General features: G+C 42.6%; 1 protein-coding gene across 2 annotated transcripts; it reads left to right on the top strand.

Annotated features, from left to right (window-relative positions):
- Positions 1–29,366: 29,366 nt before the first annotated feature.
- ASPDH (aspartate dehydrogenase domain containing) lies at positions 29,367–48,543 on the top strand. Of its 2 annotated transcripts, none has more exons than XM_063436991.1 (8): positions 29,367–29,445; positions 34,498–34,616; positions 40,920–41,064; positions 42,192–42,276; positions 42,831–42,980; positions 45,726–45,952; positions 46,582–46,739; positions 48,461–48,543. In XM_063436991.1, exons 2-8 carry the CDS (start codon positions 34,565–34,567, stop codon positions 48,496–48,498), a joined length of 855 nt encoding a protein of 284 aa, XP_063293061.1. In that variant the 5' UTR covers positions 29,367–29,445; positions 34,498–34,564; the 3' UTR covers positions 48,499–48,543. The 2 variants fall into 2 exon arrangements, with proteins under 2 accessions (XP_063293061.1, XP_063293062.1); XM_063436992.1 differs by having other exon boundaries at positions 29,367–29,440; positions 48,461–48,537.
- The last annotated feature ends 23,546 nt before the right edge of the window (positions 48,544–72,089 follow it).

Below are 72,089 nucleotides of genomic sequence, written 5' to 3'. Positions count from 1 at the left end.
GGACGTACAGATGTGGACATTGCAGCGCATGTCAATTCATCAATTTAAAGTCCAAGAACTTTACGGACAGTAACAACAAGGAAACTTTCCCCGTACACTCATTCTTTAACTGCAGGACAGAAGGGGTAATCTACCTACTCACCTGCTCATGCGGGATGAAATATGTGGGCAAAACGTTCAGACCCTTTAAACTGAGGATCAGGGAACATGTCAACTCAGTCAGAAGACATTTGGAAACACCAATCTCACGCCATTTGAAAATCCACCATCAAAACTCGGCAAATAAGCTAAAATTCATAGGGATCGAATATATTCCACAGACTCAACGTAAGGGGGATTGGGACACGAAATTAAGACAACGTGAATCCTATTGGATTTATAAACTCAAAACCCTCTCCCCAGCAGGTCTGAATGAGGGATTTTCCTTCTCAGCCCTCCTCTAATATCTTCTCCATCCTCCTCTCATTTTTTGGATGTTTTTATTAATGGTGTTTCCCACCAGTCCTGTTGTGGGACACAAACTTAGTCACTGTAAATAATTCACACGTTAACCTTGTATATATATTGTTACTAAGGGATGTTGTGTGGTTATTCCCTCATGGATATACCTCTGTTACTCTATAACCATCATTACAGATGTTATACCTTGTTACCATCACTTGGTAACTCATTTTTTGTTCCATAGACGGCACATAGCACTGATTATAACTTTGGTCGCTTCTGTATGGATGCATTCAGCAACATAAATACCCAGTACCTCTTTTATATACAGCCCAAACTGACCACTTAATGCAGCCCTAAGCTTTATGCTGCAGGGGTTAAATCACTCCTTTACCTCATCCATTGCTCCGTTACTATTATTCTCGGCTCATGCCGAGCACCGCGTCATATGACGCTAATGGGGCAGGTCCGAAAGATGACAGGAGGACAGAGCACCAATGAATGGAAGTCTCACTCCTCCCCCCGTCTGATTGAGTCCGCGTCATCTGACGCGGCTAGCAAGAGGAGGGAACATAAACGAGTCAGTCCAATCACTATAGAGAGGAGACATTAGCATCACGATCAGACCAATGAGCACTGAATCAGGACGGCAGACCACGTGGTCACACAGCCGTCAACACTTATGGAACAATCACATAGAGAGGTATTTAAACCAGTTTTGGGAAGCCAACAGTTCACTGCTCCTGACGACGGCGTGCTGACACGCCGAAACGCGCGTTGAGCTAGACTTTATAATTTAATTTAATTTATTTACACTTTTTGGTAGCACTTATGGATTTAATGTAATTTATTTAAATTTATTTTTAGCTATTTGGACAGGCAGGGTTCCTGGTCTCAGTAGGCACTGGCTGCTCCTATAGTGCCGAGGTACTTAGGTTCTGACCTCTTTACTTAGCGGTTTTTGCTTAAGTTTATTTGGGATCTGTGTGTCCCCCCTTAGAGGTCTCTCGCTGCTCTGCACTGCAAGGGTTCCTGGTCTCAGTAGGCACTGGCTGCTCCTATAGTGCCGAGGTACTTAGGTTCTGACCTCTTTACTTAGCGGTTTTTGCTTAAGTTTATTTGGGATCTGTGTGTCCCCCCTTAGAGGTCTCTCGCTGCTCTGCACTGCAAGGGTTTTGGTTGGCAGGGCTGCTGGCTTTAGTAGGCACTGGCTGCTCCTATAGTGCCGAGGTACTTAGGTTCTGACCTCTTCATTTAGCATTTTCTGCTTAAATTGGGATTTGTGTGTCCCTCTTTAGGGGTCTCTCGCTGCTCTGCATTACAAGGGCTTTGGTCTGGGGGAGCTTTAGGGACTCTGGTCACAGTAGGCACTAGTGGTTCTCATATAGTGCCGAGGTTTTTGGGTCAGTCCTCTCCATTCAGTAGTCCTGTTAAGGTTTACATTGGGACCTTGTGCGTGTCCCTGGGTAAGGGATCTTTCCCTTTATTGCTCCTCCACTCGTTACAAGCTCTACCTACCAGTCCAGATCCCTCTACTAGGGTTAAGGGGATTCCATCTAGCTGAGGACATAACCAGGCAACCTCCCAATCTTAAGGAGGACCTGTGACATTATTTGTCCCTTGTCTGTTGGCATTACCCCTTACCTTTTCTCTACCTGTCCTATTCTTCTCCTATTGTTTGTTTTCCTCCCCTTAGGATTATTAAAGGTAGGGACTCCCCATTTTCATTATAACTCTCCACCCCAGGGACTCTCTCCAGTCTCTTCTTCTTTTTCTATTTATTAATAGAATAGACCAGCTATTCCAACAGCAACAAATTAGACCTTTTGAGGAGATTAAACAAGTTTTTTCGCTTTCCTATAGAGAAAGTTTTGCGTATTTAAGGATAAAACATTTTCTAATGAGACATAGAATAACTGAGATTCCTGAGGAATTACAAACTTTCCTAAATTTGATAAACACCAGACATAACAAAAATTTAGTTTCCAAAAGCTTAAAAATTTCTAGTAAATATAAGTCAATCCCTGAATTCCCAGCCCTAAAAGCATGGGAAAGATACTTACAAATTACAATTACGAGAGATGAATGGCTTAAGGCCATTAAAGCAGTAATGAAAGCCTCGCACTGCCTAAATCTAACGGAAAGTCATTATAAAGTTATCAATAGATGGCATTACGTCCCAGCTAAATTAACAAAAATATATCCAGGATCTCAATATTCCTGCTGGCGATGTGCCTCATTGAGAGCAGATTATGTTCATATATGGTGGTCATGCCCGATTATATCTCCATTATGGCAAAAGGTAGCGAAATTCTGCAGGGAAGCAATAGAGGTAGACCTTGATTATACCTGTAGTTCTATGATATTACATCTGGGCTGGCCTACAATTCCAAAGGATAAAAAAGAATTAATAATCCATATTCTCATAGAAACTAAAGCTACTCTTGCAAGATTCTGGAAAATTCCAGACTCCCCGATTTGGGAGCCGATAAAACAGCAGGTCTTGAATAATTGTAAAATGGAAATAGGGATATTAAGGCAAGAACACTACTTTAATCCGCGCATTGAACAATGGCAGAAATGGATTATAAAACTAGATAGAAGAAATGAGTCTTAATTTACACTAGGATGTTTATGCTATGGAACTGTGGTTGGGGGGTGAACCCTGGGCATTCACTTTCAGGATATCCGTGGTTATATGGAACCTGATTAGTAGATAGAATGACTGATGAGTGTTGCCTCTCGGGTTCTTAAGATTGACTCGGGACCAACCCTCGGCGAGAGTGTGTCTTTTTTTTTTTTTTTTTTTCCTATGTCTAGGTTTTGTTAACATAAGACTAGGGTAGATGGGAGTTTCAGGGCAATGCAGAAATATATAAGGAAGGGATTTAAAACTAAGAGGAATGAGTAAAGGGGTATTGAGGGAAAAAGGGAGAAGAGGAAGTAGGAAGGAAAGAGAAAAGAAAAGGAAAGGGCCCTTAGAACTTATTACATATATTTAACTTCATCCTCTTCGGAATGAAAATTGCCAAATTATGACTGAACTGTAACAATATTTATACATACTCTATGTCATTTTATTCTTAATGTGTAAATGTTGAATGTTTAATTTATGTTTTCGTATCTGTTTGTAATAATGCATGTAAAAAAAAGAAAGAAAAAAGGGGGGAGAAGAGAAGGGGAAACTTTTCAATAAAGATTATATATAAAAAAAAAAAAAACACAAGGACACGAAACAGGCTGTGTCACATGTGGACACATGCTCACTGGTTCATCCTTTGTTCATCCACACTCTGGCAAGCGTTACAAAATATCGCATTATATAACATGTTTGACAGATCATGTTGTATATTTAATTTCGTGTCCTTGTGGTTTATTTTACGTTGGTAAAACGGATTTGACTCTAAGGGATAGGATCAGAGGTCATAGATCGGCCATTACAACAGCATTTCGAGATGGAAAGACGGAAAAACCGGTGGCGAAACACTTCCTGAAATACAATCATAGGTTGCCTACACTCAAATTTATTGCCATAGACAGAATACCGGTTTTACCCAGAGGTGGAGATCGTTCCAGATTGTTATTACAGAGAGAGACATTTTGGATCAGACAATTGGACACCGTTCAGCCCAAAGGACTCAATGAGTACATATCGTTCAGTTCATTTTTGGATACTCGTTAACACATTAGTGGTTTGACGGCAGACATTCGTCAATATATGCAGTTGACTGCATTTTTTATGCTGCACTATCCTGGCGTAGGGTAGAGAGCGATTTAATATATTAATTTTGTTAGTGACTTAACATCAGTCGGCAGGATGGCAGGATAGACTGAGGCTGTATATGTTGGATTTTGTATGGTGATTTTTTATGTATATGTATGATATGCTTTAGGATTGTTACATCTAGCCTTTGTTAATTTATTAGATCTGGACACCATCACTCACCTTATCACTAGGGTTGGGTTAGGAGGGGGCTTTAGATTGGTACATTAGATTGTCACTGGGGTGTGTGGGGCACTGGATTGGATTGTCACCGATTTCATAGGGTTTACACTACTATTTTTACATACACATTAGTTTTTGTACATACACTTTACACTGATTTACACTGGACACACAGGCTCATATAGAAGATTTAGTTTTTTTTTAGATATATACACACATTTTTCTTTCTTAGTTATAGATTCTTGAATATAGTTTGTTTGCACATTTCCCACTTTATCTAGGTTTGATTTTAGGACCTAGGGCAGTTGTACAGTCAGGGTTTTAGCATGGGTAACTAATTGGATTATATGATTTCCTCGGCTTATATATGTACTTAATCCTCGGCTGGTCTATTTTGGACTAAGTATTTCTCTCCTCCTTGTAACATGCATGTCACGGAGGTGTATCCATGGGAACGGTTGTTTAGACACAGTAGGTGTCCGGTGCGCGTTATTATCACGTCAGCACGCACTATTGCACGTTTACACGCAGGCGCACCGGGTCGCACTTTGATCACGTCATCACGCACGGATACATGTCCATACGCATGCGCACAGTCACGGAGCACGGAAGTGGATAGAAAACTTTTCACACAGATGGGGTAAGTTATACATTTATTTTCACTGTATATATAGGCATTTTTTGACACTGTTATTATCTTGATAAAGGCCCTGAAGGGTCGAAACGTTGATGTAGAGGTGGTGATTTTTTGATAATATAAATTTGAAATTCCCAGAGAGTGCTCCTGTCTTCAATTTTTGGTTTATATGTCTGCTGGGATGCACCCGGGTATAAGTCTGTGGATTATTACTATTGGAGGTTGAGTGCCAGAGGTTGGATCTTTTTTTGTATATTTATATATATATATATATATATATTTTTTGCACACTACTCTTAGGGTTGCCACCCGGCCGGTATTTATTTGAGGCTGCCTGGCCGGTGCCGATATTGCAGTAATATTGGTATTTGTACAAATGCCGGTATTTTTCTCAGTATAAACAGATATTACTCTGCAAGACCAGCACAGGCCACTAGGGATCTCTCTGTGTGTGTGTAGAGATATGAAGTTACATCATATACCTGCATCTCTCTACTCACTGATCCGCGGGGGAGCAGCTACACAGCACAGAGAGTCCAGACAGCAGCTCCCAGCCTGCAGAGACAGCCTATAGTTTAGGGAAGTGACGGATGGGGTAAAGGCTGCAGGGAGACATGGGGACACTGAAACACTAGGTGACACTGTGAGACATGGGGACATATGGATACCTCTGGGGATGCTGAGACACTTGGAGACACAGGTACACAGACGCACATGGGGGACACTGAGACATGGGGACACAGGGAGACCTCTGGGGATGCTGAGACACTTGGGGACTGAGAGACATGGGGACACAGACACTTGGGGACACAGGGAGACCTCTGGGGATGCTGAGACACTTGGCGACACAGACACACATGGGGACACTGGGAGACATGGGGACACTGAGACACTAGGGGCACAATGTCCCCAAGTGTCTGTGTCCCAATGTCTCCCATCCAGTGTCCCTAGTTTGTGTGTGCCCATGTCTCTGTGTCCCCATGTCTCCCAGTGACGCTAGCGTCTGTGTCCTCGTGTCTGTGTCCACATGTCTCACAGTGTCCCCAAGTGTCTGTGCCCCATGTGACATGAGGACACTAGGGGACATTGGGAGACACGGGGCACTGATACAGTGTGATAAATAGGGACACTGTGATACATAGTCTCAGTGAAACATAGAATGTGACAGCAGATAAGAACCATTTGGCCCATCTAGTCTGCCCAATTTTCTAAATACTTTCATTAGTCCCTAGCCTTATCTTATAGTTAGGAGAGCCTTATGCCTATCCCACGCATGCTTAAACTCCTTTACTGTGTTAACCTCTACCAATTAAGCTGGAAGGCTATTCCATGTATCCACTACCCTCTCAGTAAAGTAATACTTCCTGATATTATTTTTAAACCTTTGCCCCTCTAATTTAAGACTATGTCCTCTTGTTGTGGTTGTTTTTCTTCTTTTAAATATGGTCTCCTCCTTTATTGTGTTGATTCCCTTTATGTATTTAAATGTTTCTATCATATCCCCCCTTTCTCGTCTTTCCTCCAAGCTGTACATGTTAAGATCCTTTAACCTTTCCTGGTAAGTTTTAACCTGCAATCCATGAACCAGTTTAGTAGCCCTTCCAGGGCCGCCATCAGGGGGTGACAACCATAACGGTTGTCACGGGCCCGGGCCCCACGTGTAGCAAATCCTGATGGGGCCCATCGGGTGGCCCACTCACTTAGGGCGACACCATGGGCCCTGTATCTTCAGGGGCTCGGTCAGCGCTGCGGCCGTGCAATAGCGCGACCGGGCCCCTTTAAAAAAAAATCCTTTTGGGAGGAAGTGGCCGTCACTTCCTCCCAGCTCCCTCCCCTCAGCGCCGCGCGGGAAGGAAGAAAGACAACCGCCGCTGGACGCCGACTCCCATCAGCCACAGCCTTCCACCTGCAAAAAAAGGTAAGAAAAATTAGCTGTATTTGTGTATGTATGTCTGTGTGTATGTCAGAATGTATGTATGTCTGTATGTATGTATGTCTGTATGTATGTTAGTATGTATGTTAGAATGTCAGTATGTCTGTGTGTATGTCAGTATGTCTGTGTGTATGTTAGAATGTCTGTGTGTATGTTAGAATGTCTGCGTGTATGTCAGTATATCTGTGTGTATGTTAGAATGTCTGTGTGTATGTCAGTATGTCTGTGTGTATGTTAGAATGTCTGTGTGTATGTCAGAATGTCTGTGTGTATGTCAGAATGTCTGTGTGTATGTCAGTATATCTGTGTGTATGTCATAATGTCTGTATGTATGTCAGAATGTCTGTATGTATGTCAGAATGTCTGTATGTATGTCAGTATGTCTGTGTGTATTTTAGAATGTCTGTGTGTATGTTAGAATGGCTGTGTGTATGTCAGTATGTCTGTATGTATGTCAGAATGTCTGTGTGTATGTCAGTATTTTATGTATGTATGTCAGAATGTCTGTAGGTATGTCAGTATGTCTGTGTGTATGTCAGTATGTCTGTGTGTATGTTAGAATGTCTGTGTGTATGTCAGTATGTCTGTGTGTATGTCAGTATGTCTGTGTGTATGTTAGAATGTCTGTGTGTATGTTAGAATGTCTGTGTGTATGTCAGTATGTCTGTGTGTATGTTAGAATGTCTGTGTGTATGTTAGAATGTCTGTGTGTATGTCAGTATGTCTGTGTGTATGTTAGAATGTCTGTGTGTATGTCAGTATGTCTGTGTGTATGTTAGAATGTCTGTGTGTATGTCAGAATGTCTGTGTGTATGTCAGTATGTCTGTGTGTATGTCAGAATGTCTGTATGTATGTCAGTATGTCTGTATGTATGTCAGAATGTCTGTATGTATGTCAGTATGTCTGTGTGTATTTTAGAATGTCTGTGTGTATGTTAGAATGGCTGTGTGTATGTCAGTATGTCTGTGTGTATGTCAGAATGTCTGTGTGTATGTCAGTATGTTATGTATGTATGTCAGAATGTCTGTAGGTATGTCAGTATGTCTGTGTGTATGTCAGTATGTCTGTGTGTATGTTAGAATGTCTGTGTGTATGTTAGAATGTCTGTGTGTATGCCAGTATGTCTGTGTGTATGTCAGTATGTATGTGTGTATGTTAGAATGTATGTGTGTATGTCAGTATGTCTGTGTGTATGTTAGAATGGCTGTGTGTATGTTAGGATGTCTGTGTGTATGTTAGAATGTCTGTGTGTATGTTAGAATGTCTGTGTGTATGTCAGTATGTCTGTGTGTATGTCAGTATGTCTGTGTGTATGTTAGAATGTCTGTGTGTATGTTAGAATGTCTGTGTGTATGTCAATATGTCTGTGTGTATTTTAGAATGTCTGTGTGTATGTTAGAATGGCTGTGTGTATGGCAGTATGTCTGTATGTATGTCAGAATGTCTGTGTGTATGTCAGTATGTTATGTATGTATGTCAGAATGTATGTAGGTATGTCAGTATGTCAGTATGTCTGTGTGTATGTTAGAATGTCTGTGTGTATGTTAGAATGTCTGTGTGTATGTCAGTATGTCTGTGTGTATGTAAGTATGTCTGTGTGTATGTTAGAATGTCTGTGTGTATGTCAGTATGTCTGTGTGTATGTTAAATGTCTGTGTGTATGTTAGAATGGCTGTGTGTATGTCAGAATGGCTGTGTGTATGTCAGAATGGCTGTGTGTATGTCAGTATGTTATGTATGTATGTCAGAGTGTCTGTAGGTATGTCAGAATGTCTGTGTGTATGTCAGAATGTATGTATGTATGTATGTATGTCAGAATGTCTGTATGTATGTCTGTATGTATGTCAGAAGGGCTGTGTGTATGTCAGTATGTTATGTATGTATGTCAGAATGTCTGTAGGTATGTCAGAATGTCTGTATGCATGTCTGTATGTATGTCAGAATGTCTGTATGTATGTCTGTGTGTATGTCAGTGTGTCTGTGTGTATGTCAGTGTGTATGTCAGTATGTCTGTACGTATGTCTGTACGTATGTCAGTATGTCTGTGTGTATGTCAGAATGCCTGTACGTATGTCAGAATGTCTGTGTGTATGTCAGAATGTCTGTGACTGTCTGTGTGTGTATGTCAGTATGTATGTATATATGTATGTATGCCAGTATGAATTAATGTATGTCTGTGTGTATGTATGTAATGTCGGTGTATGTATGTGTAAGTCCTCATGCATGTGTGTCTGTATGTATGTTAGTATGTGTCTATCTGTCACTATGTATGCCTGTGTGTCTGTATATGTGTGTATGTCTCAGTATGTGTGTGTCAGTACGTATGCCTATATGCGTGTATTTCTGTTTCAGTATGTGTGTCTGTTAGTATGTATTTTTGTGTGTGTTTGTGTCTGTCCTTTTGTATCAGTGTGTGTTTTTGTGTCTGTGTGTATTCCTGTGGGTGGGATTTGGAGGCGGACCCTGTGGGCGGGATTGGAGGCAGGCCCCAGGGGGCCCAGACCCTGAGCTGAGTTAGGGGCCCCAAAATTTCTGGTGGCGGCCCTGAGCCCTTCCATGAACTCTCTTCAAAGTATCAATATCCTTCTGAAGATACGGTCTCCAGTACTGCGTACAATACTCCAAGTGAGGTCTCACCAGTGTTCTGTACAATGGCATGAGCATTTCCTACTGCTAATACATCTCCCTATACAACCAAACATTCTGCTAGCATTTTCTGCTGCTCTATTACATTGTCTGTCTACCTTTAGGTCATCAGAAATAATCACCCCCAAATCCCTTTCCTCAGATGTTGAGGTTAGGACAGTATCAAATATTCTGTACTTAGCCCTTGGGTTTTTACGTCCAAGATGCATTATCTTGCACTTATACACATTAAATGTCAGTTGCCACAACTCTGACCATTTTTCTAGTTTACCTAAAAAAATTGCCATTTGACTTATTCCTCCTGGAACATCAACCCTGTTACATATCTTAGTATCATCAGCAAAAAGACATACCTTACCATCAAGACCTTCTGCAATATCACTAATAAAAACATTAAAGAGAATGGGTCCAAGTGCAGATCCCTGAGGTACCCACTGGTGACAAACCCAAGCTTGGAATATACTCCATTGACTACAACCCTCTGTTGCCTGTCACTCAGCCACTGCCTTACCCATTCAACAATATTGGAATCCAAACTTAAAGATTGCAATTTATTGATAAGCCTTCCATGTGCAACAGTTTCAAAACCCTTCCATAAATCTAGGTAAGCAGTGTCTCCTGCACCACCCTGATCTATTATTTTAGTTACCCAATCAAAACAAATCAATAAGATTAGTTTGGCATGATCTCCCTGAAGTAAACCCATGTTGTCTCTGATCATGAAATCCGTGTGTTTTTAGATGTTCAACAATCCTATCCTTTAACATGGTTTCCATTACTTTCCCCACTACCGAAGTAAGGCTTACTGGTCTATAGTTGCCCGACTCCTCCCTACTACCTTTCTTGTGAATGAGTACAACATTCGCTAATTTCCAATCTTCTGGGACTACTCCTGTTAACAATGATTGGTTAAATAAATCCTTTAATGGTTTTGCTATTACACCACTAAGTTCTTTTAATAACTTTGGGTGTATCGCATCAGCCCCATCGACTTATTTGTCTTTACTTTTGACAGTTGAAATGCAACCTCTTCCTCTGTAAACTCACATGTAACAAATTACTAATTTGTCCTTTTTCCTAACTGAAGCCCATTTCCTTCATTTTCATCTGTAAATACTTCTACATACCTCCCTTCTTTTGGTTTTAATCAAACTAATCCTTGTTTTACTTTCCTTTTCTCATTTATGTATGTTAAAATGTTTTATCCCCCTTTTTCACTGACTGTGCTATTTTCTCTTCTGTGTGTGTTTTTGAGGCTCTTATAACTTGCTTAGCCTCTTTCTGCCTACTCTTATAGATCTGTCTGTCTTCCTCACTCTGGGTTTTTTACAATTACTAAATGCTAACTTTTAGGTTTTTTTTACTATTTTGGCCACATCTGCAGAGTACCACAGTGGTTTCTTAATTTTTTTGCTTTAACTGACAAACCTAATGCAATTTTCTGTTGCCTTCAGCAGTGCAACTGGAATTTAAATAATCCCATTTCTCCTGGACTCCATTTAAACTGCTCCAGTCTGATAATGACTCCTTTACGCATATTCTAATTTTAGAAAAGTCTGTTTTTCTAAAGTTTAAAACTTTAGTTTTTGTGTGGTGTGACTCAGTCACTGTTCTTATATTAAACCACACTGACTGATGATCACTGGATCCTAAACTTTCACCTACAGTAACATCTGATACCAAATCTCCATTTGTTAATATTAAATCTAGTATGGCCTCCTTACCATTTGGTTCCTCGATGAGTTGTTTTAGAGACAATCCCAGTAGGCCATTTAGAATATGTGTGCTCCTGGCACAAGCAGCTATTTTGGAATTCCAATTCACATCAGGAAGATTAAAGTCACCCAAGATGATAACTTCCCCCTTCATTGTCATTTTAACTATTTCCTCAACTAGTAGATTATCTAACTCTTCTATTTGTCATGGAGGCCTTTAAATCACACCTATATGAGTTACTGTGTGATTACCAAAGTCTAATGTAACCCAAACGGACTCTATGTTCACCTCACTAACTTTTGTTAGGCTAGATTTTATGCTATCTTTCACATACAGGGCCACCCCATCCCCTTTCTTGCCTTCCCTGTCTTTTCTATATAAAGAATACCCTGTGTGGCGAAAGTGACCTCGCCACTGGTTTTTGTTTGCCAGCCTCCTGCCCTGTGACTATGGCCCTGGGATGTATTGACCTTCTAGGAACTGATTTGGGCAAATTGCATTTTATTATGCTGCTGCTGGCCCTTTAAGAACCATCTGGGGACATACTGTGGAGTTACTGGGTGGCCACCATTTCATGTATAAGAGGCACATGGTGAGAACAATGGATGAAGCACATGGTGAGAACAATGGATGGCGGCCATTTTAACTCACAGACCCTCTTTTGACTTTTCTACACAGTGCCATCTCACCAGTATTTGGTGCACAAAGACATCATTCAGTAGTTTTAAACTACAGAACAGGGGACACATTTAACAGTAATTATTTTTCATATAGCCTGTATATGTTCTGCGGAATCTGCATTAAATCGTATCTTCCAAACTACTGAACGGATCTGGGTGAATTTTGGATGTGTGGTTCACCCAGATCCCCCGGTTCCGAGGATATATATTCTTATGGGGTTATTGCATGTTTTGGGGTCCCTGTGATATGTTTTATAATACTGTATTTCTCTGTCTGTTATAATTATATTAACCATTGTGTTCAGTAAGCATATCACAGGCAGAGGCAAGGATTTTGTGTAGGAGTGTATTGTACGGATTGATTGGTTGTATTTCAAAACCCTGTGGGCAGTACTATGTTTGTAGAATGTGAATAAAAGATGCTGTATGTGCCAGTACAGTCAGTTCTACTTCGCCCTCAATCTGAGTCCTGTCTCTTATTGGGGGAATCTGCTACAAGGGATTGCTATGCTCTGCATATTCCCTTGCTATAATCACTGAGCTCTTGTAAGAGCTTGTTCCTGTCTTGCTCTCTGAAGGAGTCTACGGTGGTTATGGTGTTGGCGCTAGGAGCATCCGTCAACGGAGGTACACAGTCGGGGTGCCAGGTGATCCATTACACCCTGGTATTGCTCTGTCCCAGTCATTTTTCTCATTATACCATGTCTCAGTTGCAGCCACTAAATCTACATTCTCAGTTGCCATTATTGCCACGAGTTCATGGATCTTATTCCCTAAACTGCAAGCATTTGTAGCCATGACTCTAAGCTTATCATTTTTTTTAACATACTTGCTACAGGCACCTTCTGTCCTTGTTTTGGGGGACAATTGGATTGATGTTTTATCACCCTTTTTGTCCCCCCCCTTCTAGTTTAAATACATCCCAGCAAAACCTCTGAACTGCTCGCTCATAACATTTGTTCCCTTTTGAGAAAGATGCAAACCATCTTTTTTGTACAGTTTATTTCCATTCCAAACAGAGCTACCATGAGAAGCAAAGCCAAATCCTTGCTCCCAACACCATTCACCAAGCTACAAGTTAAAGTCCCTAATACGCATCCGCCTGTCATTCTGAGTGTTATGCACAGGCAGAACTTCAGAGAATGACAATGTGGAAGCAACCTGCCGTATATCATTGGCAAAAACACAAAACCCTTCCTTTACATCAGGAACCTCATTACAAGCCAAATCATTTGTCCCAAGATGGACAAGTACATTTAATTCCCCTTCCTGCTTTGATTGCTTAACAATATTACAAATACATCTCCTGTCTCTGTGATCAGTAGCTCCCGGAAGACATTTCACAAAGCCACTCCATACCTCTTAAGATAGAATCCCCCAACACCACTGCTTTCTATCAGGCCTCACCTTGTCCTTTTTCTCCTTGGGTGCACTCTTGCTCACCTTAGGCATAGAGGATGGTGGTTCCACAAACTCTGTGCCTGAGCCTTTCTCTGTAACACCACTACAATCTGAAAGTGCAGAAAATGAATTATGTAAAGACACAGACTGTGCAGTATGCCTTTTGTCCACATCTCTAAGTCTACCAGATCCTACAGTAATCCATCTGCCATTTCTAGGACATCTCTGTGGCCGTGGCATTGTAGCAGTTCCAGCCTGAGATTGTTTACCAGACAATTTACAAATCTCAGACTTCCAAAATACAATCTCCTGCCGCAATATAGAGAACTGTCTACAGATTAGACAAATCCAAACCTCCAAAAACTGGAACGTGAAACAAATGCACAACAACTATTACACTGAACAAAGTCTGCCAAATAATGTAAACTTTTCTTCACAAAATGTTAAAAAAAAAGGATAACATAGCTGGACGCAAACGTGGTACCCATGATGGTACCTTTCTTCTGAAGATAAGTTCTTCAAAATCCATCTAATACCGTCTATAGTAAAATCAGTCTGTTCTTGCAGATATAATCTAGACTTCTTTAGACAATATTCAGTGACTTCACATTCTTTATCGTGAGGGATGTTGATGTTAAAATCTGGAGAGTATCTTTTAAATGTGATGGACATGCCAATACTAAAGACTGCAAGAAATTATTGATGCACTCAGAAACCCTACTTGAATTGGATTCAATAACAAAAATAATTGGTCTTCCAGATAACACAGGCTGGTAGAATGATCTACAAATCTCCCTACACAGTGCTGCATTGCTCATTCTGGGTGAGTGAAGCGCTTGGCAAATGCTCTCTCCTAGTCAGAAACTCACTGCCCCACACATACTGAGTCATTCTTTCACAGCACCCCCACCTCAACATATATCCAGTCACTCTGCCACATCACCTCCTCAACCACACACACTCCGTCACTCCATCACACTACCCCCTCATCCACACACACGCAGTCACTCTTTCAGATCACCCTCCCCTGCACACACAGTCACCCTGTCACATAACCCCCTCAGCCACAAACACTCAGTCACTCTGCCACATCACCACCTTACCCACACACATACTCAGTCACTCCATCACATCACCCCCTCAGTCACACTCAGTCACCTTGTCAGATCAACATTACCTCCACACATGCAGTCACCCTATCAGATCACGTCCTTTCTCCACACACAGTCACGTTGTCACATCAACCCCTCAGCCACAAACACACAGTCACTCTGCCACATCACCACCTCAACCACACACATACTCAGTTATTCCATCACATCATCCCCTCAGCCACAAACAATCAGTCACCCTGTCAGATCACCAATCCCCTCCACACACAGTCACCCTGTCACATCAACCCCTCAGCCGAAAACACACAGTCACTCTGCCACATCACCACCTTACCCACACACATACTCAGTCACTCCATCACATTACACCCTCACCCACACACACTCAGTCATCCTGTCAGATCATCCCTCCCCTCCACACACAGTCACTCTGCCACATCACCCTCTCACCCACACACATGTAGTCACCCTGTCACATCACTTCCTCACCCACACACAAACACTAAATAAAACCACACATGATAATGATAAAATCACTCACGCCATTCACATTGTAACAGATCCCCTATACCCCGGCTGAGTATATCCGTTATAAATCTCCCGAGTCCCAAGTGAAATGGTGATTATAGCTCCAAGTTCCCCAAACATCATCCTAGACTTGATGAAGGGTAGAAACAAATGTGTTTATTATGGCCAACTGGCCCACTAATATACAAAACCAGGAGGCAGTAAAACAGGCCCAGAACACTCGATGACCAGGCCCCGCTGCCTGCATTCGTGCGACAAGATGGCCACCATTTTTTCTAGCACGTGGCGTTTGCTTATACAAAACGGCGGCCACACAGGAACTACCTGTGTTTTTTTTATGGTTAATGAGCAAGGGGGGGTTGGTGTTCGGTCGAGGGTAGTTCCTGAATGGAAGAAACATGAATGGGGTTAGGTAACCTGTGTGACGAAGTGCCCTTCGCCACTTGTGCCTGGAGGGGACTACTGGCTAGCCTCCTGCCTTCCGACTATGGCCCCAGTGCTGATAGCTGTATTTTCTCCTGCGGAAAGGTTTATTTGTGTATTTATGCTGGGGCATTAGGGACTTTCAGTATGTGAGTAGTGCTACCCCAGATAGTTATGCCATGGAGCCTATTTGTGTAACAAAAGACTATGGAAAGGACTTTGGCTCCATGGCGATTGAACTGTATGTAGGTGATCTGAGCGCCATTTGGTAATAATGTGCGCTCAGATCTAAGCTATCTGGGGATATGTTGCTTGTATATGTTTTATGTAGTAATTGTAACATTGTGTAATTTTATGTCTTTTTGCAACCGTGTGGTTTATGGAGTCTTGCCTCTGTCCTGGGAGATAATTTAAATACTTCCAATTATCTCCAGGATAGAGAGGAGGGATTGTGATGTCATGGTGGGAGTGTTTTGTTTGTATTGTCTGTGATTGGCTAATATCCAATATGTGTCCCATTGTTCCATCAGGTCCCCTAGGGGAGTGTCATACATAAAGACCAGGCAGGTAGCCCTCAATAAACCAGACCTACTTGCACCTTTCTTGAAGCCATGACTCATGCTTGGGGGAAGGGACACCTACACTCTGGGGATTGCTATAATCACTTACTCCCCAGAGTAAGCTCTTGTAAGAGCTTGATTTGTTCCTGCTACGCTCTCTGGATTTAGGAGAGGTTCTCCCACTGGGAGCTGGATCCTGGTCGTGGATCCAGGGTGGGTGGAGACGGCGAGACCCCGGGGCAGCTGCATCACTGAAGGTGGGGTCCGCAGTGCTGATGGTGTCGGTTGTAGTGCTCGGAATGATCCGAGGAAAGCGCTAGGAGCATCGATTGGCGGAGGTACTCAGTCGGAGTGCCAGTGGTCCTCACCCCCACCACCATCACCCCCACCACCCGCAGCCTCACCCCCCACCACCACCATCACCCCGCACCACCCTCCGCTTCACCCCCCACCACCATCACCCCCACCACCCTCAGCCTCACCCCACCACCATCACCCCACCCTCAGCCTCACCCCACCACCATCTCCCCACCCTCAGCCTCACCCCCCACCACCCTCAGCCTCACCCCCACCACCCTCAGCTACACCCACCACCACCATCAGCTTCACCCCCCCACCACCGTCACCATCACCCCCCACCAACCTCAGCCTCATTCCCCACCACCATCACCCACCATCACCACCCTCAGCCTCACCCCCCACCACCCTCAGCTTAACCCTCAGCTTAACCCCCACCACCATCACCCCCACCACCCTCAGCCTCACCCCACCACCATCACCTCAGCCTCACCCCCACCACCATCTCCCCACCCTCAGCCTCACCCCCCACCACCCTCAGCCTCACCACCCACCACCATCACCCCCACCACCCTCACCACCATCACCCCCACCACCCTCACCATCACCCCTCCCCACCCTCAGCCTCACCCCCACCACCCTCAGCTACACCCACCACCACCATCAGCTTCACCCCCCACCACCATCACCATCACCCCCCACCAACCTCAGCCTCATTCCCCACCACCATCACCCACCATCACCCACCATCACCACCCTCAGCCTCACCCCCCACCACCCTCAGCTTAACCCCCACCACCATCACCCCCACCACCATCTCCCCACCCTCAGCCTCACCCCCCACCACCCTCAGCCTCACCACCCACCACCATCACCCCCACCACCCTCACCATCACCCCTCCCCACCATCACCCCCACCACCCTCAGCCTCACCCCCACCACCCTCAGCCTCACCACCCACCACCATCAGCTTCACCCCCCCACCACCGTCACCATCATCCCCCACCAACCTCAGCCTCATTCCCCACCACCATCACCCACCATCACCACCCTCAGCCTCACCCCCCACCACCCTCAGCTTAACCCCCACCACCATCACCCCCACCACCATCTCCCCACCCTCAGCCTCACCCCCCACCACCCTCAGCCTCACCACCCACCACCATCACCCACACCACCCTCACCATCACCCCTCCCCACCATCACCCCCACCACCCTCAGCCTCACCCCCACCACCCTCAGCCTCACCACCCACCACCATCAGCTTCACCCCCCCACCACCGTCACCATCACCCCCCACCAACCTCAGCCTCATTCCCCACCACCATCACCCACCATCACCACCCTCAGCCTCACCCCCCACCACCCTCAGCTTAACCCCCACCACCATCACCCCCCACCACCATCACCCCCCACCACCATCACCCCTCCCCACCATCACCCCCACCACCCTCAGCCTCACCCCCACCACCCTCAGCCACACCCACCACCACCCTCAGCTACACCCACCACCACCGTCACCATCACCCCCCACCACCATCACCCCCCACCACCCTCAGCTTCACCCCTGCCCACCCTCAGCTTCACCCCTGCCCACCCTCAGCTTCACCCCTGCCCACCCTCAGCCTCACCCCCGCCCACCCTCAGCCTCACCCCCACCACCCTCAGCCTCACCCCTCACCCCCCCCCCCCACCAGGGTTACGCCCGCTTCACAGTGACAGGCCAAACAACACTTTGACGCACCGCAAACAACCGCAAACTCCCCTTTTGCACAAGGTTGGATACCGATCGATGGTTCGATATTCTGAGCCCTCTCTGATTTACTGTACATGACTATTCGATATTCCCACAAATTTTATATAGCATTTTATGTTTGTTTGAGACCACCTTAAAAAATATTGGATATCGCTAAAAATCATGATCACTATATACTTTCTCTACAAACCTCTAAAATGAAGCAAACTACTCATCCATCCGCTATACCACTTTATCCCACCTAGAACTAGTGCCCAGTTAAAATACTTGACTCTTACTTACCCACACTCAGTCATGCCACACACATTTCACCACTACTCTCACTGAATCCCTCTGACTACGGCTAAATTCATCTTCTACATCAGAACACTACTCCTAAGATTGGGTTGTATCCAGTGGTGTATCTAGGTTTTTTTTGCTGCCTTAGGCAGGACAAAACTCAGGCACCCCCCCCGCGCGCGCCACCCCCACCCAACCCTTCCCCCCTGCCCCGCCTTCTAAATACACACACATTCACTGACAGATACGCATACACAAGCTAACAGACATACACAGTCAGACACACACAGTCACACACACACACACAGTCAGACACACACTGTCGGACACACACACACTAACAAACACACACAGTCGGACACACACTAACAAACACACACAGTCGGACACACACACTAACAGACACACACAGTGAGACACACACACTAACAAACACACACAATCGGACATACACACACTAACAAACACACACACTAACAAACACACACAGTCGGACACACACACACACTAACAGACACACACAGTGAGACACACACTAACAAACACACACAGTCGGACACACACTAACAAACACACACAGTCGGACACACACACACAGTGAGACACACACACTAACAAACACACACAGTCGGACACACACACACAGTGAGACACACACACTAACAAACACACACAGTCGGACACACACACACTAACAAACACACACAGTCGGACACACACACACTAACAGACACACACAGTGAGACACACACACTAACAGACACACACACTAACACACACAGTCACAGACACACACTAACAGACACACACACACTAACAGACACACACACACTAACAGACACACACACACTAACAGGCACACACACACACACACACACAGACACACACACACACAGACACACACACAGTCAGAGACAGACACACACACACTCACATTAACACATTTTTTTTTTTTTATTTACTCCCCCCCCCCCCTCCTTACCTTTGGGAATGCTGGGGGTGGGGGGGTTCTCCCATTCCCTGGTGGTCCAGTGGCTGCAGGGCGGCACTGGCGGGCAGGCTGGGCGGCCGGCGAGGGAGCTCTTCCCCTGAGCTCTCTGCTCAGCTCCCTCGAGCGCCGCCCGCAGAGTGAGGCTGGGAGGCGGAACCGGAATATGACGTCATATTCCGGTTCCGCCTCCCAGCCTCACTCTGCGGGCGGCGCGCGAGGGAGCTGAGCAGAGAGCTGAGGGGAAGAGCTCCCTCGCCGGCCGCCCAGCAACCAGCCCAGCATGTCTGTTAGCCGCAAGGCTAACAAGACATTTGCCTTGGGCATTTGGGGGCGGCGTTTTTTGCCGCCCCCTGGAAAATGCCGCCCAAGGCAAATGCCTTGTTTGCCTCGCGGCTAATACGCCCCTGGTTGTATCCATGTCTCGGGTCTTTCATTTAGAATAGGGGCAGCTTCGGTCTCCTTCAACATTGACACTCCAGTGCATATTATTAAAAGATTGGGCAGATGGAAATCCTCAGTCTACAACCGATATATTCCCCATCCCGAGGAGGAAATGAGGAAAGCTTTTAAAAGTTTGGCTTTGTAAATTTGATGCAATAAGTGTGTTTTTCTTTAATACCCTTTCACTCTCTTTGCATGAACCCGATTTACATATATTACTAATATGTTTCTGAACATATATATTATATTATTCACTCACTCTCTGGACCGGCCTAAGACATCATGCTGCCTAGGTCCAACGATAAATGACTATGGGGGGGGTAATGTATAATAAACACAGGTTACTGGCTATGGGAGGGATCATGTATAATAAACACAGGTTACTGGCTATGGGGGGATAATGTATAATAAGCACAGGTTACTGGCTATGGGAGATAATGTATAATAAGCACAGGTTACTGGTTGTGGGGGATTATGTATAATAAGCACAGGTTACTGGCTATGGGGGGGGGATGATGTATAAAAACACAGGTTACTGGCTATGGGGGATTATGTATAATAAACACAGGTTACTGGCTATGGAGGATAATGTATAATAAACACAAAAAAAAAAGAATGCAGCTTCAGAAATAATCTAAATTGTATGCTGTCTAGGAGGTGGGAGGGTCTGGGAGGGAGGGTCTGCAGCTTATTGGCTGGAATGTGTCTGCTGACTGTGAGGTACAGGGTCAAAGTTTACTCAATGATGACGAATAGGGGGCGGACCGTACATCGCATATGTTCGCCATCCGTGGCGAACGCGAACATGCTATGTTCGCCTGGAACTATTCACCTGCGAACCGTTCGGGACATCACTAGTGTTAATGAGTCTAGATTGTTTTTGTGAATATTTGGGCAATAGGGTTAGTTTTATAAAATACTAAGGATAATGCCAAGAGTTGAAGGTATTTTTTTTTTATCACCATTAATTTGTGTGGTAGTAAAATATATTGACCACCATGTTTTTATTGAGTTCTATAAATTTGAACAGATAAAACTGAATACAATAACCATCAGTAAACTTACCTGTTCGCTGTATTTAATATGAATTTAGACAGCGATTGCAGTTATTGTGGTAATGTATGATATATCATTGGGTTGATACTTACAGGTCGGTTTACTGGAATTACAATTGTCTGTATAACAGCAGCTGGTGCTCAGTATCATGTCTATAGCTGATGATACTTTTACAGTTTTATCACATTTCCCCCTTTCAATACAGGTACTGTAATCAGTCCCATGATCTGCAAACAAGGGAGAGGCTGAATTCAGTCTGAACTTTGTGTATACAGTTTGCAAACTAATACAATAATGAGCAGTGGGACAGAGAGAAGTTGATAGCATTGTAACATACATCAATGAGGGAATTAGAATGATGGGAAGTGCTATACTAAACATGTTACTGAAGCTTCTTCCTCTGCATGGGCGCCCCAGGAACTGCTTTCCAATGTCCCCTCGTATTAACTAAACCCAGACTTGCAGAGAGTCTCGCTCCTTCTTAAAAATGAGGAATGTGGAATTTGCTAATAGGATCTTCTCCGCTGGTAAAAGGTAAGTAAATCCTTACGAGGCATAGGGGTGACAAGATTTTAATAGGGACAGGGACATTAAAAGGTTTGCATTCCTAATGCCTTAGTGTTCCTTTAGAGATCATCTTGTGCCTCAATATCTTTGCTCTGGATAGTGCAGCTTTGTTGCAAATATTAAAGGGATCCTATAGTGCCAGGAAAACAAAGCCGTTTTCCTGGCACAATAGGTTTAATAGGTCTCCCCCTCCCTCGCTCCCCCTCTGTCGCGGGGCTGAGTGGGGTTAAAACCCCTTCAGCCACTTACTTGAATTTAGCGCCGATGTCCCTGCCAAAGGCCACGCGCATTATACCTCCTCATAAAAAAGCATTATTCAATTCTTTCCTATAGGGGAAAATCTAACGCTGGTCCATGAGGACAGCCAGTATCAGATAACGGATCAAAAGTCCATTTCGATTCCAGAAGCCCTCCAGTGGCTGATGGCAGACTTAGAGCTGCAATGTAAACATTGCAATTATCTGGAACTGCAATGTTTACATTGCAGCACTAAGTGCAAAAGGGTCACACCACCCAGACCACTTCAAATAGCTGAAGTGGTCTGGTTGCCGACAGTGTCCCTTTAAGTCTGTGGTGACTGGGGCCACATTTTGCTAAATATTATTAAAGTGACATTGTGACGGATTCATCCTTCAAGGATTGCATCCTGTAAACTTTTTTCTGTTTATTTTTAATTATGCTACCTTGAATCATTTGGTATACCAACTAACCGAACACTTAAAATCCCTGTAATAAACTTTGGGTTAAGGACACTGTTTGTGACTTTTGGACTTGGAACATTGGTCACTCAGTGACACTTCGAACTCCCGAAACGGTTCGAAGTGGCACTTCGAACTCCTGAACTCTCAAAGTGGTTCGAAGTGGCATTCGAACACGTGGCGGCAGGTATCTTAAGCCGCAAGCACAATGAGCAGTGTTTGGTCGTCAAGTGTATAGAACTCGGCGACATGTACACCGCTAACCACCTACTTTCCACAGATGTTCGGCTATTCGAACGGGAGTCAAACGGTGTTCAGTGGGAATAAGCTCCCGAACCAGATACATAAACTAAGACTAAGACTACTCCTGAAGCTATACGTTTGGTATTTTATACATTTCTTAAAATCCCTGAAGTAGACCGACCGCACAGCCTGATTCTTTGGAACTGTTTTGGGCATGGGACCATGCATGCGGTCGGTCAAAATGTGACTTCCATAAAATTCCTGAACCCCTGAGCTGATCTGGGTGATTTTTGGATATGTTGGCCACCCAGGTCAGGGCTATCAGGGGATGTACCATTTGTTGCGATCTTATGTGTTTTGGGGTACTTTTGGGGATTTATAAAAATGTGTGTTTTTCCTGCCTGGAGATAATTTGGTTAATAGAGTATCTGACTCAATTATCTCACAGACAGAGGGGAAGGATTGTATGTTTGCTATGGGAGTGTCATGCGTTTAAACACTATTGTTATTGGTCTGTGACTTTATTCTCTAGTTCCCCACAAGGCCCATGGGAGTGTACCCCTTGCATGGGGATTGTCATAAAAGGCCAAGTGTGGCACCATTAAAATCAGTTCTTGGTTACCCTCATCATAACGTCTCATCTCATTATTGTAGGGACCAGCTTTACCTGCTATAATCACCCAGCTCTTGTAAGGGCTATACTATCCTGGGAAATCGGAAAGTATCACTCTGAACAGGGGGAAAAGAACGGCTCCGACGGCGAAACCCCTCATCCTCTCGGGGTAGCCGCCACAGAGGCTATAGCTCATTGAAGTGGTCTAGTTTTCATATCTACTTTGTTACATAAACAAGTGATTTTTTTTTTTTTATATCTTCGGTCATCCTTTATGTGAACAATTGGCACTAATTAGGTTAATGAATATTATTGGTAATTCTGCATATTTATTAAGTTTCTAGTACAATTCTCAGAGCTCACATTTCTTTGAATGAGCCATATTACAATATTAATAAACAGATCAGCCTTTGGTTTGCAATAGCTGACCTGGCTTTATTTTATTCTCCACCTGGGACGAACCTATTGCGATTGGATACAAACCACTATACACATTAGTCTGCATATTGTTAAAAAACAGAATCTAGCAGGACTTGCCCAAGGCAGTGAGCGAGTGTAAAGCACACTGTATATTCCATTTATTTTATCCCACTAATTAGAGAAGTCATTAATTGTATGAGATTGAATAACAATATGTATTTTTAAGAATAAATGTTACTTACTATCATGGTCCCATTTATATATGGTAGCGCATGCATGAGTCGAGAAATCACAGCTCACAGTATTATCTGCGCTGCATGATACACTATAAGAACTGCATTGCTGACATGTTCCAGAGAATGCTGGAAAAAAGACAAAGTTTAACATACAAATCAATAAATGAGACCTTGCCAAATATATTGAAATAGTTATGCTAAAAGGACCACTCCAAACCAGTAAAGTACTTCAGCCGTCCTGCTTCTGTTAGCCCCCCTTGGTTAATGGAAATGGCAGACTCAACATGTCTGCCTCCTTCCCCACAACGACAGACCCGCATCTTTGGGGACTCAAGCTCCTCCACAGACCCCAGGTAAAATGCATGTGAACAGATTCAGAGGTTTCTCAATGAGGTTTACGGTTAGTCTCTTCTTGAAAAAGAGGGGAGGGCTTGCACAGGCTTCAATGCATAGGAACTGCAGCATTTACAAGTTATTTTAACATGTAACCCCCCAAAAAGTACATGCATGAAAAATGCATGCATGCATTGGGGTTATATCTACTAAACAGTGAGTTATACCTTTCTCTACATTTGGTCAGTGGAGTGTTCCTGTAGTGGAAGACTCCAAGCACCATGACCACCGTAACACTAAAGCCTGGCTCTGGTACCCTTCAAAGGTAAGTAGTCAAGCCATTTAACAACAAATTTACAACTTACTTGGAATCTGTGGGGCGTCCTCCACTTCTCTGCAACAAGGCCCTTTCATTAGCTCCACTGAGCTAAACTGTGCCTTGGACCAGGAAAAGATCCCTGGATGAGAGCACTCACAGCCAATAAGACCCTCCCTGCACTGCTGGCCAATTCCAGTCATTGTTCTGGAAACACGATGCTCAAACACACTTTAGAGCCTCCATCCGGTACAAATTAATGACCGAGCTAAAATAAATATTGTCCCACGAATCCTATATTGCCTGTATATATATTCCGAATATTTGTACACAAAAAAAGGTTTATTTTTTATTGTGTTGCACCAGTGCCAAAGATCCACTTATTTCACCTGCATTTTCAAAAGATAAAGATGAGGAAACACAATGTAGGTCTACAATGTACAATGTAGTCCATGAATTTCATTGAATACATTCTAGCTGATAAGACAAGGATGATCTTCAGTGAATTACATTATGACATTAGGTGTTATATTAGTGTGATATTCATTAATATTCACCTGGAAAAGTGTCTAACTGTGTCTATGGGTATCACAGCAAAACAAAGGGGGGCGATTTCTCCCCCTGGAAATTGCCCTATAACTTTTTCTACTGCCTCTCAAGCCCCCTTTGGTAGACTTCAATGGCAGGGAGAGACAAAAATAGGAGAGAGAAATGGTGGACTGGTGGAGAGACAAGCAAAGGGAATAGACATACATGTGAGTGATAGGAGTAAAATAAATAAGATGAGATGAGCCAGAAAAGTAAGAAGGGCTGACAGGAAAGGAGAGGCAATGGGTGGGAAAATGTAAATGGGGATAGAGACAGCACACTGGGGAGGGAAACACTGAATAAGGAAAAAGTGCCACCTATAGGGATGGCCCTGCATGTGGGATCATTCAGTAAAATACTGACTGCCCCCCCTGTGATAGGGATCCTCTCGGCACCCCACCTTTGGGCGCCTTAAGGATTGGCCCGGTGCTTGGGGGCGGCTCAAGAGCTGCTCTCACAGCGCTGTGGCCCCAGACAGGGGGAGCCCACCAGTAAACATGCCAGATGGGCGCCCCCAGCAGGCTGGCGCCCTAGGCAAATGCCTAGTTCGCCTAACGGTGGAGCCGGCCCTGATCGTGGCACACTAAATCAACATGCTAAAAGAGAAAGATAAGGGCTGCGCCAGAGAGACCTTATAACATTCAATAATAAAAATATAAGGATAATCCAAATAAAAGAGTCTTAACTGGAAGGATCCTATTAAGATCAGATAGTATATAAGGTGCTTGGTCAGGAACAATGTCCTCGCTGTCCTTGCCCGGCCAGATCCACTCATATGAAAAGATAAAACAAATAGAGAATCAAATAGTATGTCCAGTCTAATATAACAAATGATAAAAAAGATGGTAATAAACTCATATATATTAGAGCTATAGCTAGCTCTAATGCGAAGAGCGTACAGTTGTACAATCCCCGCTTACGGGATATTGGATAGACTTCCTCCGTCAGGGGTATGTTCAACACTCAAAGAGAAGGGTAAAAGGAGACAACCAATAGTGCTCACTGGATATCCGGGCAAGGATAGCGAGGACATTGTTCCTGACCAAGCACCTTATAGACTATCTGATCTTAATAGGATCATTCCAGTTAAGACTCTTTTATTTGGATTATCCTTATATTTTGTATTATTGAATGTTATAAGGTCTCTCTGGTGTAGCCCTTATCTTTCTCTTTTATTCTTGTTGTACTCTAAGGGTTTCTGATGGATTCCCTTATGAGGTTGCTGCCCCATTTGTTATTGAGCGCTTACTCTTTTCTCTTGTTTTAAATCAACATGCTACCTGCAAAAATTATCCCGTTGTGCTGAATGCTCCCGGAGGAAGTGTCACACCCACTCAAACTTTCTCCATTATAGACATATATTGTGTTCATACAGCCCTTGCCAAACAGTCATACTTTTCCTCTCTCATTAGTTCATGCTCCTGCAATCCTAGTTGTCTCTTTGATATCTTTACCTTTCCTCTTCGCCCTGCTGTGGCCACCCCCCAAACTAACCTTACAGCCGATAGCTTTGCATGCTGCTTTACCTACAAGATTGAACAGCTAAGGAAATAATTCTCCCTACCTTGCCTTTCTCTTTCTCAACCACAAGTAGATCATGCCTTTCCTATCATTCATACTTTCTCCCCAGATATTGAACAAGGGGTGGCTGCGCTTCTCCTTTCCTCTCGCCCCACCACTTGCCTGCTTGAGCTCTCTCCCCTTGTCTTGTGCCTGCCTTATCACACATCTTCAACTGCTCTCTCTCTTCTTGCATTGTCCCTACTGACCTTAAACATGTCACCGTAGTACCCTCCCCCTCTAACTATCGTACCATATCCCTGTTCCCGTTTTCCTCAAAACTTCTAGAAAGACTTGTCTATACACATATGTCTCAATTCCTTAATTCCAACTCTCTCCTTGACCCTCTTTAATCTGGCTTCCACCCTCTCCTCTCTACCGAGACTGCTCTTATCAAATTTACTAACGACCTAATCACAGCTAAATCCAAAGGTCACTACTCCATACTCATTCTTCTTGACCTCTCTGCTGCCTTTGACACTGTTTATCATGCTCTCCTTCTTCAAATTATTCAATTACTAGGTCTTGTGACTCTGCCCTCTTGTGTTTTTCCTCTTATCTCTCCCAATGCTCATTCAGTGTCTTCTTTTCTAATGATACCTCCTCCCCTCATTCTGTCTCGGTTAGAGTCCCCCAAGGCTCGGTCATCAGTCCCCTTCTATTTTCTCTTCATACTGCCTCTCTTGGAAAACGTATTACCTCATTTGGATTCCACTACCACCTGTATGCTGATATATCTCTCTTTCCCAGACCTCTCCCCTGCCATCCTGCAATGTGTCACTGTTTGCCTTTCTTCCATCGCTGACTGGATGTCCTCCCGCTTTCTGAAACTCAATCTCTAAAACTGAGCTCCTTGTCTTTCCTCCTCATAATACTGACCCTCCTCTTTTGCTCTCCCTTCAAGTTAGTGGCATCCACATCAGTTCATCCTTGCAAGTGCGCAGTCTTGGCGTTTTACTTAATTCTGGCCTCACCTTTGAGCATCACATCCAGTATGTTACCAAATCCTGTAGATTCCATCTTAAAAACAAAGCCTGCATCTGCCCCTTTCTTACGAATGATGCTACTAAGGAGCTTGTCCTTGCTCTAGTAACTTTTTGCATGGATTAATGTAACCCTCTCTTAATTGGGAGAGCAAAAGAGGGCCACTGATTGCTGCACAGGGACCCAGTCAGTGCCGTGACTGATTAATAGGCGACCGGGCCCCCGTAGTATGGTCACTTCCTCCCAGCTTCATATAAAAAATGTCACACTGGAGGGAGAGAGGTAGCAGTCGGGAGTAAGCAGCTCCCCCCCTCCCATACACACCAGTCTCAGCCAGCAAGTAGCCCTCTTGCAGACAACAGGTATGCTAACAGGAGGGTGACTGCAAATATAAAAATAGTGTGTGTATTTGACAGTGTGTGTGTGTGTGTATCTTGTAGTGTGTATGTATCTGTGGGTCGGTGTGTGTATGTGCAGGGCCGGATTAACATACGGGCTGATGGAGCAGCAGCTCCAGGCCCATGAAACAGGCCCATTGATAAAAAAAAATGATTTAAAAAAAAAAAATGTTTACAGTGCTTGGGTTGCCACCTGGCCGGTATTTTACTAGCACAGCAGGTATTTGAGACTGCCTGGCAGGTGCCGGTATTGCAGTAATGCTGGCAATACAAATGCCTGTATTTTTCTCAGTATAAACGTAGATTACTCTGCAATAGTAGGTGGCGCTGTGTGTGGAGAGAGGCCGGGACGAGAAGTACTAGGGGACACTGGGCGACATGGGGACACTGGGAGACCTCGGGACACAGACACTAGGGGACACTGGGCGACATGGAGACAAGAGGGGACATGGAGAGACATGGGGCACTGAGACACTGTGACACCAGGGGACACTGGGCGACATGGAGACGAGGGGACATGGAGAGACATGGGGCACTGAGACACTGTGATACATAGGGACAATGGAAGACCTGGGGACAGAGACACTAGGGATCACTGGGTGACATGGGGACACTGGAAGACCTGAGGACACTGAGCCATGGGGACACTGGGTGACTAGGGGACAATGAGACACTGGGCGACATGGGGACATTCTGTGACATGGGGACACAGACACTGGGGAACAAAGGGACACTGTGAGACAGGGAGACACTGTGAGCAATCCATCTATACAGCAGAATCAAACTGTAAGTAGTTTTTTGGTGATTTTACAGAATTTTGTTTTAAATGTCATTTCTTGTGATGTCACACATACATTATTAATTATGCAAATTAGTAAGGACGGTATTTTTTTCCAAGAAAAGTAGAAACCCAAACTACTCTTCACATACTCTAAACTTAATAAATGTAATAGGGATGTATGGGAACAAAACTTGTGGGGACTGGCTGACAATGAAATTAGCTAAGGTAATGCGGACTTTTGTCTCTCTAACACTATGTATTTTTCCCTTTCTTCTACACTCACAGCATACTCCTTTTCACTGTCCCAAATTGTATACCAGGAGCTTCTGCCTACTAGTAAGAAGGAAAGGAGAAAAGTGGACATGTGAGTGCTAGGGGACATTCCTTAGAAAACGTGGAGCAAGTGCATCATTAGAGGGTGCTGTCTGCATAGTTGGCCAACCTGCATGATTGACATGCATTCATGCAAGACTGGCCTTCCATTTCTCTGGGCAGACATGCTCCCTTTTTGGGCATGTCAATTTTGGGCATGTTACTGCTACGTTTGGCTTTTAAAGAAAACATTAACATTAACAAAAGCAAATCACCTAATAAATGAATTAAACCTAAGCATTATTTGCATTGGAATTATAATGTTTATGCAGAGAGGTTATGTTTCTTATAATAAACGCTATGGTTTTAGGTTTACCAGTGTGTGCTATATCGGGTTGTGTCAGTGCAAAAGTTAAATGTCTTGGATAATCATTAACTACAAAGTTCCAAAGTTTATAGTTATATCCCAGAATTCCATACGAGACCAATGTCTGGAAGACTGCTCTCTAAAATTGAACTCCTGAAACCTCAACGGTGTTTATAGCAAGTAAGGTGAGTCCAAAATAATGTCATCCAGGCTCTTTTCAATAATTATACTTAAAAAACATTGCTGACAGCATCCACACAATCACTCATATTTAGATATGTCAGCAATCCATACTAACAGACGAATTGATACATTCTGAAGTGCATGTTAAACAAACACGCCAAGCACCAAAACCACTGAGAGCGCCAACTGATAATTGAAATCATAGTTTTATTAAGAACTATTAGGCTTACAAATAGCACCATAGTCACTGTAAGAATTCCAGGTACATAATATATATAGTAAAAACTACTGCTCGGTAGTGTCTCTTGCTGAAACTTTGCCTGCATGGTAAATAGTGCTTTAACATAAAAACAATTAGAAATAAAAACAGCTAACTGACCACAGAAACCCTCAGCTATCAGTGCCATACATCCTCCTTACACAGTTACACAGATACGACATCCTCAACTTAACCTTTTAATTGCTGCAACTGAGAACTGAAAAATGCAGAAACACTACAAAAAAAAACAAGCAAACACATACATTTAATGGGCCATGGAGTGGAAGGAAGGACCGAGGCAATTCATTAGACCTCTACCTGGTTATTGACTTATAATCATCCTTGATGAGGGAACATTTTTCAGGCAGCCTTTTGGGGAAACTCAGTGGTTATTCATTTTATTTTTCCAATGGACCGTTTGCGATTTCTATGGTAACTCTGAGTTTCCAAAGTAGTCTATAAATGTATATTTAAGTGCGTGTTTTTAATTTGGTGATTTTTCATTTACTGAGATAAGGAGGATTATTTTGGGTTACATTAACTGTATTAATCTATCGTTACACCAGTGGTGATCATTGAATGGGTGTTGGGTTACATTGACTGTATTAAGCTACCGTTAAACCAATGGTGATCATTGAATGGGTGTTGGGTTACATTGACTGCATTAAGCTACTGTTAAACCAGTGGTGATCATTGAATGGGTGTTGGGTTACATTGACTGTATTAAGCTACCGTTAAACCAGTGGTGATCATTGAATGAATGTTGGGTTACATTGACTGTATTAAGCTACCATTAAACCAGCGGTGATCATTGAATGGGTGTTGGGTTACATTGACTGTATTAAGCTACCGTTAAACCAGTGGTGATCACTGAATGGGTGTAGGGTAACATTGACTGTATTAAGCTACCGTTAAACCAGTGGTGATCATTGAATGGGTGTTGGGTTACATTGACTGTATTAAGCTACCGTTAAACCAGTGGTGATCACTGAATGGGAGTTGGGTTACATTGACTGTATTAAGCTACCGTTAAACCAATGGTGATCATTGAATGGGTGTTGGGTTACATTGACTGTATTAAGCTACCGTTAAACCAGTGGTGATCATTGAATGGGTGTTGGGTTACATTGACTGTATTAAGCTACCGTTAAACCAGTGGTGATCATTGAATGGGTGTTGGGTTACATTGACTGTATTAAGCTACCGTTAAACCAGTGGTGATCATTGAATGAATGTTGGGTTACATTGACTGTATTAAGCTACCATTAAACCAGCGGTGATCATTGAATGGGTGTTGGGTTACATTGACTGTATTAAGCTACCGTTAAACCAGTGGTGATCACTGAATGGGTGTAGGGTAACATTGACTGTATTAAGCTACCGTTAAACCAGTGGTGATCATTGAATGGGTGTTGGGTTACATTGACTGTATTAAGCTATCGTTAAACCAGCGGTGATCATTGAATGGATGCAGGGCCGTCTATAATATGAATAGGACCCTGGGCAAAGCATTTTCTTGGGCCCCCTAGGCCCTGCCCCTTCCCCCCCCCCCAATTACGCCCAACCCCCAATCACACTGACAGACCTTCTGACACATTCACACACAGACAGATATATTAAAACATTCGCAGATATATACTGACACATATACACTGACACACAAATATATACTTATATACATTCAGACATACTGACACACACACATACATACATACAAATACACACAGACACACTGACAGATATACTGAAACACACACACAGACACATACACTGACAGATGTATATACACACACGGGGATACTGACACACACAGACATACTGACACACACAGGCATACCAACATACACACTGACAGGCATGCTGACACACACACACACACTGACATACACACAGACATACTGACATACACACACACACAAACATACTGACACACACGCACACACGCACACAGACATACTGACATACACACACACACACACACACACAGACATACTGACACACACACACACAGACATACTGACATACACACACACATACATACTGACACACATACATACTGACACACACACACACACAGACATACTGACACACACACACAGACACTGACATACACACACACAGACATACTGACATACAAACACACACATACTGACACACAGACACTGACATACACACACACAGACATACTGACATACACACACACAGACACTGACATACACACACAGACATACTGACATACACACACAGACATACTGACACACACACACACAAACATACTGACACACAAACATACTGTCACACACAGACATACTACTGACACACACACATTTAGCCACCATCCAGGTTCTTACCTTATCCTTGAGGGTGGTTTCCCTGGGGTCCAGTGGCAGGCTGAGGCAGATGGGAGTTCTCCTCTGGAACTCCCCTACTCCAGCCTTTCTCCTCCCGCGCGGCTATTATCTCCAGTGGGAGGAAGTGACGCGCAGCACTCACTTCCTCCCAGCCGGTACAAGAAGGGGCCAGGTCGCGCTGTTTAAGCGTCACAGCGCCCGACCAGGCCCCTGCTCACACATGCTTACCGGGTGGCCCTTAGTGCATGGGCCACCCGGAGGGCCTCCTTAGTTGGCGGGCTGGTGCGGCTCTGTGCAGCTGCACCGCCGGGTACATGGGGGCTGCTCAAATCACGGGGCCCATGGGGCAGCTGCTCTATAGCCCCCCAGGAGCAACTGGGCCCGGGGCAGCTGCCCCCTTTGCCCCGCGCTAAAGACGGCCCTGAGTGGGTGTTGGGTTACATTGACTATATTAAGCTACCGTTAAAACAGCGGTGATCATTGAATGGGTGTTGTGTTACATTGACTGTATTAAGCTACCGTTAAACCAGCGGTGATCATTGAATGAATGTTGGGTTACATCGACTGTATTACGCTACCGTTAAACCAGCGGTGATCATTGAATGGGTGTTGATCTCCTATAGGTTTTTAATCTATTTTTTAAAATAAATCTTGACAGTCAATGTTCGTGTATGGCAGGGATTAAGAAACTCTATAGCATGTGTCATTGAATACAGGGAAATCTGTTAATTTCATTGTCAGCTGTTTTTTTATCATTGTGTGAAGCCAACTCCTATATATATAATGATATATCTCATTGAGAACAACAAACAGTCAGTATCTCCTAAAGAGTTAAAGCCATGTGGAGAGGAATAGTGCGTCAGTAATGCATGAACCCGGGCGAGATTAATTTTTAACCACACTGAATGTGTATCTGGCAATGCCTTCAAAAAACATTAGTTGTGTGTGATGTAAAATCTGTGAAGTTATCTATGTACATATTAAATATTGACATACACTGTAGTTTTGAAAAAAACAACAAAAAACAATACTAGTTTAAATAATTTGAGAACAAATATCATTTCAACTAATCACTAGAAATATCTGTTGAATTGTCATATCTAAAAATGGTCACTAGGGGTCAGTTTATAACAACTTTTCAAACAGATTTTCCATAGTTCAGCCTTGACAGCTTGCCAAGCAGTCACTGTTATCAGATGTAAAGCGCTGTCAGGATTATCAGAAAAAATATATCCTCAATTACTTATACGAGGGAAACCCCTTTTATTTAATATGGACGTACAGCGATGATGGTCTTCCACCCTCAGTCCTTATGTATGGGTGTATCCTGTAACCTTAAATAACTATATATTGCTCTTTACTTGATGAATAGGTGAGTACTTTATTGTCTGATAATCCTGGTAAAAACCTTTCAAGTGTCCCCTTTAAAGAGGGACATTCTCTATTGTGGACCCAAATATCTCAATCCCTCTTTTAAAGTGTGTCTAAGTATAAAAGCGTAATAGAGCATCTAAATATATATATATTTTAAATCATAGTAATTTCTATGTTTACCGATTCATTTTACAGAACTTCTGGATAGGGTTGTGCTTTATAAAAAAATGATAATAATCGCCATAATGATAATACCTTCTTAAATTTAAATTGTTATTAGTGTGTATAAAAATGCACCTTTAATTTTGTTCTAAATTATTAGTATTTCATTCCTTGGATGGTTATCAGTGCATAATAACATCATATAAAACATCCTCGAACGGCTTTATTCCTGAGCACACCTAGAGTTGCACCCCCTAAAAATGTGTCCCTGTTTTTCAGTATAATTCAACAGAAACAGCTGCCCATGCTCAGTTTAACAAGTTGTTATAGGCTGCCCTCTACTGGCTATTTTTTGTTTTGACAACTTAATAAATCTATTATAAAATGTTATTGAGGTTTTTAGAATAGTTTAGCAAATATCATTGTATTTGAACAATTTGGTATTTTGTGATTACAAGTAATTGTTCACTATTACTTGAATCTTTTTTGACCTTGGACATCATCAACGGGCAATCGTCATCTCCCAGTATTATAAGTTTTTTTTTTTTCTTATTTGTCTCAGTTATATAAAATAGATAAGTAAAGACTGAGTAATGTTCTGATTTAGTGTTTTTAAGCAAGCATTAAAACCACAGAATACTACTTTGTGGAAAAGTGTCCACTCCCTCCATTTTTATTCCTTTCCCATAAACGGCACCACTTTACTGCTAACAGGGGGTGGATAAGGTGATCGCACTGTTATTTTCACCACACACGTCACTCTGCCTTGGCTATTAATAATATAAAACGTCTATAAAGCAGAGTTTCAAAAGCACGTTCAGTTTCCAGGTTTTGAACAATGAATTACATTTAGACTTTTGTTTAGTTTTTTATTAATACTTATGATATGATCCCAAATCTCACTCCAGGCACAGTTTGGGATTCCATGCAGGTTGTCCTCACAGATGCACATTTATAAATATCAAAGATTCAAACATGTTGCAAGAAAAAAAATGGAGAGTCGGAATTGTAGGGTATGGCCATATAGGTAAGATCTTATTACCATCGAGTGTCCCCTCATGTGTGCTATTACTGAGTTTCCCCTCATGCGTGTTATTACCAAGTGTCCTCAAATGTGTGCTAATACCGAGTGTCCCCTCATGTGTGCTATTACTGAGTGTCCCTTAATGTGTGCTATTACCAAGTGTCCCCTCATGTCTAGTATTACTGAGTGTACCCTAATGTGTGCTAATACCGAGTGTCGCCTCATGTGTGCAATTACCAAGTAACCCCTCATGTAGCCTGTTACCGAGTGTTCCCTCATGTCTGGTATTACCAAGTGTCCTCTCATGTATCCTATTACTGAGTGTCCCCTCATGTGTGCTATTACTGAGTGTCCCCCCGTGTGTTATTACCGAGTGTCCCCTAATATGTGCTTTTACCGAGTGTCCCCTCATGTCTAGTATTTCCGAGTGTGCTAAAACCGAGTGTCCCCTCATGTGTGCTATTACCAAGTAACCCCTCATGTAGCCTGTTACCAAGTGCCCCTCATGTCTGGTATTACAGAGTGTCCTCTCATGTGTGCTATTACCGAATGTCCCCTCATGTCTGGTATTACCGAATGTCCCCTCATGTCTGGTATTACAGAGTGTCCCCTCATGTGTGCTATTACCGAATGTCCCCTCATGTCTGGTATTACCGAATGTCTCCTCATGTCTGGTATTACCGAATGTCCCCTCATGTCTGGTATTACCTCATGTCCCCTCATGTCTGGTATTACCGAGTGTCCCCTCATGTCTGGTATTACTGAGAGTCCCCTCATGTGTGTTATTACCTAGTGTCCCCTCATGTGTGTTATTACCTAGTGTCCCCTAATGTGTGCTATTACCGAGTGCCCCCTCATGTGTGCTATTACCGAGTGTCCTCTCATGTGTGCTATTACCGTGTCCCCCTCATGTGTGCTATTACCGAGTGTCCCTCATGTGTGCTATTACCGAGTGTCCCCCTCATGCCTGGTATTACCGAGTGTCCCCTCATGTCTGGTATTACTGAGTGTCCCCTCATGTGTGTTATTACCAAGTGTCCTCTCATGTGTGCTATTACCGTGTGTCCCCTCATGTGTGCTATTACCGAGTGTCCTTCATGTGTGCTATTACCGTGTGTCCCCTCATGTCTGGTATTACCGAGTGTCCCCTCATGTCTGGTATTACTGAGTGTCCCCTCATGTGTGTTATTACCTAGTGTCCCCTCATGTGTGTTTTTACCTAGTGTCCCCTCATGTGTGCTATTACCGAATGTCCCCTCATGTGTGCTATTACCGAGTGTCCCCTCATGTGTGCTATTACCGAATGTCCCCTCATGTCTGGTATTACCGAATGTCACGTCATATCTGGTATTACCGAATGTCCCCTCATGTCTGGTATTACAGAGTGTCCCCTCATGTGTGCTATTACCGAATGTCCCCTCATGTCTGGTATTACCGAATGTCCCCTCATGTCTGGTATTACTGAATGTCCCCTCATGTCTGGTATTACCTCATGTCCCCTCATGTCTGGTATTACGGAGTGTCCCCTCATGTGTGCTATTACCGAGTGTCCCTCATGTGTGCTATTACCGAGTGTCCCTCATGTGTGTTATTACCTAGTGTCCCCTAATGTGTGCTATTACAGAGTGTCCCTCATGTCTGGTATTACCGAGTGTCCCCTCATGTGTGCTATTACCGTGTGTCCCCTCATGTGTGCTATTACCGAGTGTCCCTCATGTCTGGTATTACCGAGTGTCCCTCATGTCTGGTATTACCGAGTGTCCCCTCATGTGTGCTATTACCGAGTGTCCCCTCATGTGTGCTATTACCGTGTGTCCCCTCATGTGTGCTATTACCGTGTGTCCCCTCATGTGTGCTATTACCGAGTGTCCCCTCATGTGTGCTATTACCGAGTGTCCGCTCATGTGTGCTATTACCGTGTGTCCCCTCATGTCTGGTATTACCGTGTGTCCCCTCATGTCTGGTATTACCGTGTGTCCCCTCATGTGTGCTATTACCGAGTGTCCCCTCATGTGTGCTATTACCAAGTGTCCCTCATGTGTGCTATTACCGAGTGTCCCTCATGTGTGTTGTTACCTAGTGTCCCCTAATGTGTGCTATTACAGAGTGTCCCTCATGTGTGCTATTACCGAGTGTCCCTCATGTCTGGTATTACCGAGTGTCCCCTCATGTGTGCTATTACCGTGTGTCCCCTCATGTGTGCTATTACCGAGTGTCCGCTCATGTGTGTTATTACTGAGTGTCCCTCATGTGTGCTATTACCGTGTGTCCCCTCATGTGTGCTATTACCGAGTGTCCGCTCACGTGTGCTATTACCGTGTGTCCCCTCATGTGTGCTATTACCGTGTGTCCCCTCATGCGCGCTATTACCGAGTGTCCGCTCATGTGTGCTATTACCGTGTGTCCGCTCATGTGTGCTATTACCGTGTGTCCCCTCATGTGTGCTATTACCGTGTGTCCCCTCATGTGCGCTATTACCGAGTGTCCGCTCATGTGTGCTATTACCGTGTGTCCGCTCATGTGTGCTATTACCGTGTGTCCCCTCATGTGTGCTATTACCGTGTGTCCCCTCATGTGCGCTATTACCGAGTGTCCACTCATGTGTGCTATTACCGTGTGTCCGCTCATGTGTGCTATTACCGAGTGTCCGCTCATGTGTGCTATTACCGTGTGTCCGCTCATGTGTGCTATTACCGTGTGTCCCCTCATGTGTGCTATTACCGTGTGTCCCCGCATGTGCGCTATTACCGTGTGTCCGCTCATGTGTGCTATTACCGAGTGTCCGCTCATGTGTGCTATTACCGTGTGTCCGCTCATGTGTGCTATTACCGTGTGTCCCCTCATGTGTGCTATTACCGTGTGTCCCCGCATGTGCGCTATTACCGTGTGTCCGCTCATGTGTGCTATTACCGTGTGTCCGCTCATGTGTGCTATTACCGAGTGTCCGCTCATGTGTGCTATTACCGAGTGTCCGCTCATGTGTGCTATTACCGTGTGTCCGCTCATGTGTGCTATTACCGTGTGTCCCCTCATGTGTGCTATTACCGTGTGTCCCCGCATGTGCGCTATTACCGTGTGTCCGCTCATGTGTGCTATTACCGTGTGTCCGCTCATGTGTGCTATTACCGTGTGTCCGCTCATGTGCGCTATTACCGTGTGTCCGCTCATGTGTGCTATTACCGAGTGTCCGCTCATGTGTGCTATTACCGAGTGTCCGCTCATGTGTGCTATTACCGTGTGTCCCCTCATGTGTGCTATTACCGTGTGTCCCCTCATGTGCGCTATTACCGAGTGTCCGCTCATGTGTGCTATTACCGTGTGTCCGCTCATGTGTGCTATTACCGTGTGTCCCCTCATGTGTGCTATTACCGTGTGTCCCCTCATGTGCGCTATTACCGAGTGTCCGCTCATGTGTGCTATTACCGTGTGTCCGCTCATGTGTGCTATTACCGAGTGTCCGCTCATGTGTGCTATTACCGTGTGTCCGCTCATGTGTGCTATTACCGTGTGTCCCCTCATGTGTGCTATTACCGTGTGTCCCCGCATGTGCGCTATTACCGTGTGTCCGCTCATGTGTGCTATTACCGAGTGTCCGCTCATGTGTGCTATTACCGTGTGTCCGCTCATGTGTGCTATTACCGTGTGTCCCCTCATGTGTGCTATTACCGTGTGTCCCCGCATGTGCGCTATTACCGTGTGTCCGCTCATGTGTGCTATTACCGTGTGTCCGCTCATGTGTGCTATTACCGAGTGTCCGCTCATGTGTGCTATTACCGAGTGTCCGCTCATGTGTGCTATTACCGTGTGTCCCCTCATGTGTGCTATTACCGTGTGTCCCCGCATGTGCGCTATTACCGTGTGTCCGCTCATGTGTGCTATTACCGTGTGTCCGCTCATGTGTGCTATTACCGAGTGTCCGCTCATGTGTGCTATTACCGAGTGTCCGCTCATGTGTGCTATTACCGTGTGTCCGCTCATGTGTGCTATTACCGTGTGTCCCCTCATGTGTGCTATTACCGAGCGTCCGCTCATGTGTGCTATTACCGAGTGTCCCCTCATGTGTGCTATTACCGAGTGTCCGCTCATGTGTGCTATTACCGTGTGTCCGCTCATGTGTGCTATTACAGAGTGTCCGCTCATGTGTGCTATTACCGTGTGTCCCCTCATGTGTGCTATTACTGAGCGTCCGCTCATGTGTGCTATTACCGAGTGTCCCCTCATGTGTGCTATTACCGAGTGTCCCCTCATGTGTGCTATTACCGAGTGTCCGCTCATGTGTGCTATTACCGAGTGTCCGCTCATGTGTGCTATTACCGAGTGTCCGCTCATGTGTGCTATTACCGTGTGTCCCCTCATGTGTGCTATTACCGTGTGTCCCCGCATGTGCGCTATTACCGTGTGTCCGCTCATGTGTGCTATTACCGTGTGTCCGCTCATGTGTGCTATTACCGAGTGTCCGCTCATGTGTGCTATTACCGAGTGTCCGCTCATGTGTGCTATTACCGTGTGTCCGCTCATGTGTGCTATTACCGAGTGTCCGCTCATGTGTGCTATTACCGTGTGTCCCCTCATGTGTGCTATTACCGAGCGTCCGCTCATGTGTGCTATTACCGAGTGTCCCCTCATGTGTGCTATTACCGAGTGTCCCCTCATGTGTGCTATTACCGAGTGTCCGCTCATGTGTGCTATTACCGAGTGTCCCCTCATGTGTGCTATTACCGTGTGTCCGCTCATGTGTGCTATTACCGAGTGTCTGCTCATGTGTGCTATTACCGAGTGTCCGCTCATGTGTGCTATTACCGTGTGTCCCTTCATGTGTGTTATTACCGAGTGTCCCCTCATGTGTGCTATTACCGAGTGTCCGCTCATGTGCGCTATTACCGAGTGTCCCCTCATGTGTGCTATTACCGAGTGTCCCCTCATGTGTGCTATTACCGTGTGTCCGCTCATGTGTGCTATTACCGTGTGTCCCCTCATGTGTGCTATTACCGTGTGTCCCCGCATGTGCGCTATTACCATGTGTCCGCTCATGTGTGCTATTACCGTGTGTCCGCTCATGTGTGCTATTACCGTGTGTCCGCTCATGTGCGCTATTACCGTGTGTCCGGTCATGTGTGCTATTACCGAGTGTCCGCTCATGTGTGCTATTACCGAGTGTCCGCTCATGTGTGCTATTACCGTGTGTCCCCTCATGTGTGCTATTACCGAGCGTCCGCTCATGTGTGCTATTACCGAGTGTCCCCTCATGTGTGCTATTACCGAGTGTCCCCTCATGTGTGCTATTACCGAGTGTCCGCTCATGTGTGCTATTACCGAGTGTCCCCTCATGTGTGCTATTACCGAGTGTCCCCTCATGTGTGCTATTACCGTGTGTCCCTTCATGTGTGCTATTACCGAGTGTCCGCTCATGTGTGCTATTACCGAGTGTCCGCTCATGTGTGCTATTACCGAGTGTCCGCTCATGTGTGCTATTACCGTGTGTCCCTTCATGTGTGTTATTACCGAGTGTCCCCTCATGTGTGCTATTACCGAGTGTCCGCTCATGTGTGCTATTACCGAGTGTCCGCTCATGTGTGTTATTACCGTGTGTCCGCTCATGTGTGCTATTACCGAGTGTCCCCTCATGTGTGTTATTACCGTGTGTCCGCTCATGTGCGCTATTACCGAGTGTCCCTTCATGTGTGCTATTACCGTGTGTCTCTTCATGTGTGTTATTACCGAGTGTCCCCTCATGTGTGCTATTACTGAGTGTCCGCTCATGTGCGCTATTACCGAGTGTCCCCTCATGTGTGCTATTACCGAGTGTCCCCTCATGTGTGCTATTACTTACAGATTTATTCACTAAAGTGAGAAGTGTCAGGAATTCAAATTTAAGGTAAAAACTAGCCAAACTGAGAGCATAGCTAAATTGGAGAATTCTTCCAGTTCAGTTATATTGATGAATTTGACAATAACTCTGAATTCTTTATACTTAACTCTTTATTGAATAATGCTGTGAGTGTCCCCTCATATTTTCGATTTGGCCACTTTGACCTAAATTTTGAGATTTTTTTTACTTTCACTTAGAATGTCCCACAATGTACTCTGACTGTCTCATTATGATGGCTTTCATTCAATGTCACCTCACTGCTATCCCTGCACGCTTCCCTATGTATGTCACTCTGCAAATGTCCTACCTGAGTATTATCTCTGGGTTTTAATCCTGAATGTTAAATCTTTTCATTCTCATTCGTGATAATTTTCTTCTCAAATCCCCTCCTTATTCGATCTCTCCTTGTCATTCTGTATTTTCCTGGTGACTCTCAGGTGAGTATTTGGTGAGCCAGATCCTAGGAGAAGGTGATCAGTACAATCTGGAACTAGCATTTGTTTGGAACCGGAGTACGGAGAAGATGAAGGGAAAGGTGTCAGATGATCTCCAGCTCCAAGATCTCTCCCAATTTACTCAACGGTATTTAGCACAATGTAACATGATGCTTTACATAATTTTCATAAGATTCACATTCTATATACCTGTCTAAAGTTCTGAAATATTGTATATTTACTGCACGCCCAGAATGCCTTGCAAATCATGTACTGTCACCCACATGATTACGTTTGCAACTGCTATCACTTGCTGCTGAGCAATGCAGGGCTAGCGTACCTCGAAATATCAAACATTTCTAGCTCCATGCTAGCTCTCCAGGAAATGAAATGTGTGCATGACCATGCTAGTCTGTGTTCCTGACATCACATGGGATCGGGTCTCGTATTTAGTCTGCCATGCTGGAGGTGGAAAGAAAGTGGGTTATAATGGACAGGCATTATTATATCGGCTACTATGCATCATTATATTGGGTATTTAAATGCTGCAAACTGACACTGATAATAGGGTGCAATAGCTATAAGCCATATAGAGGGTGCAGCAAGAAACCAGTGACCCTTGTGACCTGAATGTCTTTTGGTAGCCTAGAACAAAAAGCAGGAAAGCTATGTATCCCTTCATAGATAGGTAGTATGGTGGGAGACTGGTGCCCCTGCCATCTTTAGGCAATATCGAGGAGAGGTAGGAGACTGGTGCCCTTGCCATCTTTAGGCAATATGGAGGGGAGGTTATTGACTGGTGCCCCTGCCCTCTCTAGGTAATATCAAGGGGATGCATCTGCCATCTTTAGGTAATATTGAGGGGATGTAATAGACTGGTGCCCCTGCCATCTCTGGGTAATATTGAGGGTAGTTAATAGACTTTTACCCCTGACATCTTTAGGTAATATTAGCTGGGAGGTAGGAGACTGATACCCCTGCCAACTCTAGGTAATATCGAGGAGAAGTAGGAGAATAGTGCCCCTTCTTCACATAATTGGTGTGTCTGAGTGTCTACCATAGGCTAATAGCAGTAACAGTAACCTATATATCTATATATACATAATGGTCTTGTTCTAAATTCATTTTTGGAAAAGCAAGCAAAATTGTCATTTTATTTGTTGTAGACCCACAATCAGGACTGTCACTCCTGAATAAGAACACTTGGGCGGTATGCTTGTGGAGGTTTGCAACTGTGTATAAAATTATTTTCATTCAAACTCATTCCTTTTTCAGCTGTGCAGATCTGATAGTAGAAGTGGCTCACCCATGTATAGTGAAAGACTACGGAGAAGCATTTATTTCTTCATCAAATTTCCTGGTAAATTGTTTTTCTTACAACATTTGGTGGTGTAACAGGACTGAGGGGGAAACAGTGAATCGGATCTATTTTAAGTTCTTTACCATAATGATACCGTAAGATATGCAGGGTTATTCACATTTTAGCCCACAAACTGTCAGATTGGAAAATGTTTCATAGCCAGATTTTCAGTTTAGCTATTGTGGCCTAAACGTATGAATAATCTTTGCAATTTCTCCAGCTTTAGTAAATAGCTCTGTTTTTGTGATCAATCAGATCTATAGATAACAGTTTTAGTCTTTCATCACACTTTTTTTTTTTTTTTTTCTGTTTTGACTTTATAGCAAGTTCTTCATTAAACCTTTACCTATTATGTGTAGATGGGGAGTTTTCTATAGATTATGAGTTTAATGATTTAGTCTACAGTGCGACAGTTCATACATTCTAATGTCTTATCAAGGAATTCTATTTTACAAAGTGCCTTAATAAACACACTATAATTTTGCACGAAGTAAATAATTGCATTTTTTTAGATTCCTAAAAATCAACACATGACGATTTATCTTTTCATGCAGGTTGGATCTCCTACGGCTCTAGCTGATCAAACTACAGAAATAAAGCTTAGAGAAATCGCCAAGCGTTCTGGACACACGCTATATATTCCAAGCGGTGCCTTTTGGGGTGGAGAAGATATTCAGAAAATGGCAGACAGAGGAACACTTAAAGTATGAACACAAAAAATAAATAACATCAACGTATTTGCAAAAACTGAAAAAAGATGACAACTTTTATGGGAACTGTGGAGTGAATGATAGATTTGTGGTCTACACTATTTAGACCTATTTAGACCTTAAACGTGCACTCTGAGTACCCCGATGTCTTACGCTCATTGCATAGGCAATAGCGCATGAATTTACAGTGATATACCTTGCTCTTCCAAAAGTAAAATAGTTTGGGGGATCAAGTAATGCAGAAGGGCATATATCTTCAATCTATTTCATGGCTATAGCCATAAAAAGGGTAATTTGTTTGGTGATTTTCTGGTGATCTCAGATCAGACCTGTGGTGTATTCACAAAATTGATAAGTTAGTTGTAAAAATGATGGGATTGCAATTTGTAGACCCAAAAAGTCAAATTCGAAAAATGTCAACATTGAGAACCAACACCAGTGGATGTAAACAGATGGGGTAGCTATGAGATGACATGGAGAGATGGTAGGTATAGAATTGAAACTCAGCATTTGGAACAGAAGGTATTTACTGGAGTATCGGATTATTTCAGAACAGGATTATTAAAACGTATAAATTACTTACAGCGTCCAATGCTTAGTAGTAGAAGAAATTACCTTAAAAAAAGCCTCACATGAAACCTTAGTTAAATTAAATTATTAACTTTACGATCACAATTATTTATCACAGTGTACTAAGAAGGATTTCAAACACGGCACACCGTAGAAGTCTACGTGTGGCCAAAATAACAGTTGTGCAAGTTTTCTGGATCAACTGAACAGAGGAGACTAAACAGGCTTCCCAGGGGTGAAAGCAGTCTATTATAATAAGGCTTATATCAGACATACCGAGTGTCCAAAAACTGGGACACCCACTGCTTCTGTCACTGGGCCACAATAGAACATTGGAGCCCAGTAACTACCCTGGTAAGGGGGCAAATTGTTGCTAAACGGTTTGCCCCTTGCCAGGGTATGGGCCAGGGTACTCCTAACATCACAACCACTACAAGATGCTTGTAGTAACTCTTTAACCCCTTAGTGACCATACCGTATTTTACATTTTTTTACCGTTTGGGACCAGGGCTGTTTTTACATTTTTGCGGTGTTTTTAGCTGTAATTTTCCTCTTACTCATTTACTGTACCCACACATTATGTACCGTTTTTCTCGCCAATAAATTGCATTTCTAAAAATACAATTATTTTTAACAAACCATAAAATTTACTATAAAATAAATTATAAAATATGATGGATTTGTTTTTAAAAACACACTTTTTCTAACTTTGACCCCCAAAATCTGTAACGCATCTACAACGGCCAAAAAACACCCATGCTAAATAGTTTCTAAATTTTGTCCTGAGTTTAGAAATACCCAATGTTAACATGTTCTTAGCTTTTTTTTATTTGCAAGTTATAGGGACATGTATCAATGTATCAATAGTGACATTGTAACACCGTATCTGTCATAAATCTCTGAATCACACCTCACATGTACATATTTTTTTAAGTAGACAGCCCAGGGTAATGAAACTCCCCAAAGAAAAAACAACAAATAAATACTGAGGACTAACTTACTACTGCACAGTAAGAGTCCATCTGAATATTTATCTAAATACCAAACTAATAGCAGTGAAAATATTAAATGACGATCGTGTGATGTAAGGGTCCCCAGCTTTGCCAAAAAGCACATTGTTCTCAAAACGAGTTCAGGGCATCAGACCCCATTCAAGTACTGCTTATTTTATAATTTGCTATTTCATTTCCATAAAGGTAAATATAATCATTTCAGTGTACAGACTATATATTGTGCGGTGAAATCGGACATAATCTGGTGGATATTTTGTTACTGTGAAGGAACCTCGGTTGTTCGTGTATTCTGCCTGTCTTTATGATGTATACTATCCTGTGTGTTAATGCAAAATGCCTGCTCCCCTTTCGGGAGTGCCTCCACAAAGGAAATCCATTCACCTCCCGAACGGGGACCATCCCATTAACCCATTTAGAACGCTCATTAGAACGTTCTCACCTCGACCTGATGCCAAAAATGCAAGGGAAGCCTTGATGTGTGCCACCCCCTGAGTGGCTGCCAGTTTGTATAGATGAACGTCAACCAAGGGGAGCATTCGTGAACAGCTTCCCACCCGTCACACCAATCAATTAGAATGTTAACAACATAAGTGTGGTACCGCAACGGAAGTAATTAATGAGTGCTTCCCTGGGTATAGGCGAGCGCCAACTAGGGGGAGCCTTCGTATCCTGGAAGTAGATGCTTCTCTTGCCTGGTTTCACACAGGGGCCGTGCAATTGGAGGCTGTTCATGACAGGTACCGTTATGGGGTCACTTGGGTTGGTGTGGGCATCCTTTGGGGACAATGGCTGGGTTGGGTGGGCTTTCTGTAAAGAGGCGGGTGGGTTTTCTGCTCTGTGACTCCCAGGTGCCGAGACTCATGGGAAGAAAACCCCAAATCATTATCTATGAAGTAATGTTTGATCATTCAATGATCATTTCTGAAATATAGATTATTCCCAATTTTCTATAATGATACAAATATTTTAAAGATGACAGACCCTCGTTAATGCAAAATATCAACCAATAGAACTATCAAACTATGCATGTAGTTTTCAGAATTCTACAATGTATCATTTGTCATTTTCTATTGGATTTCTTTTTTTGTATACTGCGATGTGACTGTTTTTGTATTTTATATCATCATTGATATATTATGTATTTTTTTACTCGTAGGGCCTCAAAATCACCATGACGAAACATCCGGATAGCTTTAAACTCACCGGCCCCCTGGTGGAGAAGAATAAACAGGCAATAAATGAGCGGTCGGTTCTGTATGAAGGCCCTGTACGAGGTCTGTGTCCGCTGGCACCAAACAATGTTAACACCATGGCAGCCGCCTGCATGGCAGCCCACACGCTTGGCTTTGATAAGGTGATTGGAATCTTAATCGCTGATCCCAGGTGAGGAATAGAATATTTAAAAAAAATAATTCTAATGTCCAGAAAAAAAAAACCTAAACAAACCGAAACTCCAAAATCCTTAATACATGTCATATTGATGAGACGGAGGGCTCTTCTCTGTTGGCCCAGGACCCCAAGATTTCTCAGAGTGATCTGACTTCCAAATTATTTTAATGACATTATGACCTCAATGAGAGAGACTGTGTAACTAATAGTTTTAAAGATAATATTTTTACATATAGACACCAGTTACTTTATTTTTAGGGAAATTAAGCAATTAAGAATAACAATTGGTAATTAAATAACTATTTCAGTTTAAACAGCTTTTGATTTGTGTATTGGTAATTATATTATTTCAGATATTATTTAGTTTGTACTATGTATATTATTTTGTGTCTAAATAATGGAAATTACTTTGTATGAAACTGCATGTATTACTGCGATTATATTTCACCTACACAACCAAAGACCACAGAACCATGTGGCAAAGTACATTCAGAAAATAAACGTCTATTTTTTTGAATTTTATTTAACCAACTGTTGATAATGGTTCCAAGCGGTGTGATCCTGCCCTCTATTGGTTGTTCGGGAAATATCATTCTAATGAAATTGTATCTGTTTTTATCTAGCATCCCAAACTGGCACTTTGTGGACATTGAAGTTAAAGGACCAACTAACGAGAAAACAGGACAAACTTTTGTTATCAAAACCAGGAGAATGAACCCAGCTGCACCCAGTAGTGTAACTGGAAGTGCAACATTCCTTTCGTTCTGGAGCAGTGTACTTGGTAGGATATTCTGTTTCTATCATCAATATGTTCCAGAAATATAAAGCACATAATAGAATATAGATCTGGCCTGGAAACGAAATGGCATCTAATGCAGGAATTAAATGGATAAATTGTACAGCACTGTACCGCTTCTATTTAACGTTTATAAATTGTTTTGAAACAGGCATTGAGAGCCATGTTTCAGTGTTTGCAGATGACACTCTGTGAGCAGGATATTGCTTTGCTGCAGAGGGATTTAAATAGATTGGGGGACTGGGCATTCCAATAGCAGATGAAATTAAATGTAGAGAAATGCAAAGTTATGCACTTTAGGGTTAAGAATGCACAAGCAACTTACATCCTAAATGCTAGTGAATTAGGGATAAGCACACACGAGAAGGATTTGGGAATTTTTATAGACAACAAATTAGGCAGCAATATGCAATGTCAATCTGCAGTTGCTAAAGCCAGTAAGGTTTTGTCATGTATAAATAGGGGCATAAATTCTCGAGATGAAAATATAATTTTGCCTCTTTATAAATCGCTGGTAAAACCACACCTTGAATATGCTGTGCAATTTTGGGCACCTGTTCTAAAGAAGGATATCACAGCACTAGAAAAAAGTTCAGAGAGGAGCTACAAAATTGATAAAAGGAATGGAGCATTTTAGTTATGAAGAAAGGTAAAAAAATGGAAATCTCTTTAGTTTGGAAAACTGGCGACTCAGAGGGGATATGATAACATTATACAAATATATTTGGGGGGCCAGTACAAACCATTGTCTGGAAATCTATTCAAAAACAGGGCTATATATAGAATACTAGGATCAGGAGAAGGCAACCTTCGGCACTCCAGATGTTTTGGATTACACCGCCCATGATGATTTGCCAACGTTATGGCTGTAAGAGCATTGTGGGATATTTAGTCCACAACATCTGGAGTGCTGATGGTTGCCTATCCCTTCACTAGGTCATGCATTTAGACTGGAAGAAAGGAAATTTAGTATAATGCTAAGTAAAGGGCTTTTTACTGTTAAAACAATAAGGATGTGGAATTCTCCATACAGATGTTTGAAGAGCAAATGACTTAATACTTGCAACAACTTAATGTTCGGGGATATCATTTCTAATTAGTGGGGTAATAGCTTCTTGATCCAATGAGAGATCTGACTGCAATTATGGGGTCAAGAAGGATTTTATTCCTAGTTTGTTGACAAAATTGGAAGCGCTTCAGACTTTTTTTTTATGTCTTTTGGATTAACAGCAAAAGCCGAAGTGAGAAAGGCTGACCTTGATGGACGCATGTCTCTTTTCAGCTATGTAACTATGTAACTGTGTAATGTCAGCGTCACATATTTAGTATCAGCACTCAAACCCCATCCATCCTATAATAATGATATATAGATATATATATATAGATTGTCCACAAGGCCACTAATAGAAAATACTTAATGAAGAATACAATTAAGTTTTCTCCTAATTGTTTATTGAAGTTATTTTTATAGGCTGATGTAAAATTTTAATGGGGTCGACCTTTAATCTTGCATATATTTCAACAACGGAGAGATTTATAAATGAGCAAAAATTTAAAAGTTGATATTGTCTTTCTTAAATTTAATACAAAACAACAGAATTACCATGGTTTAGGTTATTTTTACAATTGATTTAATTATTATGAGGAATTAATAAAATATATTAATCTCCTAACTGAAAATATTATTCTTTCTTTTTTTTTTACAGTTTGCAAAGGTCATGGAGGAAGAGTTTATCTCTGTTAAGTTACATTTATTAATCTTAAAATATGTATAGTTAATATTTACAAGGAACAGAATTTAGGGATAATGTTTCCACTCTAAATACTTAACACAGCATAAATGTGTGTGCATTATTTATATAAAAAATGTGTCTGTTTAATTCTAGCTACACAGTGTCCCTTTAAGAATACAATTTTTTTAAACGGGCACTGTATAGATGGAAATGCCCCAAAGAGATCTTTTTAATAATTTCATTCAATCTAGCACAGACTCTTGCATGCTATATTTCTATGTTCAATCTATGAAAGGAAGCACCGAGCAGCCGGGCCTCGTTAATATTACAGCCTCTAGCACCTCTTCGTTTCATTAGAGTTTTCAAAGAAAGATTTTACATATCATCTGTTTTTTTTGTTGTTGTTTTTTTTTGGTTATTCTGACATAAAATGTACAACTACATTGTTAATTCTCCTCAAATTCCCACTGGATAAATAAAATCAAGTGTCTGCAAATATTTGGCAACCCATTGATTAATTGAAATTATACATTTGCATTTTGAATCTTTTATGTTGTCGTGCCTAAACATGTTTATCTATCCTGGTTACCTGGTTTTAGTCGTGTCGATACTATCCGAACCTAATGACTGATTTTAGAATATTAACCCACTATGACTCATGGGGCTCATTTAAATGTGAGTCACAGTCATTTAGCAACAATTCAGTAACCACTATCGTTATCAATTACTGATTGTTTCTGTGCTACAAAATGTAACATTTAGCAAACGTTAATTAGTGGCTCCCGAAAAGGTTTAACTTCTGTGTGAATCGCTTTATATTTCTTACATATAGGTAAATGCACCTTTTTCAGTACATCTCCTGGTTTACCCTTACTTTGAAGAAGTGGCCATCTGTATTCGTCCTTGTTACATACACGTCCTTATCCACGCACACAATAGGAGGCTCCTGATTGGTGGAGCTTCTTCCTGCTCTGTTACTTGCCAGTGTAAGTGCTGCAGTTTAACAAACTTTAAAACAATTTTCTTTTTATTTCTTTTTTTTTTTTTTTAATTACTCTCATGGAGGGAATTTGATTAGCACAATGTTGCATTTAGCTGCAAATGCAAACTAGCCTCCCAATGCTTTCCAAGCATTGGATTGGCTGAGGTGATCAGTATTGATTATCTCAGCCAAGAAGGCCAGACCGGCATCGAGGAGACCAGCGTGGCAATTGCTACAAGGTGAGTAAAACTTTTTTTTTTTTTTTTTACTGTAAACTGGGGGTGGGAGAGTTATAACATAGGGAATTAGGGGAACACTATAGCATTAGAAATATGTTTATACGTTTTACTTTAAACATCACTGTCCACATGGAAAAGTTTATATCAGTATGAATGTTGACGTAAGATAGATCTTTATATCTATGCATTATAAAATAATGAACACAGAGGAGATTAGAAATGTAAGCTTTGATTTTAAATAATACCAAAACATCCAGCTTTCCCTTCAAAGGAGTTGCTAAATGCTAAGTAGCACCTGGTGTTCATTCTAGACAGCGATACTTACCACCTGATGGTTTCTGGCTACAGTTACATCTACCTCATCTAGATGTAGAGGGAAAGATCAAGGTGGCTGCAAATTATGATCACATCTTATATTAAAAATATGTATTCTATATCTAGGTTTATTTAAGTACTAAACTTAACTAAGTACTAAATTTACTATAAAGGTGTGATGTACTTGACTGAATTTTTCATCTGCATATATCGACTTATTTGCAAGGGATCATTTTAAGAACCATAACCACTTCATCTTACTGAAGACTTTTACCTGCATCCCTTCTTTTAAAGAATGTTTCACTACAGAGATAAACACAGAAGATGTACTCTCTTCCTGGCTGCCAATATACGTTTTCTGCATTTTTTTGTGCCTGGTGTACACACAGACAGGGTTATATATTAAACACCGAACGACCAGCTGCCACATAATTAATCCTCACACTGCCGTGGGTTTTTCCACTATTTGCATGCTGTCTGCTAGTGCTGTCAGTGGGCAAATGGTAATTAAAATGATCAAGTCACTTGCAAAAAAGCGAGTGAATGATAATTAGCGAATGTGCATACTACTCGGCGCATTCAATCCCGGCTTTTATTATTATTGGTGCTTTGCGAATGTTCCAAATCAGATAGTTTGTAGAGAGTTCGGATGCAAAAGCACTGATTTAAATAGGGGCAGGAAAGGCATTCGGGCGATTGCTGCATATTCGCTCAGGCTGACCAAATTCCAACAGTATTCTTCTGGAGAAATAACCCTTTTGGTGTTTTTCCTTACTCTCAGACAATTTAGCTGTAAAGATTCCAAATAAAGAAATAACATACCTTAGTTCTAGTTTTTACATCTGTCCTTCCTAGTTGCAGACATCAGAAGGAGAAAAGAGAAACACCGAACACACTGCTGAGAATGTATCTCCCATGAAATTGAGTGCAAGAAGCTGTCTGCCCCTACTAAATTACAACTCCAACCATGCTCAATGGCTGAGGCTGTGGGAGTTACAATGTACATCTGATTAAGTGTGATAGTTAGACAACCTCTTACGTGGAATATAACCCCATGGGAAAGCATTGGATTGGCTAAAAATCTGCAATTTTGATGATGTCACCAAGGGGGCGGGGCCAGTGCCAGAGGACCCGTGGAGAGCTGAAAATAAGGTGAGTTTTAACCCATTGTGAGGGGGCTAATGGGGGGCAAGCCACCTAAATGGTGTGTTATCACTATATGGTCAGGAATACATGTTTGTCACCATTTTAATGAACACAAACAAATGAATATGTATACCGAAATTATGAATTGCTAGGTAACTATATTTTACATGTAGCTTTTATGTCTTGTTATAGTATCTAACGGATAGGATTGGGGTTTCCACCATTTTTTTTTTACTAATGTAAGAAACACAAATGTATTCCTGACCCTATAGTGTTAAAACCACCACCTAGCCCTCCTGGCCACCCTTTGTCCCGTTAAATATTGCAAAACCTTACTTTTATTCCAGCCTGTTGCTGCTCGCTCCACCCCTGATCTCCCTGCTTGGCTGACATAATCAGAAGTGATTATAAAAGACAATCACAATGCTTTCCCATAGGAAAGCATAGCATTGGCTGAGGCTGTCAAGGAGGCAGATCAGGGGCAGAGCCAGCACAAGTCAAACACAGCCCTGGCCAATAAACATCTCCTCATAGAGATACATTAAATCAGTGCATCTCTATGAGAAAAGATCAGTTTCACCATTCAGAGGGTGGAGACACTAAATGTAAATATTGCACAGTATGCAGCAATGCCCCAGGAAGCTCCTCTAGCAGCCATCTGAGGAGTGGCCAATGAAGTTATCACTAGGCTGTAATGTAAACACTGCATTTTCTCTGAAAAGACAGTGTTTACTGCAAAAGGCCTAAAGGTAATGATTCTACTCACCAGAACAAATTCAAAAGGCTGTAGTTGTTCTAGTGACTATAGTGTCCCTTTAAAGTCTAAATAAAATAGATTTTTTTTTCGTTTAAGTGATTCACGTTGCGTACTAGTTGTTCTGTCCTTCTTTCTTAGTTCTCATAGGACATCTAGTGGCTGAAACTAGTTAATACTAATTTGTATGTTCACGATATCTTGGTAATTGTAATCTGATACAAGGAATCTGTTTTTCATAATCTTTTTGTTTAGTCGGTTGATTTTTATTATTTTTATTAATATTATTATTATTATTTACTAAGGAAAGAAAAAATAACTTGGGATAATAGAATGTGTGATTTGTTTTGACTTGATAACAAAAAAAGGTATATTTTAGTTAAATTATTTTTGACAACCAGTTATCTGTATGTTTTCAAATAACATTTTTGGTTTCCCTCCCTCCTTTTGTCAGATTGTTATGCACATATTCTCCTCTCTTTCACTGTCAACTCATGGGTTTTTCATTAGAGCATTCATTAGGTTAGGGCATTCATTAGGTTAGGGTAAAATAGGACACACCTGTGTTGCCAGGGGTGGCCAAAAGGTAATGTGACATACCATACTGTCCCTGGATTTTTTAAAACTTGTTGTCCCATTCGTGTGTTTGTTCAGTTCCCCGTGTTCATGTAAACGTCTAGGTTTATTTCATTCAAACACCGAACCAACCCATGAACTGCCATACCATCCATATGCTGCGTGTGCTGCTTGTTATCCTCTATAACCCCTGTCAACACCTCGTTAACAATTGTAACCACAAAGTTCTAAGCAGTCGGCTGGGTGGTCGTCATCCGTATGTACGAACGTGTGGCGTCGGCCACCTTGAGCCACGAACACAGGCAGCGGTGTTTGGTCATTGAATGCGTGTAACTACAATCGACACTCGACCACCCGAACACCGCTGAACTTCTACCTCCCACCTGCGTTCGATTATATACATACGAACAGAGGGGCACATGTGTAGGAATGGACCTTTACGTTCAGTACTTTGTATGTTTTCGTACTCCAGAAAGAGACCAACCGCTCATACCAATTTCATGGAACTATTCTGGGCAGGAGTCTCATGTGCAGTTGGTCAGAACTTTACCCAGTGAAGTTTCGGCTGCATTTGTGAGATCTGAGTGCTATTTTGATATTTGGGCGCTCAGATCCAGGCTCTCCGGGGATATAGGACTTGAGGGGGTACCTGACTGTGTTGTATGTATTTTGGGGTGTAATAATTGTACATGTTCTGTACCTGAGAGATAATTTAATTTGGATGTTTTGTTTTCAAGTAGTTCTCTCTCAGATATAGAGAAAACCATGGGAGGGGGTACGGGTGGGTTATTAAGCTGTAATGTTGCGTTGGAATGGTAGATATTTTATAAACATTATAAGCTTTGAAGGTGGTTGGGAAATAAAGTGCCAAAAAGGCAAAGTGTAATTAGTCTCTCTGTGGTTAAATCGATTTATCACTATGACAGTCATATGACTATGTCAAGATTGCAAAATTAAATTTAGCCGATGTATGAACAGGGCTCAGACAGAAAGAGGTTACCATCTTGTAAAAAATAGGGAGCCATAAAATTAGAGATATTTTTTTTTTTTAAATGAAATAGTAATTTCTGATATATCGAAAATAAATTGCAAACTTTAAGTAAAAAAAAATCATTTTACCTTGCAATTCTGGAAAGAATAACATGATTCTGTTTTTAACTTTTCCCTCATTAAATACTGTTAAAGAACAGATCCATAGGAAATTACATAATGTGAATTTTATTTTAATTAATATTAAGATATTTATATTAACTGTACCTATCACAACCCTACCCAAAGCCATTTTATTAAAGTTTGTGTGGCTTCCTTAATCCACGACAAGTGGTTAAGCTATTCATTTCTCAAGTTTTAAGAAGTATTGTAACCTTTACTTGCCCACCATAAAAAATAGATATTGCACTTTTTCATTAAAAAGCAAAAAAACCTTCTGCCACTTTCTTCATCTTCAACCTTCTGCCACTTTCAAAGATCTTGCAGCCTTATCTCGGGGGGCCAGATTACTGAGCAGAATGTTCTATGCCAAAAACTCACAGGGATCTTAAAATCCACCTAAGTCAACTTTTAATTGGGTCAATACGGGCATAACAGTGTGAATGTATGTATGACAGATTACACTTTGGCACAGAGCAGACTATGAATACAAGAAATTGAGTTTTTCAATTAAAAAAGGGTAGACGTTGGGATATTTGATGAATGCAGAATACAAACTTTATTTTTAGAGTATCCCGACTATAGAAAAAATTACAGCTAAAGTGAATCTAAGTTCTATTTTTGTTGAAACACCCTTCACAATAGGATGTGCATGATTACCTGGTGTCCTCGGAGACAGGAAAGAGCTGGCCTCTTCCTTTTCGGCCAGGATTCAGCTTCTGAATTATCTTCCAAAAGCCTCTTCGTTGCTACTCTCACATATGTACTAGAGTGTAAAACAGGAATCTCCAAGTCTCCCTAAATGTTCTTGTGTAGCTGCAATGACTCCCTCACCACTTCTTTCTTCATCCACACCACAAATTATTTGATCCTTCTAACCATTATCTACTCTAGGAGAACAGTAGTCTCTACTCAGCTACACAATCACTGCACATTTTCAAGACCCCAAGTCATTCCTTACTACACCATTTTCTTAGCCATGCCTGTTTGCTGGGCTACCACAATGTACTAGTAATATTTTAAGATGCCCAATGCTTGCACCTAAATGCTCAATATTATTTTAGTGAACCCATGCTGAACTACAGCTGCTATATGTCATTATATTTGCTATGCAAACTAATGTGTGCTAAGACCTCAAAGATATTCCAAACCATTTCCAATAGTATGTCCGTTATGTGCATAATATCACAAATCCAAGCTCCTGGAAGAACTCATACTGTTTGTTATTCAGGCAAAGATAATGTATCCTATCTTTCTTCTAAAACTAACACGTAGGGTTGAATTCTATTAGCAGAGTAATGGTTAGCTCAGTTTACTGAAAGCAATTTCCACGGTCTCTACATATAAAGTGTCATTTGTTAAGGATTGGGCCCTTGAGCAACTCAACTGCAGGAATGCAGCAGATCACCACTTGCAATGAAGACCTGTTAATAGGACCTGACTCAAAAAGAGTTTGTGATGGCAAGGAGGGTCAATTAGATAAAACTAATAAACAAAGAATGGAGTATGAACATAAATGTCTTTATCCAAAATGGTCACCCAAGTAGTAGCAACACTGTAGCCAAAAGGTCAATAATTACAAGTTCATAATCCAATAAACAACCCAGTGGACAAGAATCCAGAATCCAAACACAGGAACGGATATGTCAAGCTGGGACAGATACAGACTCCAGAGAAGGAATCAAAGGAATGCACGATCTGAGGCTGCAGAATAACCAAACACTGAATTCAGGGTCTCTGTGGTTAAAAGGCTGTGGCAGGCTAAGGACACATGTGCCGTAGATGTAGTACTAACCACAAGCACTCACCAAACACTTTAATTTGGCAATCAGTGGGTGCATGGTCCAAATGTTGTATCACTGAGTAGCAGCAAATGTTGTTTTTGTTCCATATTTGTTCACTTCATTTATGAGTATTATTAACCCAAAATTCTTCAACTTCTTCACACTGCTCTATAAATAATTTATGCCTGATAAATTAGCATGGGCAGTTTATTCAGTTATTGTATCTTTGTGTAATACTTACAGTATCTCACAAAAGTGAGTACACCCCTGACATGTTTGTAAATATTTTATTATACCTTTTCATGTGACAACACTGAAGAAATGACACTCTGCCACAATGTAAAGCAGTAAGTGTGCAGCCAGTATAACAGGGTAAATTTGCTGTCCCCTCAAAATAACTCAACACACAGCCATTAATGTCTAAACCGTTGGCAACAAAAGTGAGTACACCCCTAAGTGGAAATGTCCAAATTGGGCACAAAGTGTCAATATTTGTGTGGCCACCATTATTTTACAGCACTGCCTTAAGCCTCATGGGCATGGAGTTCACCAGAGCTTCACAGGTTGCCACCGGAGTCCTCTTCCACTCCTCCATGACGACATCACGAAGCTGGTGGATGTTAGAGACCTTGCGCTCCCCCAACTTCCATTTGAGGATGCTCACAGATGCTCAATAGGGTTTAGGTCTGGAGACATGGTTGGCCAGTCCATCACCTTTACCTTCAGCTTCTTTAGCAGGGCAGTGGTCGTCTTGGATGTGTGTTTGGGGTGGTTATCATTTTGGAATACTGCCTTGCAGCCCAGTCTCCGAAAGGAGGGGATCATGCTCTGCTTTAGTATGTCACAGTACATGTTGGCATTCATGGTTCCCTCAATGAACTGCAGCTTCCTAGTGCCGGCAGCAGTCATGCAGGCCCAGACCATAACATTCCCACCACCATGCATGACTGTAGGCAAGACACACTTGTCTTTGTACTCCTCACCTGGTTGCCGCCACACACGCTTGACACCATCTGAACCAAATAGGTTTATGGTGGTCTCATCAGACCACAAGACATGGTCCAGTAATCCACGCCCTTGGTCTGCTTATTTTCAGCAAACTGTTTGTGGGCTTTCTTGTGCATCATCTTTAGAAGAGGATTCCTTCTGGGATGACAGCCATGCAGACCAATTTGTTGCAGTGTAAACAAATTGTAGAACTTAGGAGCAAGAGCTTCTGTGTGTAGAGTCGGTCCTTTTAGCATTTTTAATACAGGGGTGTGTCTGTATGTTATGCTTGCACTTACGTGCAGTGGTGTGTTTGGATGTCGTGTTGGATTTTAAATGCGGGTGTACATTTGTGTGTAGTATTGGTGTTTGAGCGAAGAGTGTGTTTGAGTGTTTGTACATAAATTAAGAGTTGGATCTCAGGGATATCTTTGTGTGTCATGTTTGTGTTTGCATGTTGTGTTGGTGTTTTATTGCTGGGAGGTCTGCACATGCACACTTACACAGATATACATACACATTAACACACACACACTTGCACATATTCACACCTGCATACACTAACTTGCACATTCACACACTCAGATACACACGCTGACACACATATGATACAGATAACGATAGATACATTCACACAGATACACACACACTGGCACACATATGATACAGATAACGATAGATACACACACTGGCACATACACACAGATACACACACACTGGCACACAGATACACACACCAGGTGAGTGCTCTAGTGCCCTTTCTCATTTAATTTCTAAAAAATAAACATAGAGACTTGCCCTCCTAAATTGGAATTCTTTTGGTACAATAATATTTTTTTTATGAATATTTTGATACAATAATGTGCAAGCTCGTTCTAACTATGGTAAAGAAAGACCAAGGTCTTCTTGACTTTTTTTATAAACAACAAATCTGAACACAGACGATAAACACAGACTTTTTACAAATAATGTGCCACCGCCTCGCAAGCTCCTATACACTTGTCAACTCTCCAGTTTGTAGCCGTCACCTTAATAGTGTCTGATAAATGAGAAGCTCTCTATCTAGCTGTCCTTGTTCACCCTGATGGGGTCCAGTGACCACTTTTCATTGCGGCAGAATGTTTGTGAGGTTGTAGAACTGGTGGAAAAGTCATTCAGCTGAATCTGGATTTACTGCTTTCAAGGTGACCTTTTGTTAGTACAGCATTCTCCTGTAAAATCTTACAGCCACAGCCATAAAGTACAAACTGCCTCTTCTAGTTGCCGTCTTTAAATTCCATGCCACTTCTTTCTTTTTGAAGGGCAACTGCACTGGGAACTCTAAGAAAAGAAGATTTAAGTAGGTGTGAGCTGCATGGAAGCACTGCAGAGGGCTGTCAGCCGCATGCAGATATGGTTTTATAATAACAGCTTAAAGGAACACTTCCATAAGTTCCATAACCTAGGTAATGTTTAGTGGTTTTACAGAGCAATGAATATGTCACTTCTATCGTATCCTTTTTGATAATTAGCCTTTTAATTTACATTTATTTCCAAATGCATTCTTGATGCCCAAATACCACTTCTGGACCCTTTTAAATCACACAGTAGATCTAACATTGATAGATTTAAGGAAAGGGAATCCAAGTGTTCTCATGAGGAAGCAGATTCTGTATGTGAGATAAAGCCAAGGCTCAAGTCATGACTACAGTCATTGTAAAAGGTGATGGGTACGGTCAAGGCCCATGTTCACATAATATACTGTGTTCCAGGCTGCAATCAATCCCACAGAAAGATTACAGCCAATGCTACATTCAACATTATAGTCAGTGCTATGGGACAAGTCTACAGTTGGATCCTCGGTCAAGGTGACAGTCATTGCTACGTTGAAAACTACAAATACAAATTTGAATATTCTGATAACTAGAATCGAGCTTTCAACTACACCTGAAAAGTGGTTAATACCACGGTAATAATGTTGTGAGCATTCCCTTTTTAGAACAATTTTTTTATTTCGGTAATACTATTACACTATTATATTTCTCACTGTCTTTTCCCGGCATGTGTATGAAAACATTATTTAAATGCATGGGTAAGCTCTACCTCTTTTTAGCGCTGCACTTTACACTTTTTTGTGTTAGAAAGGGGTAATATCACCTAAAGCCTGTTTAAACACATTGTGTTTTTTTGTTTACTGTTTGATTTCTGGGTCCATAGGATAACCCATAGAGTGTTGCAGCTGCTATTGCCAATACAATCTATTTATATAATTATTTAGTGCCCGAGTTCCACACATATAAAACACCAATCCTTATCACAGTAGACATTACTAGATTGGAAAACATTAATGTAGCCCATGGAGCAGCGTAGCTAAGGGGAGTCGGCCTTGACATTGCTAGGAGACAGGCACCTAATTACAGTTAGCTGGGTATTGGTCAACGAAAATGGAAGTGGGGTGGAGTTATAAGGGGATTATAATAAGGGGCCATTTTAAATCTAGGGGCCATTTTAATCTAAGTTGCACTTACCTGTGGTTGTCCCACCCACCCTCCCTTTGCTTTCAGGTTTTTCCCGTCTGGTCACGGCGGTGGGAGATGGAGAGTAAAGTTGTACAAGCTCGTCGGTAGCTCCGAACCTGGGTGTGTAGGGGTGTCTCGGTATGCCCCTACACTTGTGGGGCCCTTTGGTGGCAATGGTGATATGTTCAATGTTAAGTACATGGTGTTACAATGTTTGGGTATTATGTTTATGTAGGAGTGGGTCATTGTCAGGGGGTTTAAATGGTAAAATGCAAGATGGAAATTGTGCAGGCCGATGTTGGCATGCTGTTGACAATGACCTTTAAATTTACTGTTAACAATTAATAAAGCTGTGATATAATTTTGCCAAAATCATAGTGTCAGTGTTTTATTGGAAAATGGGTAATGGTGTGGGTTATGCATATGCCGATAAGGCGACTATGCAAATGTCAAGGGATTTTTAATGATGTGTGTGTTACCAGGATTCTGGATTTAAATTAAGATATCATCAAGGTTGGATTGGCGGACAGCAGGCTGACCAATAAAGAAATCAAGGTGGGAAAGGTTAAAGTGATAAAATATTAAATCTTAGCCGATTTTAAATGTGTGAAGGTTTTATAAAAACAAAATAATAATTGCAATTTCTTTTGCGGTATGCTAATGACGGTAGGCAGTGAAAGAGTCAAGTCATGTTTTTCTTTTCACATTTCTTTATATTGTATAAAAACTGTTTATTCTTTCCATTCCACGTCCTTATTTTCTTTTCTTTTTTTTTTTTTGTTCAGTATTGAATAATTAAAATTGCAGGGTTGGCAGTTGCTATAGGAACAAGTGGGCAGCATTGTGAGAAAGCCACCCTTACTTAGAGCGTGCAGCTGCACACAAGAGACATGAAGTGGAGGGGACCCCAGACAGATGGCAAGACATATCCATCACTTGAGTCATTCATAAACACACTTTGATAGCCAACCTGTACTTTTTATCTTTTTTTAATTGCAAAGGTGTGAAGAAAACAGTGTACTGCAGAGTAAGCATATAATTCAGACCTAGTAAAGGAACCAAGATGAGGAGCTCAGTATGGCTTCATAATACAGCTACATTTATAGCAAGGTGCAATTTTCAGATGCAAAACATTAAAGGGGTAATGATACCTTAAAGAGATACCGTGAAAAAAAACTCCCCTTTTTCTGTGTGTTTGCCATGAGTTTTTGGAGGGGCCTGCTTGCTTGCCCCCTACCCTGTGACTATGGGCCCAGCAATATACCTTGCCCAATACACTTTAAAAGGCTCCATTCGTGTAATGTAAGTACTTTTGTACTCCACAAAGAGAAACTGACCGCTGGCCCTAATTCCCTAGAACTGTTTTGGGCATGAAGCCATGCTTGCAGCCGGTCAAAAAGAGACTTCCATGAAACTTTTGAACCCCTGCTCTGATCTGGGTGATTTTTGGATATGTTGTTCACCCAGATCAGGGCTATCCAGGGATGTTATGTTTTGGGGTACTTTCTGAACTTTGTGAAAATGTGTTTTTTCTGCCTGCAGATAATTGAGTTACTTACAGAACTACTCAATTATCTCCCAAGCAGAGGGGAGGGATTTTGTGCTGTACATGGGTGTGTCACAGACTGTATGTTTGTTCTGATTGGTTTGTGTCCTTTGTGTTCCTGTGCCCCATCAGGTCCAGGGGGTGTTCCTCTGACCTGTAGAATTCCATAAAAGCCAACCTGTACCATTAAAGCTCAGATCATCTTGCACCTTCATGAAGTCTAGGTTTAGGTTTGGGGGATTGGAGAACTACACTCTGGGGATTGCTATAATTACTATACTCCCCAGGGAATAATCACTAGCTCTTGTAAGAGTGTGTTCCTGCTACGCTCTCTGTACTAAGAGAGGTCTACCCATTGGAAGCTGGATCCTGGTCTTGGGTCGAGGGTGGGTAGGAGACGGCGAGATCCCAACCCAGCTGCGGCGGTTCGTGGGGTTTGCAGTAGTTATGGTGTTCCAGCGCAGTACTTACGGTACTCACAAGTACTAGGAAGCAGCAATTGACGGAGGTACCCGGTCGGGGTGCCAGGCGGTCCGTCACAGATACTGAGTAATAATCATGAATGCTTTAGCATTGATCCTAGTGTAAAGAGGTTCCTTGTTTCCCATCACTTTAAAAGTTACCTACAGCAGTTTACAGAAAATGCTGCCGTTATAAGCTCCTGATCAGTGACATCAAAAGGAGGAGCCATGCTTATCCCGCCCACGCAGAATATATATTATGGGGATTGCTGTCAAATTAGCTGTTTCTTCATTCAAGAGAAACCATCATGTTAATATAATATGCATTGAGTGTTTTAGCCATTAGATTATTTAGGGGATAGGGACTGTAGTGTGTGTGTTGGCAAGCTGGTGGAAAGGGGGCAATGTGAGTGGGGATGATAGGGACTGCACTGAGTGAGCAGAAAAGCAGTTGCAAACTGGGGGGGTGGATTGGGGCTGTACTGCGAGTGGGCGATTGGGGTTCTACTGTATCTGTGGTGTCTATGCTAAATAGGGGCTGCACTGTAAAGGATAGAGTTATACTGTGTCTATAGAGGATAGGGGCTGCACTGTGAGGGATAGGGCTATACTGTGTCTATAGAGCATAGGGGCTGCACTGTGTGGGATATGGCTGCACTGTTAGGGATAGGGCTATACTGTGTTTATAGAGGATAGGGACTGCACTGTTAGGGATAGGGCTATACTTTGTCTATAGAGAATAGGGGCTGCACTGTGAGGGCGATTGGGGCTCTACTGCATCTGTGGTGTCTATGTTAAATAGGGGCTGCACTGTGAGGGATAGGGCTATACTGTGTCTATAGAGGATAGGGACTGCACTGTGAGGGATAGGGCTATACTGTGTCTATAGAGGATAGAGGCTGCACTGTGTGGGATATGGCTGCACTGTTAGGGATAGGGCTATACTTTGTCTATAGAGAATAGGGGCTGCACTGTGAGGGCGATTGGGGCTCTACTGCATCTGTGGTGTCTATGTTAAATAGGGGCTGCACTGTGAAGGATAGGGTTATACTGTGTCTATAGAGGATAGGGGCTGCACTGTGAGGGATAGGGCTATAATGTACTGATATGGGTTATGGTGGCTACTGTCGGGTGGTTATGGGGCTGTATTTTGGGGGAGTAGGGCTGTACTGTTGGGGGGAATTGGATGTACAGTGTAGGTGAGAAGGAGCTGTGTGGTGGAATAGGGACTAAGAGCAACAATAATAATAATTATATTATTTAGTTAAGTCCTCCCCCCCTTTGGCTTGCCGCCAGCCAGGAGGTAACAATGATCAATTGTGGTTCTGTTGGGCACTCTGCACCACCGGTGGTGCAGAATACTACTTTCTTTGGGCTATTAGGAAAGTATCAGAATGTTGCAGTGGTAACCCATAGCAATGTTCTGATCTCTTCCGGGAGAATTTCACAGCACTCTCCCTGGGCCTCCTAGCCGTATAGAGGGCTGGCTGGTGAAGGAGATCCTTGATCTCTCCACCGGCCATGGAACCTTTTTTTTGCCCTCAGATATAGGCAACACTGGAGGGGATTCTGTGTTCTTCATGGTCTATCTCGGCCATGGTCTGTCTCTGGTCATCGCTGTCCACCGATTATTTGCACAATTTGCCTGATATCCAGGCCTGGTACTAACCATTGCATACTGAGAACATCCAACAAGACTTGTTGTTTTGGAGCTTTTCAGACCCAGGCATCTAGTCATCACTAGTGGGCCCTTGTCAAAGTCAACACATGAAACTCAAGAACTAATTGTTCACTTGCTGCCTAATATATCCCACCCATTGACAGGTGCTATTTTAACAATATAATCAAAGTTATTCACTTCACCTGTCAGTGGTTTTAAATGTGTGCCTAACCAATGTATATAAAAACAAATAAATAAAAGTGAACTGTGTATTATGGAAAATTATGCTATCAAAAAGTTCTCAGGACATTGTAAGAGATTAAAAGGCTAATCTAGACACGGTCCCCATGTTCACTGTGCCTCGAGGAGTATCATCTACACTTCACTGAGGAGGCTCGAAGAAGGATAAACATTTTTTGTTGGTTTCTGGAGACCTTCATACAGTTTGAATTTAGAATGCCATTTTGGGTGGGATCGATCTTGTATGTGACAAGAGAAGATTCTCTATGTAATGACATATATGAGCAAAAACATGTTTAATACTTAATCTGGCACTAACTGAAGGGCAAACTAATCTTTTGCCTGTTCTCAACTCTCTCATATTGTCATGAAATGCATATAACGCGGTGAGCTGGTTTTATCATGTGTTTATTGCATAGTTTAGCTTGAGCCGAGACACCATCTTCAGCGGCCGGCCTTACATTTGAAAAATTACAGTTAGTTCCCACAGCCACCTCCGGCCACCCCATCTTTCTGTGATGTAAGTCGTCACACATGTCATCTCCATGTTTGGCTTTATGGTCTTTGCTTAGGGTCTCCTTAAGTTAGAAGTTAATCCAGACATGGACCCCCGTGCTGTATCAGTCATGCCTCACGAGGCTCAAAGAAGGTCAAAACGACTGTCTGGGGTTGATATAACTTGTGCAGAGATCTGAAGCGTCATTTGTGGGTCAGATCAGTCTGATATGTGACAGTTCTCTCTGTAATGGTTTGAGAGCTGAGTTGGGCTTATTGAAGGGGGAACTATTCATTTGTTTGCCCATTCTCATTGTCCTCAAATTTTCTGTTTGATTTTGGACAACATAATAAGCCCCTGGACCAAGGGTCTCGCTGGTCAAATGCCTTTATAACTGCAAGATGGCAATATTTATATTTTTCTGTTAGCGCAAAGGTTAGTGCTAGGCTTACTCTATACGCGCCCAAGCATGGCCAAAATCAGTGCGTGTCACCATCATTATATAACCTGGGGATCATTTAATCCAGTGTAACTCACACTCACACTCATTTTAGGGAGACGGGGATCTGTCATTTAGGATATATTATTATCAAATATTATATATTATTATCAAAATTCTACAATGTGTTTGTGATTTTCACATTGACTAATTGATTCACTGCCGCATGTGAAAAATAAGGAACAAAAGTCAATTTCATTCTGAATCAGTAATAAGGCTGGTTTATGACTCAACATTAGCACAATAACGGCAGGAACTAGTCTAGCTCCAAAGATCCACCAGGTGTAAACAGTACCGTGTATGAATGCACCCCATGACTTACATCCTGGAACGAGGCATGTTTGTCTAAGGAGAACGAATAGTTAAATATTGCTATATTGTAAGTAAAATACCTTACTTACATCCGGAATGCTCAGTACGTTGTCTGTGTAAGCTTGTTGATGCTTCAAACTCTTCTGTTTGTTCCTTTCTAGACTTGCATACTAAAAGGACGACTCTTGCTAGCATGGATTGAAAAAGCTATTTGGATTTTGTACTCATTATTATCTGAATAAAATCTAATATCTTTTTCAAAAGGTTAGCTTCAAGTCTCCATCTGTGCCTCGAGTCTTTGCATATACATAAGATAAAATAATGATATTCTAAACTGGGATTGTTTTGTGTTGAATTTAGAGTCTGTTTCTTGCCTTATACCGCTTTACATCTGAAAGGCATCCATATATTTAAGATGAAAGGGAATGAGCTAACCCTGTTCTATTCATTCCGTTATGTGTCTTTTTCTCTATAGGGTTTTTAGCATCTATAAGTCAGGGTACACAGATGCCTTTTTAAAAAAAATAAAAGTTTTAAACAATTATTCTATATATTTTAATGATACATGGCATTCCCACAATGCTAAAGTATATTACCGCAGATTATATGGGGATACAGCTAAGAATCTACAAGAACATTTACAAATATAATATATTATAACTAATGTAATATTATATATATATATGTATGTACCAATATTTTTATATATCTGACTATAGGATATTTTTTTATTTAACTGGATCGTCTGGGTGTATTTAGCCCCCACACTAACTGTGTGTTAAACAATATTAACAAAACATTATTTCACTTTTATTTATGTATTATATAATAGAGAAGTAATGTTTTGTATAAATATTGTAAACAAAATGAAATGCTCTCACAATATGAAGACGAGTAAATAGGCTCCAGGGTGCCTCTCTCAATTTGTTTGATAGTCTACTCTAGTCAGTGTGGGGGCTAAGTAGACTCAGACAATCCTGCCAGTTAAATAAAAAATATTCTGCAGGGATATATTTAAAAAAAATATTGGTTCAAACTTGTTTCTTCCTATTCAGGACTTTTTCAGGTATCAAATAAAATCACATACAAATATATATATATAAATAAATAAAAAGGAAAGGTGAAGAATGGGACACATGGAGGGGAGAGGGGGAGAGGGAGAAATGGAACACATAGAGGGGAAGGGGAGAGAGAGAGGGTATGGGACACATGGTGGGGAGGGGGAGAGAGAGAGGGTTGGGACACATGGAGGGGAGGGGGAGAGAGAGAGGGTTGGGACACATGGAGGGGAGGGGGAGAGAGAGAGGGTATGGGACACATGGCGGGGAGGGGGAGAGAGAGAGGGTTGGGACACATGGAGGGGAGGGGGAGAGAGAGAGGGTTGGGACACATGGAGGGGAGGGGGAGAGAGAGAGGGTTGGGACACATGGAGGGGAGGGGGAGAGAGAGAGGGTATGGGACACATGGCGGGGAGGGGGAGAGAGAGAGGGTTGGGACACATGGAGGGGAGGGGGAGAGAGAGAGGGTTGGGACACATGGAGGGGAGGGGGAGAGAGAGAGGGTTGGGACACATGGAGGGGAGGGGGAGAGAGAGAGGGTATGGGACACATGGAGGGGAGGGGGAGAGAGAGAGGGTTGGGACACATGGAGGGGAGGGGGAGAGAGAGAGGGTATGGGACACATGGAGGGGAGGGGGAGAGAGAGAGGGTTGGGACACATGGAGGGGAGGGGGGAGAGAGGGGGATATATGACAGATGAAGGTGAGGAATGGGACACATGGAGGGGGAGGAGAGAGAGTGTATGGGACACATAGAAGGGAGGTGGAGAGAGGGTTGGTATGGGACAAATGAAGGGTAGGGGAGAGGGGATTTTACGACAGATGAAGGGGAGGGGGCTAGAGGGAGGAATGGGACAATTGGAAGGGAGGGGAGGAGGAAGAGGGAGAAATGGGACACATGGAGGGGAGGAGGAGAGAGAGGGTATGGACACATGGAAGGGAGGTGGAGAGAGGGAAGAATGGGACACATGGAGGGGGGAGAGAGAGAGGGTATGGGACACATGGAAGGGAGGTGGAGAGAGGGAAGAATGGGACACATGGAGGAAAGGGGAGAGAAAGGGAGGAATTTGACACAGGGAGGAAGAGGGAGAAATTGTACACATGGAGGGGCTGGGATGGAAGAAGGTATGGGAAACATGGAGGGGCTGAGGGGAGAGAAAATGGGACACATGGATAGGCTGGCAGGAGGAGGGTATCGGACACATTGAGGGGCTGAGGGGTAGAGGGAATGGGACACATGGGGGGCCTGGGCACAATATTGAGACCCATGCAGGAGCGGGAAGAGGGAATGAGACACCTGGGTGGGGGGGATGAGACACCGGGGTGTGGCGGAGGGGCAGGGCAATTTTTGAACTGGGGTCTGGTGGATTCTAGTTACGCCTCTGGCTGTATCCCCATATTACCTGTGGTCATTTACTTTGGACTGTTCTGGGGCCAGAAGGCAGAAAAGGAAAGCTACCACCAATACAAATCTACCAATAAAATGATCAGTTAAGTGCAAATTTTAACACCAGATTGTGATTCACCTTGGTTGCTGGTGTCGGAAACATTTTAGAATGCTAAGATGTTCTTTCAATGCCGACTTCAATGAGTTATGATATCAGTGTGTTTTTTCCATGGTTTCTACAAACCATAGCAATATTAATAGGTGTTGGATAAATTAGCAGCAAGTCCAAAGATGAAATATTATCACACTTACCTGAACATTGCCATCTCATCTGGAAAAAATTCACTTAACAGAGATATTTACTAAAGTGAGAATTAAAAGTGAATTAAAAGTGAATTTCAAATTTAAGGCCAGAGTAGCTCAATAAAAATCAAAGCGGATTTAGAGAAATTTTCCAGTTTGACTATATTGAACTTACATTTTAAATTCACTTTGCATTCAACTTGAATCCTCATTTTAGTAAATAATCCCGATAACCAACATTCTGGTATTTTAAACCGATGTGATTTGTTAAATAAAATGTGAACTGCGTGTAATGTGAGTCTGCATTTCATGAATTAAGGCTCAAATAGTCACTTTGGAAGTATAACTGATTCAAAAACTCTTGTGTAATGAAATCTTTCGACATTGATTTTGCCAACCGGGTTTCCAACACAGCACAGTTTAGTGCTTTACAAGTAAGCCCCTCATATTAAAATAATAAATGTTTCAGCCATACATCGACAGACAATGGTTGAGTCTTTCCTTACCTTCATGACAAAACCCAATGTTCTCTTTAGTTTGGATTCATTTCTGTATCTCATTTAAAAAAAAGTAATTATTGTGACATTTAAAATGCTGGTGGCTGTAGATGCTTCTTGTTTGTAGAAAGGAAGATGAAAGAGAACTTAAAAAAAAGTCAAGATAATATTCACATAGTTGCGTTTGGACGCATTTTTCCAAGATTTTTGACAATACAGGGAGCAGTGATATCGGTCGATAGTTAGATACCAAAGTATTGTCATCACTTTTATGGATAGGTACAACTTTTGCAGTCTTTCAAAGTTTGGGTATATATCCTGACACCAGGGATTCATTGATAATGGTAGTGACAGGTTTAGCAATTGCTGGCGCACTGAGCTTCAGCAACATTGCTGGGATTTGATCTGGTCCACACTGGTTTTTCATTTTTAAAGTATTATGGATTTTGAAGATTTGGCAGGGCCTGATCTTTATTTGCGGTCTGAAAATGAGTGTAATTTGTTATCTTAGCAACCAGGGTGGTAGTACATCCAACAAAGTAATTATTAAAGGCATTTGCTACCTCTCGTTGGTGTTGCAGTGTTTGGTTGTCCATTTTGACAGTGGAGGGTCGGGAGTGGATTGTGGGGGTTTGTATGCTATTTATGATTTTTCAGAAGTTTCTTGGGTTTGATAGGTTGTTGTTCATATTTTAACTGAAATATTGAGTCTTTGCCATTTTGGTTTGTTTTGTGCATGCATTTCGCTAATGTCTGAAAGTACAGTGATCGTTCATGGAGCCAGTACGCTTGAACTTTGACCACAAATGATTGTGCATTTGCTTGTTTGCCTATTTACCTATTTGTTGTAATTATTATTCTTGTTAACTACAAGTAGCACAACTACAACAATTCTACATTTTACAATGGTGTCTATTATTATGTCTTTTACAAACTATACCTTTCATTTATTTTATTTTTGGATGGATAAACTTCTTAAATGATCACAATCTGTTAGAAAAACTTTATCTAGACATATTGCCACAGAGTTTAATGGTGACTTGTGTAGATAAATCATTTGGATAAGATTTTATAACAGATGGTGATCATTTGAAATGCTTATCTAAACGAATTAAAGATCTATGCCTTTTGTAAAGTTCCTTACGTTAGGTTACCGAATTAACTTTCCCCTAACCAAGGATAACATTTTCTAATCCTTATTATGGCCTTGGTTTAATTTGTTTAAATCAGATTCAAATACTATTCCAATCTGTTAGGAAAAAAAAAAGTTTAAAATGACTGTTATGGTACTTTTTAGCAGTAAACCAAAATGTTTAAATGTCTATCTGTTCCTGTCCAAATCAATAAAATTAAATTGCGTATATACGCTGAAGTAATAAAGTCTGACACACAAGGTTCAGGTTAAAATAACTTCGAGAAAATTTATTGGCAAGTGATTAAAAAGCGGACGCGCAGGCCCTTTTAAGAGACATTTTACGTCATCATTGATTATTAGAATATCAGCAAATAAACATCATTAATTGGATTAATTGTTAAGTGTCGGGATTAGTGTCCACCTATCAATATTGTTAATTGGCTCGAAAACTAAGTGGTTAGTCCCGTGTCCACCCACCAAGAGGTGGGATTGTTCTGGACACGGGTGGGGACAAGGGGGTCTTGAGCGTCATTTTACACGGTCGGTGATCTCAGGCCTCGTGGCCAGGTGCAAGGTCTCTTATGAATAGAACATTTCATTACTACTGTGTTCTCATGGCCTTCAAATTATACTATGTTGCAAGTTTAAGGAAAAGTCAGCAATTCCTGTGTTAATCATGTCTTTATAGAAAATACAGTCTTTGTCTATTGTATTGGATGTGTTGGGAAATTCTGTCATGTAAGGTAGTTTTAAAATGAACAAGTTAGGTTATGAGGACAAAATGGAGGATTGAAGAAGTCAGGTTAGGAGGACAAAATGGAGGATTGTCACAGTATAAAGTTAAAATGGAGTTAGTGCAATAATTCAATACAAGTACAATAAGGATTTTTAATAATCCCACATCAGTCCCCCCTATGAAATGTTAGATTCTAAGAGATAAAACTTTATTAAGTTAGTACCAGGAAGACGTGTTAACCCAAAGGCACAGAAACCCCGTGGCCGCTAGCTAAGTGTTAATGCAAAGTGCAAGACTGTCCCTAGATCTGACCCTGAGAGGCTAACTCATCCGTCAGTATGGCTCTCGAACACTTCACACCCATGGGTGTCCCATGGCAGCTAACCCACCACTTCTCCACACGGGGCCTTTCTAAATGCAGCATTAGAGGCAAGGAGCACAAGGCTGAGGTGTCTGATTCAGATAGAGGTGTGGACATTTCTACCTGCCCATCCGGGGTGAAGGTGATGGATGCTTGCAGGCGTGAGAGAACATCAGCACCTAACAGGTTAATTGGGCATGTGGAGGATACCACAAAGCGAGCAAGCAGGCTAGAGCCAACTCGTAGTGGAGTTGTTAAAGGGCTATGTCTTGGCTGGCCATCCACTCCAACACAAGAGACATCAATATTTGACAGGAAGGATGGGTCTGGCAGGTCTTGTTCTCGCAGAACACTACGGGCTGCACCTGTGTCAACTAGAAATGTGGTAGGGTGGCCTTCAATGGGCAAAGTCACTGTGGCAAGTGGCCCCCCCTTATCCCCTGTAGACACTGCCATTACAGGGGTTACAGACACAGGCTTGCCAATTTCCTAATCATCGGGTTCCTCAATTATCGGAACCTCTTTCTCGGCCTTGGGGGCCGGGGCAGGCCTGGATGGCTTTCTTGGCTCTCTCTTGGGTTCTGGGCAATCACTTTTAAAATGCCCCTTAGCCTTACAATTAAAGCAATGGCCATCCTCCGGTCGGACGCCCTTGGGAACAGGGGTAGAGCGGGAGACCATGAGAGGAGCTGAAGTGGGTCTTCTTGGGGTCTGAGCAGATTCTAACCCTCTGGCAACTAAGAGCAGGGTATCCAGAGGAACAACCTTATATTCTGGGCGGGCAGCAATAATTCCCTTGCGTATAGAGTCTTTAACACCTTGGACAAACGCACCAGACAGCATTTGTGAATGAATCTTGTCAGTAAGATCAAACCCCAAATCTGTAAACATTTGATACAGTCTTGCATGAAACCTTTCCACTGATTCTCCTTTATCTTAAATAACATCAGTAAGGCCAGCAGCCTGATCTGCAAGTTTGTCCTTAGCCCATTCTCTTAATTGGGTGCAAAAAGTTACTCCAGAGGGGTAATCAACGTCACTGCTGAGCAGATCTGTACTGAGGTGTCGGGCCATGCTTGGCCAATATGCATCCCCTGCTTTAATAGCACAAATGCTCAGTAGATCACGCCATGCGGCGGAATAAGTCTTTTGAATTTGAACTATCCCTCGGTAGAAGGGCATAGGCTGCTTTTCTGGGTCAGGGAGTGATTTCATTAGAGCACTAGCTTGAGTGGGGTTGAAAGCAACATATTTAGGAGGGGCCCATTCTCCCCGACCCTTGTGGCCAAAAGGGTCATCGATAGAACGATGAGCTGAGGCTCCCGCAGCAACCTCCGATGAGACATGGGACACCCTGTCCTCCTCTTCGTCATCGAATTCTATGATATTGGCTCTCTTACGCGGTGCAGGGCCCGCGTGAGGTGAAAGGATCGGGGGTTGGGAAAGAGCCCCAGATGCAGGGGTGGCTAGCGAGTCATAACCTGGGGACAGGTAGTCACCGGGGATTACCGGCATCAGGGCTGAACTGGGGGCCGCCATATTGGCGGCGGGGAAAGGAGTTGCATTAGGATTAAGGGAAGAAGTGGCGGCCATGTTTGATATGGGCACTTCCGGGGCAGACTGAGCCGGACTGGGCATGACCGGAACCTGGGGAGTGGCTTGGGGAAAGGGAGGGTAACCGGGGTAGGGCAGGGCCATGGGATATGGGAAGGCGTAGGGCCAGGCAGGGGAGGGCAGAAGAGTAGGGTGGGTAGGTACATTTAAGGAGGTAGGATATTGGACTGGGGCGGAGCTGGTTATGGGAGGAGACAGGACGGGATTGGTAGGGATGGGTGCAGAAGGAGGAGTCGGAGCAAGGGAGGGAGGGGTAGTTAGTTGGGCGGATGCTGACGGGAGGGGATTAGCCATGGAGAGGGATTGTAGGGAGGAAATGGCAGATGAGATGTTAGGATTAGGCATGGAAGGGAGCGTGGGGATGGATGAGGATGATGGGACTGTTAGAGAAGGGGAAGGGGTAAAGAAAGATCCGTCAGAATTCAGGACCGGGCAGACAGGGGAGGTGATGGGATGGGATTCGGGAGGATTGGGAGTGGGGAACATAGTCAGCTGGCTATCACCTATTGCTGACTGAACCTTGGGGATAGACATCCCCTGGGCGCCATTTTGGGGCGCCGGCTGAGGGTAAACCCCAGCAACACAATTCTTATGATACACAAACAATTTCACACCTTTGTGATTTATCTCTTCCTCAACCCAACCTTCTAACTGAATAGCCTTCGCTACTCTGTACCATGCTTCAGCAGTCTTTAATAAACCATTATCTGTAAGCTTGCCTTTCATTTCTGCCAGTAACTTGCGCCAACTTTCTGGTTGCAATCTTCCACATGTCGGTACAGCAATTTTACATACTTTTGCAATCTTTTCAACACCTTTAACCATCTCTTCACCCTCTCTGTTCTCTACTAAATCACATGCTAACCAG

Source organism: Pelobates fuscus, chromosome 11 (assembly GCF_036172605.1).
Source record: "Pelobates fuscus isolate aPelFus1 chromosome 11, aPelFus1.pri, whole genome shotgun sequence".
Taxonomy (NCBI): Eukaryota; Metazoa; Chordata; class Amphibia; order Anura; family Pelobatidae; genus Pelobates; species Pelobates fuscus.
Note: the sequence above shows the minus strand (reverse complement) of the source record. Positions and strands in the feature narration are given on the sequence as shown.

Bases quoted from the DNA above. Each gene is read 5' to 3' on its own strand.
- ASPDH (XM_063436991.1), top strand. From the start codon at position 34,565: ATGTTGCAAGAAAAAAAATGGAGAGTCGGAATTGTAGGGTATGGCCAT. The intron at 41,065-42,191 runs GTATTTAGCACA...TTCCTTTTTCAG, and splicing joins CTCTCCCAATTTACTCAACG to CTGTGCAGATCTGATAGTAG. The intron at 42,277-42,830 runs GTAAATTGTTTT...CTTTTCATGCAG, and splicing joins TTTCTTCATCAAATTTCCTG to GTTGGATCTCCTACGGCTCT.